The sequence below is a fragment of the Lactuca saligna genome, chromosome 6 (assembly GCF_052625555.1).
Source record: "Lactuca saligna cultivar CGN05327 chromosome 6, ASM5262555v1, whole genome shotgun sequence".
In the NCBI taxonomy this organism is placed as follows: Eukaryota; Viridiplantae; Streptophyta; class Magnoliopsida; order Asterales; family Asteraceae; genus Lactuca; species Lactuca saligna.
In genome coordinates this window covers 7,139,240-7,211,328 of record NC_136422.1, presented here as the reverse complement: position 1 = coordinate 7,211,328, position 72,089 = coordinate 7,139,240, and the positions used below count along the sequence as shown (strand labels likewise).

The 72,089-nt window shown below is 33.1% G+C and overlaps 6 protein-coding genes and 1 long non-coding RNA gene across 8 annotated transcripts in view; 5 read left to right on the top strand and 2 right to left on the bottom strand.

Moving 5' to 3' along the window:
- The first annotated feature begins 27,225 nt into the window (after nt 1–27,225).
- Nucleotides 27,226–28,826, top strand: LOC145000368 (remorin-like). The gene is made up of 4 exons (XM_078959581.1): nt 27,226–27,541; nt 27,990–28,077; nt 28,152–28,233; nt 28,335–28,826. The coding sequence occupies exons 1-4, from the start codon at nt 27,400–27,402 to the stop codon at nt 28,533–28,535; spliced, it is 513 nt and encodes a 170-aa protein (XP_078815707.1). The 5' UTR covers nt 27,226–27,399; the 3' UTR covers nt 28,536–28,826.
- A 464-nt stretch (nt 28,827–29,290) lies between these two features.
- LOC145000367 (DEAD-box ATP-dependent RNA helicase 8-like) lies at nt 29,291–32,470 on the bottom strand. The gene is made up of 9 exons (XM_078959580.1): nt 31,993–32,470; nt 31,503–31,563; nt 31,052–31,286; nt 30,728–30,966; nt 30,403–30,654; nt 30,133–30,313; nt 29,935–30,023; nt 29,728–29,801; nt 29,291–29,646 (listed from the first exon to the last, which is right to left on the bottom strand). The coding sequence occupies exons 1-9, from the start codon at nt 32,331–32,333 to the stop codon at nt 29,568–29,570; spliced, it is 1,551 nt and encodes a 516-aa protein (XP_078815706.1). The 5' UTR covers nt 32,334–32,470; the 3' UTR covers nt 29,291–29,567.
- Nucleotides 32,471–32,920: 450 nt separating this feature from the next.
- LOC145000115 (uncharacterized) lies at nt 32,921–33,803 on the top strand. The gene is made up of 4 exons (XR_013661129.1): nt 32,921–33,035; nt 33,416–33,509; nt 33,589–33,611; nt 33,697–33,803. It is a non-coding gene; the product is annotated as an uncharacterized LOC145000115 (long non-coding RNA).
- Nucleotides 33,804–34,606: 803 nt separating this feature from the next.
- Nucleotides 34,607–36,112, top strand: LOC145002275 (uncharacterized). The gene is made up of 4 exons (XM_078961574.1): nt 34,607–34,636; nt 34,911–35,450; nt 35,603–35,755; nt 35,858–36,112. Exons 1-4 carry the CDS (start codon nt 34,607–34,609, stop codon nt 35,921–35,923), a joined length of 789 nt encoding a protein of 262 aa, XP_078817700.1. The 3' UTR covers nt 35,924–36,112.
- Nucleotides 36,113–40,400: 4,288 nt separating this feature from the next.
- On the top strand, nt 40,401–44,729 carry LOC145002134 (Nucleic acid-binding, OB-fold-like protein). Of its 2 annotated transcripts, none has more exons than XM_078961429.1 (14): nt 40,401–40,769; nt 41,420–42,308; nt 42,436–42,484; nt 42,605–42,725; nt 42,823–42,921; nt 43,005–43,292; nt 43,368–43,475; nt 43,540–43,611; nt 43,693–43,779; nt 43,881–43,952; nt 44,032–44,121; nt 44,192–44,299; nt 44,381–44,449; nt 44,533–44,729. In XM_078961429.1, exons 1-14 carry the CDS (start codon nt 40,533–40,535, stop codon nt 44,605–44,607), a joined length of 2,364 nt encoding a protein of 787 aa, XP_078817555.1. In that variant the 5' UTR covers nt 40,401–40,532; the 3' UTR covers nt 44,608–44,729. The 2 variants fall into 2 exon arrangements, with proteins under 2 accessions (XP_078817555.1, XP_078817554.1); XM_078961428.1 differs by having other exon boundaries at nt 42,433–42,484.
- A 74-nt stretch (nt 44,730–44,803) lies between these two features.
- On the bottom strand, nt 44,804–45,847 carry LOC145002135 (actin-depolymerizing factor-like). The gene is made up of 3 exons (XM_078961430.1): nt 45,769–45,847; nt 45,313–45,575; nt 44,804–45,160 (listed from the first exon to the last, which is right to left on the bottom strand). The coding sequence occupies exons 1-3, from the start codon at nt 45,769–45,771 to the stop codon at nt 45,010–45,012; spliced, it is 417 nt and encodes a 138-aa protein (XP_078817556.1). The 5' UTR covers nt 45,772–45,847; the 3' UTR covers nt 44,804–45,009.
- A 26,018-nt stretch (nt 45,848–71,865) lies between these two features.
- LOC144999802 (tubulin beta-1 chain-like) overlaps nt 71,866–72,089 on the top strand; it is a 2,680-nt gene continuing 2,456 nt past the window's right edge. The window contains exon 1 of the mRNA XM_078958961.1: nt 71,866–72,089. This exon is cut by the window's right edge and continues 294 nt beyond it. Within this exon, the coding sequence (XP_078815087.1) occupies nt 71,990–72,089 (100 nt within the window). The 5' untranslated portion in view covers nt 71,866–71,989.

Here is a 72,089-nt window from a genome sequence, read left to right as displayed (position 1 = left end):
CTAGAAAGTTTATTAGACATCATGAAATGAGAGTATTCTCACTATAATTTACCTAGAGTGGTAACTATGTGTGACCGGAAGGTCTTATATGTTATGCGGAGTATGTGATATGTGTTGCTATGTGATATGTATGTTCTATGCTATGTTATGAGTACCATGATATGGACCGGAAGGTCAACAGTGTATGGACCGGAAGGTCAAGATGATGAGGACCGGAAGGTCATACGGGTAGGGCCGGAAGGTCTACCAGAGTTGGGATGGAAGTCCCCTGAGACACAAGGATCGGAAGCAGGGACAGATCTTCATTAGGATAGGGGGGTTGTGGCCCCCCTGTTTTTTTTTTCAGAACTAGTCCCCTTACTTTTAAAAATTTTACATATTAGACCTTAAACTAAAAAAATTGACTATGACCCCCCCTATTCTCCACTTTTTCTACGTATTTTACTTCCCCCACCCCCCCCCCCCCCCCAAATCGAATGTTCAAGCTCCGTCGCTGGAAGCAAGCGAGGTATAGTGATGACACACGACATTCTTGGTTGATATGTTGGAAGAATTAATGGAAGAATGGAAAGAAGACAAGTAAAACAAGTTCACTGTTACCTTTGAAGAAGAGTTTGATGTTGAAAGAGACCTGATGCAGATAGAGAGATTGCTCGAGGAAGCTGAATATAATGAATTAATCAAGAATGCTGAAAGCCCGACTCGTCGAGTAGCACCCACTGACTCGGTGAGTCCGTTCGAAAAAACCCGATCAGTCGCGAATTTAGCCACGGACACGGCGAGTCGCCTTACTGGACTTGGCGTGTTCAGCATACAAAACATGAAATTTGAACTAAAAATCCTACCTGATCATCTGAAGTATGCATTTCTTGAAGATGGCCAACAAAAACCAGTGATTATAGCTTCTGATCTAGCTAAACATGAAAAAGAAAGCCTTGTGGGTGTACCAAAGAAAAGACAAGTGGCCATAGCATGGAAGATAACTGATATCAAAGGGATAAGTCCAACATATTGTTCTCATAAGATTAACCTAGAAGATGGAGCTAAACCTGTAGTTCAACTCCAAAGAATACTTAAGCCAAATAGGCAAGAAGTGGTGAAGAAGGAGGTGGTTAAACTAATAGATGCAATTATCATTTACTCAATCTCCGATAGCCCATGGGTAAGTCCGGTGCAAGTGGTACCAAAGAAGGGAGGAATGACAGTGGTTACCAATGAAGATAACGAGTTATTCCCAATAAGAACAGTAATTGGGTGGCGCGTTTGCATCGACTACAGAAAGCTTAATGATGCTACATGCAAGGATCATTTCCTGTTGGCATTTATTGATCAAATGCTAGAAAGGCTTTCCGATCATCTATAATATTGTTTTCTCAATGGTTTCTCGGGGTATTTTCAAATACTAATTGACCCACAAGACCAAGAGAATACCACTTTTACATGCCTAAGTGGGACTTTTGCATACCGATACATGTCTTTTGGGTTATGTAATGCACCTGCTACATTCCAAAGATGCACGATGGCTATCTTCCATGACATGATCAAGAAGTTTATGGAGGTTTTCATGGATGATTTCTCGGTTTTCGGATCCTTTTTTGAAGATGGTTTAACTGACTTAGATCTAATGTTAGCAAGATGAGAGAAGATAAACCTACTACTCAATTGGGAAAAGTACCACTTCATGGTAAATGAAGGGATTGTCTTAGGACACAAGATTTTAATGATGGGGATCGAGGTATATAGAGCAAAAGTTGACACAATAGCTAAGTTACCGCCTCCAACAAATGTAAAATGGGTAATGAGTTTTCTTGGCCATGCGGGATTCTATCGTCGCTTCATTAAAGATTTCTCAAAAATCACTAGGCCCTTGACTCAACTACTCTTCAAGGACACTCCATGCGATTTCTCTAAATAATGTCATGAAGCATTTCAATTATTAAAATAAAGGTTGACAACTACTCCTATAATGATAGCCACAAATTGGAATCTTCCTTTCGAGCTAATGTGTGATGCAAGTGACTATGCGATAGGAGCCGTTTTTGGACAAAGAATTGATAAACATTTCCAGACTATATATTATGCAAGTAAAACTTTGAACCCGACTCAAGAAAACTATACTACTACCTAGAAAGAGTTGCTAGCATTGGTATATGCTTTTGATAAATTCCAACCATATTTAGTCTTGTTCAAAACAATCGTTTTCATCGACCATTCTGCCTTGAAGTATCTATTTACTAAACAAGATGCAAAGCCAAGATTAATATGTTGGGTCTTACTACTACAAGAATTTGATATTGAAATACGAGATAAAAAGGGAATGGAAACGTGGTTGCCGATCATTTATCAAGATTAGAGAACCCGCATTTGGAAGAATTAGAGGAAAACAAGATTGGAGATGATTTTCCCGAAGAATATCTTTTGGTAATAGCAGGAGAGGTACCATGGTTTGCGGATATAGCTAGTTATTTAGCAAATGAATACATTCCAAAAGACTTAACCCGACAACAAAAGAAGAAATTCATTAAGAAATAAAGTATTACTTTTGGGATGAGTCGTACCTTTTCCGAAGCTGCGCCAACATGATGATACAAAGATGTGTGTTCGGGAAAGAGAGTCGAGAAATCTTGGAACATTTCCATAACGGGCCCACTGGAGGACATCATGGAGCACTTTATACGGCTAAGAAGATTTTTGATATTGATTTCTATTGGCCTACAATTTTCAAAGATGTTGCTCAATATGTCAAAGAATGTGATTCGTGCCAATGAACGGGGAACGTATCATCCCAAAACGAGATGCTCCAAAATAATATTCAAGTTTGTGAGATATTTGATATTTGGGGGATTGACTTTATGGGACCTTTCCCAATGTCAAAAGGAAATAAATATATCCTAGTAGCAGTCAACTATGTGTCTAAATGGGCTGAAGCACAAGCTTTACCTACTAATGATGCTCGAGTGGTGGGTGCGTTTTCTTAAAAAGTTTTTCTCAAGGTTTGGAGTTCCTAAAGCTCTTATTAGTGACCGGGGCACTCACTTTGCAAATGATCAATTTGCTAAGGTGTTAAAAGATATGGTGTACACCATAGGCTTTCAACATCCTATCATCCACAAACGAGCGGATAAATTGAAGTGACAAATCGGGCATTAAAAATAATTTTGGAGAGATCGGTTGGAGTAAATAGAAAGGAGTGGTCAGATAAGCTTGATGATGCACTTTGGGATTTTCGAACAACTTTCAAAACACCTATTAGTACTACAACATATAGGTTAGTTTATGGAAAAAATTGTCACTTGCCGGTTGAAATAGAGCATAAAGCATTTTGGGTGTTAAAGATGTACAATTTTGAGTTAGCTGAACTTCGTACCAACCGGTTGATGCAAATGAATGCCCTTGAAGAACTCAGAAATGAAGCATATACAAATTCATTAATTTACAAAGAGAAGACTAATAAATGGCATGGCATGATATTAAAGGGTAATAAGAACTTTCATGAAGGCCAAAAGGTGTTACTCTTCAATTCAAGGTTAAAGCTTTTTTCTGGCAAGCTAAGAACAAGGTGGGATGGGCCTTTTGTAGTTAAAAAAGTTTTCGCACATGGAGCAATCAAGATTTTATCGAAAGATCGAACCCCTTTCAAGGTGGTAGTGATTACTAAAATCCGGGTATTATTACTTTTTGTCTTGGAGGAGAAGTACGCCAATACAGTATAGACGAGCTCGCATGGAGGATAGGGATTTACGATCAACACACGATTATGTCTGAAAATTTCGAGTCCTTTCTTGAACACCGCCACAAAGAGCTGCTCGAGGAAGCGATTGCTTCTAACTGGTGGAACACTATCGCCAACCGGGTTTATATTCCATCTGCTGCTCAAGAGGGAAGCATCCATTCTCCCATTCATCGTTTGATCCACCATCTTGTCGTAAGCACCATCAATATGCGAAAGGACGATGACAAGGTCCAAACCCTCGATATTTTCTACTTGTGGAGCATTATTACTCCCGGCATATTTTGCAACTTGCCTTATTTTTTGGCAAAATATTTGGTGGAATGGGCAGTCAAAGAGAGGATCACCTCAAAAATTAATGGTGGGATGTTTGTGATGAAGTTGGCTAGGACATATGGGATCCTGGAACGAGGGGCCGCAATTTTTTGACAACGATTCCCACACCTCCCTTTAGCATCATACTATATAGGAAGGCAAGAATCATAGAAGACTATGATGGGGGACACATTGTATCCCCATAGAAGATGAGGTTTTAGCTCCCGAGAGACCAGGTCGGCGAGTCCGACCAAGGCACGTGTCGGTACGAGAAGACCCACCGGTAATTCAAGTGGAAGACGAGTTGCCTATGGACTGGTACAAAGTGGAGCAGATGATGTACCAGGATGAACTTGGCCGAAGCATGAACTACCATCATGGGGCGTTTGTCTATTTGTTTGAAAAACTGAATATTGCACCAAGACCTGGGCCCGAATATCCTTACGTGTCAAGTTGGGAAGAGAGGGTGAGTCAAAGGAGAAATCAAGCTGGAGGAAGTAGAGCTGGAGGGAATGAAGATGAAGATGATGAAGAAGATTGATATCTTTTGGTTTTTATTTGTTTGGGTATGATCAAAGACAATTATTTTTATTTGTTTTTGTGTGTTTGGTTGACGCTTAAACTTTAAGTAGTTAGGATTAAGTAGGAGTTTTTATTGTTTTCCTTTCCTATCATGTTTGTTTTGTTTTTGATCTTTTCAGTTGAGGTTAATGGATGCATGCAAGAGTGTAGAATCATAGCTAACCAATAGACAAATCGAGTCTAAGCGAGAGAGAAATCAAAGTTTCGAGTCCCAATAAGAGTCCGGTTGAGAGAAAAGTTACTAATTGATTATTTACAGAAGCAAAATAAGGGAAAATATTAGTCTAATATTCCCCACATATATCAGAATTGGACCTGAGCAGAATTCATATGTTTTCCACTCGGCTGTCTACTCGCCGAGTCCAAGTTAAAAATCACGACTTTTCTGTCATTTACACTACAACTCGGCGAGTTACCATACCTACTCGACGAGTTGCACATTCTTCGACCATCAAGCTGATGATTCGATGACATTTTCCACGACAATTGGTTGTATTCTTTAAACATCATTTTCCAAGCAGTTCTCGAGACTTTTCCTGCATAACTAGAGCTATACCACACAAGACAAGTGACACCCGAGGGATGGATAAGTTGTTCCCATGTCTAAAGTCAATTAACGATGGAGCTTTCAATGAAGAAGATCAACCTCGTAACTACTATCCCAAGGGAGTTTGTTCCAATTCCCTCTTTACTTTCATGTTCTTTATCATGCGTAACATGCAATGGGGACATTGCATGAATTAAGTATGGGGAAGGGGGTTGTTTACACTCGTTACATTGTTACATTAGTTACATTAGAATCCTAGGCTTAATTTTAAAAAAATTTGCATGAAAATTGCAAGGGTTAAATTAGAAAACTTTGGTAAAAAGCAATTAGGATTCCATGCTAGTATTGTGTTTGATGATTGCATGAAGACCCAAATATTTAGTTGAGCCTATATACGTTATAATGCATTTGTGGCACCCTTTATTCTAGTGAAATCATGGGACAAAAACACAACATTGCTTAGTTTGAGGGATGCAATATCTTTAGCATCATGTACTTGAAATGTATCTAGGACAAATTTTATCTTAAACTAATAAAGGTTGAAGTTGAGTGCTCTTGCTTAAGCATGTAGGTTTTGAGTGAAAAAAGAAAAAAGAAAAAAAGTGAGTTACCTGTTAAAAAAAAGAAGGGAGGAGAGAATTACAAGAAAAGTTATAGAATTTTCGAGCAATCAAAGTGAAGATCAAAAGATCAAAATTCAAAACTTGAAGATACCAAAGAAATCAAAGATCAAATATCCAAGAAATGAAGAATTTTAAAGAGCTTTATAGTGGTATCAAAATTTTGTAATTTTCTAGATTATGTATGCTTGGGTTGCTCAACCAAAAATACTTTGAGGTAAGGAAATTTTTTGCGGATGGATTTGGATGGATGCATAAAATGAGCATTGTTCAAAAGAAGTAGGCGAGTATTTATGAGGATTGTGAGTATTTAGAATTGAGGGGGGGGGGGGTCCTTAGAAAAATTTAGACACAAATTCATGCGTTCCGGTCTTGGCATAATGGTTGGGTTTGATTGGGATTGTCCCATGTGATGCTAGTATGTTTAAAATTCAGTTTTGCTTGGGGGCAAGCAAAAGTCAAGTGTGGGGTATTTTGATATGTGCATAATTAGTCATATATTTTGTTAAATCTTACTACTTTTTGGCTAACTTATTGCAATTTATGGACAACATGTACTTAATTATGATTAAATTGTATTTTTTAGTCCAAAAGATGAGTTCGGAAGCAAAAGGAAGCAGGAAATGTGATTGGGAACTCAGGAGTCGAAGAAAGAAGAAAAAAAAGAAGAAAATAGTCAAAATCCTGATGGACTCGGTGAGTTGGACGTCTACTCGACGAGTCCACACGAATGTTCGCGAAGAAAATACAAAGTCCTTGCCGTACACAAATTTCACAAGGGGGACTCAGCGAGTCGGTTACCTACTCGGCGAGTAGCCCCTGTTTTCTGAAGTCTATATATAGAAGCAATTGGCAAACTCAAATGTTTTCTCTGGAACCTCTTGGGATGATTTTGCAACTTAAAGTGCTGATGAAGCTTTGGAGTTCATGGAGAAACCCTAACCTTCGATTTTAAAGAAAATTAGTTTACTTTTCACTTTAATTCTTATTTGAACCATGTTTGAGTTATTAGACATTGTTTGTGAGATACTATCTATTGTGATTATGAGCTAAACTTATTATCTTCTGTTTATGGTAGATAAATTTGATGGGTTTTGGTCATAAGACATCCTATGTGCTCAAACAAACCCTAATGCTTGGATCTAGGTTTCTCTATTGTACATGCTTTGAATCCAAGACTATAAACCCTAATTCTAGCATACAAGTAATCATATTAATATGTAATTAGGTTTAAGATCATACCTTGATTGTTATGTAGCAATAACAATCCCAATTCCACCTTGGATTGACTTTGGAATGCTTAGAGTCACAAGTGTCACTCCTCTAATGGCTCACAAACACCATAAGCAAATGGAGAAGGTATAAAGAAAGACGTAAGAGGTTAGAATTCGTATCTAGGACCTCTTGGGAAGGGATTTTCGAATTCATGGCCCTAGGGGTGTTTATATAGGTGTAGAGATAGCGTTTCAGTCATTATCCTTATCTAGTTGATTATCCATTAAGCAACCAATAAGATAATCCTTGAATCCTTATCATACTCTAATTCTAAGGGATTTACACCTCAAATTCGTTCACCATATATATAAGATAATTCTTACCTTATTTTGTAACTATCACATAATTACAAATCAGCCCCTCTAGTTTAATTAATTACATTTGATCACAAAACTAAATCTTAATTAATTATTGACCAATATTAATTAAACAAATATGATTTCTCCTTTAATATATTATTCTTATAACATATTAATAAATCATATTATCCTCTCTCTCTTTATTCATTTCTCCAATCAAGTTGCTTTGGTGAAGGCAACCCAAAAGGACCATGCACCATCGGGTCAAGTACATACCAAAATAGTTATGGACTTAGACACTAATCCAACAGTCTCCCACTTGGATAAGTCTAACAACTATTCTGCATATGACTTCAGATCCTGATCTGCAATCGTAGCTTTCCAAAGCCGCTGTCAACTCTGATCATATCAGATACGCGTGTCCTTAGATAAGGGATCATATATTCCTCCATTCTAGATATCGTATGAGATATGATTTCTAATCATTCTCTTTGTACTATATCTCGATTTCCGATTTATGACGACAGACTAACTGAACAAATCAAATTAGCCTCAGCCCGGCCGAGCATTTACGTATGTCATCACTAAACCATCGAGGGGCCCAAAGATATCGCTTCTATCCTACCTTGGATAAAAGGAACGGATAAACTTTGATACAATGCTCGCTTGCACTCACTCACCGAATTACACACAACAATATGTTTTATGACACCAAGTTACTAGTGCGTTTACATATTATCAATGTGCAACCGATTCGCAAGATACAACTCACACATCTCGGTTTCAAGAATATAAGATGTTACCGTCTCACCAATCACTCGTAATACAATTCATGGAGTGATCCAAGTGAGCGTGGGTTTAATCCAATGCTCAAATCATATTCATAAGCACTCATGAACGTTGCAGCAAACATTTGCTTATGTCTAATACTCTTCTAGACAATCCACACACCAATTCACGACAGTCTTCATTCATATCTACTTCCAACATATGAACGACTGTGACCCTTTCGAATAATTCGATTATTCTTAATAAACTCAATTATTCTAGAAGTCAAAACATGCAAGGTGAAACACAAGAATAATACTAATCCCATATGGCCTCAAACCTTTGAGTATAAACAAAACACGTTTTATTTATCACCATATCGATTACTCATTATTTGTCGTTTCGGGTAATCAACTTTTTACTTGAATCATTACACTTGTCCCATGCTCCTAGCATGCACACAATGTTTACCTATGGTTCTTACTTTTGTGAAATAGACAAATTGAACACATTTCCAATCATTCTCATTTCTCAACTCCAAATCCATTTTCTTAAGTGTAAGAATATCAAATTCTTGTTACTTATAGAATATACTAGATTCTAACACTTTATGCAACGATCATTTTGTAATGTCATTGCACCAAAGTCTCAAAGACTATTGCCAATGATATTACAAATTCCTCTATCGGAGATTGTTACAAGACAATTCCTTAGATATGATGTCTCTCACTCAAAGTACATTCCTTTGAACATCCTTTTGCATAAAAGTTTCTAATCTAGACATAGATTTTCAATATTTACTTCCCAATATGGACACGCTTCCATATTTTCCATATGACAAATAATTTCTTAATAGAATCTTATCTATTCTTAATTATGTCGATATTCTCCATCCAATATGGAAACATTTCCATAATTTCCAATACTATACTTCCAACTACTCACAAGCGACCAATCGTCGTCGAACTTTGGATTGTCCTTTGATAGTTGTTTAATTATTTTATTCAAAACCAATTCTAGTCCCTTTTCCCTCTAAATGCTTTAGACATCTGGAAAATTTTAGAATGGTCAAACATTAAAGCATTCGCAATCGATCCTATACCCGAAGCGTATGGGACACGACGCATAATGTTTTATTTGCTATGTTCTCAAATTTCGAATTGCGAAGAGGAATGCCGTAATCACAATCGAAATTTTAAGAACACACTATGTACCTTTGACTAAATTTATCAACATTTCGCAACCTAATCCTTTAGATTTGAAATGAAGCATAATATTCTCTCCCTTAATTATAGCAAAACAACCTTTCAACTCTTACAAATTTGCAAAGTATGACTCTTGTTTTCTATAATTAATATTGCCAACATTGCAATACTTGCCTTAATAATCATACAATCATAACATTTATGCTCCCACTATCATGATGATTATTATAAAACATAACACTTATGCTCCCACTAGCTTCGACATGTATTCATAAACATCTTAACTTTCAGAAAGAACAATACCTATTGAATTTCTTAAGTCCATGTTTCTAATACTTAGTGCTTTGATAATCTTTTATCAAGGCTTCTTGAACTTATACACCTTTGCCTTAGATAGTTCATATGTGTGTCTTAACAATTAAGACTAATTGCCAAACCTCACAATTCAAATTATGGAAAGGGATGCCGTAACCATGATCAAATTCGAGAATGCAATTTTACAATCACTATCTTTTAAAATCTTTCTTAGTGAAAGCATTTTCTCACAATCATTTTCATGAAGGAGGAAATCTTATGACACTTAGATTTAAACGGTGTATGTGTTCCTATCCATGTGAATTTGTTAAAACCAAAGTTTACGACAAATTCAAACTCATATGGATCGAACTTTCTTAATCTTGATTTCTTGCCTTATGGTAGCACAGCTGCCCACCACGTTTTCCAAGTAGTTAAGCAGCTCACCTTTTCCTATCAATGTACTTTCCATTGATCAAGGTCCTTGCCTTTTATGCATTCAAATGAGAACTCATAGCACTCACATGCATAATTAACTCGATTGGATTGGCACAGAAACAAAATAATGTCTTCACAATAGGTTGTAAACCTCAACTCGTGTGCTAGTGATGATCGATAAGGTTTATTTGATTTGTTCTTGAAACTTTTCGAGACCATTAAGACTCCCACTGACTCCTTGACATATAAGATTCTTTTGTCAATAAATATTTCTTGACAAACAAATTTTCAAGAGTTAGTGTAGCTTGTATCAAAACACTTCATAAATTGGTCATAGTTGGTCTTTGTCTTATCCAAGATATCACAACTTTCCACATTTGATGAATGTTATAAACCTTTGATACTTTTCACTCATTGTCACAATCTTAACTTTAAGACTTGTTATTGGAACGAAGTATGATTGTCTTCTTGATTTGACCATTTCATCAATCTTTGATTCCTCTTCTTGGACATACAATTGTACCAAGACTCACTTAGAGGATCAATTGAGATATGGTTCTTAATCATTAAGACCTATCATAAAGCATAAAAGCTACTCTCCCTTCTTCTTAGAATGGAGAAACTCTTATCTTTCTGCCTACTTGATTCTTCTTATTCATTTTGCTATTGATCTAAACCCTTTAATCAATTCAAAATTACACTTAATCTTGTAAGTGTAATCATATTTACTAAGCCTTTAGTAAATCATGACGAATATCTTTGTTACTTTTATGGTGAACTTGATCAACACACAACTTTGTGTACTCGATCTCCTAGTCCTTCACTTGACACTTTGTCAACGAATTAGTCTAATTATCAAATATGAAATTTCTCATTCATCCTGCAACCAAGTTGCATGATTCCAAGTTTCTGTCCAATTGAAACTTGGGCGATGAGAAACTCTCCCTATTTGGTAAATTCTAGACACTTCCATAAATAACATAACTAAGAATCATATCCATTCGTTGTAGAAATATGCAAACATCAATTTTCATAACAATTTCATTGCAAGGAAGTAAACAAATAAATAAATAAGTCAAACAAAATTTATTTTATTTATAAAAGCAGCGGAAAAACATTTGTCCTTACAATGCAAAATCTATTGAAAACTATGTAAAAGAAAATTTCTAACAACTCTATCATAACTATCTAAGCTCAAAATCCAATCTTCAAGTCCATGAGATCAAGATCCATCTCTTGTGATTAGATTCATCTTGCTCTCTTATCAAGCTTCCTTTCTTTTCACCGATCCTTCAAAACATTCAAAAGCAATCTTATCACATCATGTATTAAGAATCAATGAATAGGAACTTAATGGAGTTAGATAGTGGATTCTTACCTAAAGCGTAGTCATACTTTTGACTCTACCATCTCTTAGATCTCTTACGTAAATAGGGCAACTTCGACTCCAATGCCCCTTCTCTTGGCAATAAAAGCAAATTGACTCTTTTGGAACAACACATGGAACTACTTCAGACATCGCCTTTTTCTTATGATCAAACTTTTCGATCATTGCATGTCTTTCATTGCCATTGTCTATATCCATAGAGGTCTTGAAGGCAGATTCACCAATCAACTTTGCTTTTCTATTGCGCCAAACCATTGCTGATTTAGCAGCAATAAGCATATAGGTGAGATCTATAAGGGTCACGTCGTAGCTCATCATATAGTACTCTCTTACGAACTCACTATACGAGTTAGGAAGTGACTAAAGAATCCAATCAACAGCCATCGCTTCACCGACAACGGATCCCATCATTCTTAATCTATCAATGTGTGACTTCATCCCTAAGACGTGTGCACACACCGACTTGCCCTCTTGTGGGTTAGGGAGAATAATTGGAGGAGGAGGAGGAGGAAGTGAAGCATGATTTCTTGTTCCTCGATCGAATCGTGGAATATCATCTTCATGTGGAATGCTTGTTCCACGGGATTTGAGAAGACCATAGTTGTCGAACTTTGACATCGGGAGAAAACGAATTCAAGTTAGTTGGTTGATTGAGTCCTTGGTAAATCACCCAAATGAAATTCCAAGGCTAGGACCCAACACAATATCCTACAACTCGGGAGAGGGATGCCGTAACCCAAATTGCAGAACATTTGAAGGTAAGTGAATGACGATTCACTAATTTCCACCATGAAAAACGAAAAAGAAATTTAAGTTTTAAATCTATGAAAACTCCTAGATCCTTTGAGATTCATTGAACATTTCAATGGCATGTTTAAATCTCGATATGCCCCTCTTGTTTGTGACTGGGATGCCGAGGATCACAAAGCGGGTGTGAATAACCATGCAAACTACATGGTGCCCTCACATGTTACAATCACCTATTCGATGTGCCGGTAAACCACACACGCTCCACCGAACTATGACAAACATTGAGTCACCCTTTGCAACCTTTGCTTAGAACCATTTAGTGTGCCGGTAAACCACACACGCTCCACTAACGTCTTCGCAAGGGCACAAAGTGTAATTTCATGGAATTGCATCAATTCACTTTTGCCTAAGTAACTAAGATTGGGAATTGAAAAACATTTAGTTACTTGGTATTTCATTATACTTATAATGGAAGGTTTCGTCCTATCCTACCCGTTCGGCTAACGACCCTCCACTAGTCAAGAGTGCGGTGGGTAAGAGTGGATACCCATTCAATCGCCATTTTATAGGCAATTTCCTTAAACACCGCTTGTAGACCAGCTTCGTGAATGAGGCCTACTAACGGTAAGACTGACTTTTACTCATACATATATATAGTATAGGGTGTATTTTATACTTTTAAAATATAATATGGTTAACTTTAACAATTACACTTTTAATTCAATTAAAAAAGTTAACCTAAACCTTTATGGATTTATTAAATCTCTTTTAATTATACACCTTAATTAATTAATAAAACCATAAGGGTGTGATTTGAACTTTTCAAAACATTACTAGGGTTTTAGAATTTAACATTTCTAATTAAACCTTTAATCAACTTTTAAATTCCAAAACTTGAGGGCAAGTTTTGAAACCTTTTTCAAAACATTAGGGTTTTAACTATTTAAATTTCAAAACTCCAAAACTTTTGGGTTCAAATTTAAACTATAAAACCTAAAGGGGAAAATATGAAACCTTTCATAACAACAAGGATCAAATAACAAATAATTTTAAATTAACATTTAATCACATAATTATCCATATTTGATTTATTTAATGATTTCTTGCAAAACAATTTATCAATTTACTCAAGATAATTAATCAATTATCTTATAAGGAAACAATTATCTTATTAATTGATAATTATCTTTAATTAGATCAAGAATATAGTCATATATATCATAAAATCGGATTTATATTGATCTAATATGATAAGGTAACTATCCTAATACAAAAACAGCAAGAAATCCCGAGATAAGCATTATCTGACGAGTTGACTCGTCGAGTCAAGCATGGACTCGTCGAGTCTGCATGGACTCGGCGAGTTCAGCCATGGACTCGGCGAGTCCAGCCTCCACAATCCAAAAAATCGAATTTTTTTTCAGTTATACAATGCATCAATACAATTGAAACCAAGCTAGGCTCTGATACCACTGATGGGTTTTGGTCATAAGACATCCTATGTGCTCATACAAACCCTAATGTTTGGATCTAGGTTTCTCTATTGTACATGCTTTGAATCCAAGACTATAAACCCTAATTCTAGCATACAAGTAATCATATTAATATGTAATTAGGTTTAAGATCATACCTTGATTGTTATGTAGCAATAACAATCCCAATTCCACCTTGGATTGACTTTGGAATGCTTAGAGTCACAAGTGTCACTCCTCTAATGGCTCACAAACACCATAAGCCAATGGAGAAGGTATAAAGAAAGAGGTAAGAGGTTAGAATTCGTATCTAGGACCTCTTGGGAAGGGATTTTCGAATTCATGGCCCTAGGGGTGTTTATATAGGTGTAGAGATAGGGTTTCAGTCATTATCCTTATCTAGTTGATTATCCATTAAGCAACCAATAAGATAATCCTTGAATCCTTATCATACTCTAATTCTAAGGGATTTACACCTCAAATTCGTTCACCATATATATAAGATAATTCTTACCTTATTTTGTAACTATCACATAATTACAAATCAGCCCCTCTAGTTTAATTAATTACATTTGATCACAAAACTAAATCTTAATTAATTATTGACCAATATTAATTAAACAAATATGATTTCTCCTTTAATATATTATTCTTATAACATATTAATAAATCATATTATCCTCTCTCTCTTTATTCATTTCTCCAATCAAGTTGCTTTGGTGAAGGCAACCCAAAAGGACCATGCACCATCGGGTCAAGTACATACCAAAATAGTTATGGACTTAGACACTAATCCAACAAAATTTACAACTATGGATTGATTTGTGGTTGGATTTATTGTTTATTGGTGAATTTTGTTTCATTAAGCTTGTTAAAGAACCTTATGCATTAACCACAATTATTTTCTGTTAATTAATGAGTAATTAAGTTGCATGAACATCTCTTAATTGCTTACCTCATATGATTTATGTGAAAACATTGTTATATGCCTAGGAATAGCAAACGTGAAACTAGGGTTAACTAGAAATTGGGTAAATTAATGTGTGAGCTTGTGTGATAAACCATCAACAAGAGGTTAATTGGATTAGCAATTTGTTTAGCTAATTACAAGTCTTATTTAACCCGAATAAATAAACTAGGAAATTTATTAGTTTAATCACATGATCACTGCTTAAATTAATAGGTTTTCTAAGAATTGGTAATAGTGAATGTGAACCTAATTACTTTAATCGGTAGTAAATAACAATTAGTCCATTGCATATGCCATAAAATCAACCATAGGAGTAAATGAATCGAACCTAAATAGAAGTCTCTTTATTATTGAATTTAGTTGGTTTTTACTTGTTTTAGCTGTTAGTTAGTTAAATTGCATTTTAGTAAATTGTCTAAGTTTCTAGTCTTGCAAAACTAGAGAAAACCTTTTACATTTATTACTTTTCCTATGTTTCATACCCTACTTATTCAACTATACCACCAATTGACAGGTCCATTGCCTTTGTTTGTCTAAATTATATCTTAAAAGTACAATTAAAACTAGTGCATTTATATACACATCAGTGATTCACAGTTTGAAGAAACTAGACACACTAAGATTTCCATAAAACTAGTCTCGTGATTTTTAGGTGTTCTTATTGAGTTGCACGAATTTTAGAAGTTGGAGGACAGATTTGGGAAAATTGATCATAATAGCTTTTAAATCAGTTTTAGTGTTCTATTAACGACATAATAGTTAAGCCTTGAGTTTATCACTTTTTATATGATTGTTGGTTACTTATTAGGCTATTGAGATGTGAAATTCAATTTAACCTAAGGGCTAATGCTTGGCTTAACGAGGGTTCAAAGTTAAGGATTTTCACACTAAATGCCACTTTTACACTTATTAGGGTTAAGTTGCCAACTTAACCCATTAAGCTCTTTAAGTCACCTCTTGGAAGGAAAAACGAGTCCTACACAGATGCAAATTAAACAAAGATTGTTCTCAAAAGGTTGAAAATTGTTCTCAAAATAGAAAATATTCTCATTTGAATATATATATATATATATATATATATATATATATATATATATATATATATATATATATATATATATATAGAGAGAGAGAGAGAGAGAGAAGATCAAAAAAGAACCACAAAAAGTTAAGAACCATAAGAACTCCTAAAATTGAGGGTATTTTTCGTTTTTTATAACATGGATCATATTCACATTCTTTATTCCATAAATCAGATCTAAAAAAATAAACCTCTCACCCCACCACCCTCTCCATTAAGTAAAAACCCTAACCCTAAAATACTTCAAAAAAATTTCAGGTCACCATCTCACAACCGTCGCCGCCATCGGCCCACCACCATTTATGTCGACCTACCACCGTTTCCGTCAGTTCTCTTCCTCTGAATAGATCTGCTACCATCATCTCATATGCCAACTATTATAGACCGATTGACCACCATTTCTATAAGATTTCTTCGCCTCCTTCTCCTATGGCGACTTCTTTCACCGACATCTCCTTCATCGGCTATTAGAGATCGAGATTCCATCATATTTGTTCCATTTCTTCTCTTCCGATAGGACCTACTATCGTCATTTCCATTATCAGCTACTATAGACCGGTACACCATTGTTTTTTTCAGATATCTTCCCCTTCCTCTCCTCTGGCGACTTCTATCATTGTCGTCTCTTCCATCATCAATTAGAAACTCGGATCTATCAGATGTATCTGTTAACATTTTCGTTTAAATTATCAACAACCACAACATATTGCAAACCAGATCAGAGAATGTGATGCTTTTCACTTGGCGTCTTCTGACGAGGTGTTCAGATGACGATTTAGGTTTCCTGGTGAGTTCAACATGACGAGGTGTGTTGTTTGGTTAGGAATTTAGGAGTTCTAGCAGCTATACTTTCAGACGAGTATTTTATTTAGTTTTTAAGGATTACCGTTAAAAATATATTGAAATCTGCAAGAAATGAGAGGTCAAAGTATTTTTAGTCAATGATGTTATGGAGATGCTAGAATAGTTGAAAGCATATCTAGTATATCTAAGATTGTGTAGTGGTATCATTTGTTTGGATCTCTAAAGGACAATCATAATAAATATGTGGTATACCTTTTCTCACTTTTTTCCCACAGTTTGCATTTAATTTAATGAGTTTAACATGTCTAGAATGAATAATTATTAATAAATATACACGATAAATTCCATAAATATAAGTAAATGATTTTTTTATTCAAGATTAATTATGTGAAAAGTAAGAATTAAATATTGTCTTCAAATTTTGTATATAGTGTTTGATTAAATTTCTCAACAATATTTATAAGTTGTTGCAATAATTAAGCAGGAAATGATAGTTGAAAGTGATAGTTTTCAACTAGTATTGTTAATTCTATGAATGAGAGTCATTAACTATTTCCCTAAACAGTAAAATAAAGTCTTGAAATATAAGATTTAAATTGATAATATGGTTGTTAATGTATAATTTGTGTAGATTAAACTGTGAATTTTTTGTATTAAATTATGAATTTTGTTTATTAAACTGTAAATTAAGTGTATTAAGATTGTATTAAACTGTAAATTAATTGTATTAAGCTATGAATTTTGTATTTACTTCTAAAATATGAGAAGAATGAAGCATTATATATAGATATGATTTTTTCTAACTTTGAATATAGATTATATAAAAAATAAACTGTGAATATTGTGTAAATTAGACTTTGAAAGAAACACTAACCTCTATATCTAAATATATAAATGTAAGTTTTAAGTTAAAAATATGATATTTTTGTGTATTAATTTGTGAATTTATTATTGAGGCTTTGAATTTAGTGTATTAATGACTATATTAAGTTGTGAATTAACTATTTTAAATTGTGAATTTTTTATAAATTGTTTTAAAATATGAAATGGTTTATGTATGAATTTTTGTATTGACTTTCTTGTGAATATATTTATTTTTTGTCTTGTAAAAGTAAGTAAGATCACTTTAGTTTTATAATTGTTTTACTTTAAATTCAAAATTAGTGAATTAACAGGTTTATTAAACCGTGAATATAGTATTTAAGCAGTCAATGCATGACCTTATATATATATATATATCCGATTCCAAATGAATGATGGTTGTGGCGGTAACACTGGTGTTTGATGGCGGCGTGTGGTGGAGTTAGTGGTGGTAGAGTTTGGGCTCAAAGTCTCTAAATTTCTGAATTAGTAAATTTGATCGTATTAAGTTATGAATACTTATTGGTACGAAAATGATAAAATCTTAATTTTTTATAATATAATATATTTATTTATACATTCATTTATATTTTAACATAAAGTTTATGTAAAATACAATTTATTACAGTCCAATTATAATTTAATACACAAAATTCATAACTTAATACGATCAAATTTACACTAATTCGAAAATTTAGAGAATTTGAGCCCAAACTCTACCACCACTAACTCCACCACACACCGCTATCAACCACCGATGTTACCACCACAACCATCATTCATTCGGAATCGGATATGTATATAAAGTCATGCATTGACTGCTTAAATATTATATTCACGGTTTAATAAACCTGTTTATTCACTAATTTTGAAGTTAAAGTAAAACAATTATAAAACTAAAGTGTTCTTACTTGTACAAGACAAAAAATAAATATATTCACAAGAAAATCAATAAAAAAAATTCATACATAAACCATTTCATATTTTAACAGAATTTATAAAAAACTCACAATTTAAAACAGTTAATTCACAACTTAATATAATCATTAATACACTAAATTCAAAGCCTCAATAATAAATTCATAAATTAATACACAAAAATATCATATTTTTAACTTAGAACTTACATTTATATATTTAGATATAAATATTAGTATTTATTTCAAAATCTAATTTACACAATATTCACAATTTATTTTTTATATAATTTATTCAAAATTAAAAAAAAAAAAAAATCATATCTATATATAATGCTTCATTCTAGAAGTAGATACAAAATTCATATAGCTAATAATTTGCCTTTTTGGTACGAAAAATGACAGTTATGCTAATGATGGTTTTTCCTTTATTTGTGTTTATCAAAACCTTAAAATAGTATCTCTAACCCAAAGTTTATTGGAACCAACACACTCATATTTTACAAAACTGCTAAGTTTCCATTGGAATAACCACAATATTTAAATCTTTGGCTAAATGAGTATATTCTTTGTTTTTTTTTTCTTGTGTAATTAAATTATAAATTAAATAGTACTTCTTAGCCTACGGTGATCATACTCTATTTTTTTATACGTTTTCCATTTGAATTTTAAACATATATGCTACAAAAAATCATCCCTAAAAAAATTAGTAGCATCCTACTTAATAAATGAAGGTTTTTTTGCCACATGACAATCTGTTATGAGTTTTGAGACTTGTCATTTTGTGGTATTTTTAAAATAAATATTATCCACTTGTCAATTTTTGATTTGTTTCAATTTTTAAAATTAAAATCATATACTTATATATGTAAAGTATTAAGTATCATATATATGATATTAAATTACAATAAATACGTTTTTTTTTCTAATTTTAAAGTTGTACATTAAAAAATATTTTGTGTTTACACTTTATTGTTTAATCTTTTTTTTTAAATCGATCCGTGTAATATACGAGTTTGACACCTACTTTATAGAATAGAAAATGAATGAAAACGTATTAACTTATGATTATGATTGTATTATATATATATATATATATATATATATATATATATATATATATATATATATATATATATATAATAATAATAATAATAATAATAATAATAATAATAAAAGTTTTTGTGTCTTAAGGTTTTTTCACAAATATTTAGCGACTTTGATATTTTTCGTTTTTGTAGTCAAAACTTTTACATTTTGACAAAAACCCACGGTGGTTGTGAAAATCGATCCGAGGCAGTCGTTTGTCGACTGGCAATGAGATATTAATTGGATTAGACAGAGATTAATCGGATATCATAAATTATTAATAAGATTATTTAAAATATTAATATTTCCTAAATAGTTAAGAATTTAAAATTTAAAATTATGAAAATTTTGAAATTTTGAAAAATGTATGTATAATATTTTAAAATTTGAAAACTTAAAAAATTTTAAATTTTGGTGTGATATTTGAAAATTAAAAATTTTGAATTTTAAAGTATTTCTCATCAGTGATAATTAATAGCCGTCAAACCCGAGTTTGACCGATTTTGAACAATTTTCGGCAAACACTCTAATTGTAATCGGTTCAAGACCGTCAAACGATTAATCAGCCGCCAAGGCCGATTTCTACGACACAGAAAAACACAAAAAACATCATTTAGTTTCTTACAATCATATTTTTCCAACTTTGACAACTTTTAATACTATTACTGGATTTTCTCCATTAATGTTCCTATTTTTTGTGATTGTATACTTTTGACATCTAATTTTAATTTTAAAGGTTATTGATTTTCTCCATTTATGACAATTTACACTTTAAATACCTCTTTTAAAGTTTTCCGAATTTTCTTATATTACTCGAAAACGAAGTTGCCGTGAGTTCTTTACTAGTTCTCATTATATTTACATTAAAAGATTTAGATAAATTTTTTAATAAAATAGTATTTATACGTGTGATGTGGTGGTGCTCCCACGCGTTGGGTATATAATTAGGTGCTGTAAATATCTTTTGAAAAAGGAAAGTAATCACGTGCGCCGACAGCCTGAAATACCAAACCCTTCACGTGATCACATTTTACATGAAAACTTGAAGCCAACGGTTACTCATCTCCTTTTTATGTTTATTTCACATAAAATAATAAATATCTTTTCGTTTTTTTAATAAAAGATTCTTACATTTAAATATATTATATATTTTTTACGTTTCATTCAAGTAAAACAAGTTCTTATTATAATATACTCTAATATTTTATATACTTTATATGAAAAATCAAAACAGTCTTTCATAGTTATGTACATTTACAGTAATTGTTTGTTAATCGTTTTTTCCACAAACTATTTAATCAAAATAACAGTAGATTTTAGAGTTTTAACGAACCCAACGAATACTAACAAAAATTTGTTAATGTTCTTTCGTTTAAGTTAGTTGAACAAATAAACGAACACTAAACGAGTAAATAAATGAGTTTTTATGTTCATTTTCGTTTGTTTAAAAATTACATTGTTTACGTTCGTTCATTTATATTCGTGAAGATACTAAACAAACATAAGCAAACGTAGATAATAAACGAACATATAATACTGTAATGTAATTAAACATAATTGAACATATATGAACATAAAAGTAACTTAAATGAACGAACATAAACGAATGTTCACGAATATATCTGAATGAACGAGATCATTATTCATGTTCATTTGTTTAAGTTTTCCGAACAAATGAACGAACACGAATAGATAAACGAAATTTTTTTCATATTCATGTTTCTTCGTTTATGTTTGTTAAGATGTTAAACGAACATAAACAAACGTAGATAAATAAACATAACTAAATATATATGAGCATAAATGAACATAATATTGTAATGGAAACACAATTGAACATATATAAATATAAAATGAACTTAAATGAACGAACATTCACGTACATAACTGAAAGAACGAGACCATTTTTCATGTCTGTTTGTTTAAGTTGGCCAGACAAATGAACGAAAACGAACAGATAAACGAACAAGATTTGATGTTCATGTTCGTTCGTTTAAAAATTAAATTGTTCATGTCCTTTTGTTTATGTTCGTGAACATAGTATACAAACATAAACGAACGTAGAAAAATAAATATAATTGAACATATATTATCATAAACGAACATATAATATTGTAATGTAATTAGATGCAATTAAATATATATCAACATAAAAGGAACTTAAAAGAATGAATATAAATGTTCATGAGCATAACTAAATGAACGGGACCATTGTTCATGCTTGTTTTTTTAAGTTAGCCGAACAAATAAATGAAAACAAACGAAAAAATGAACGAGATTTTTTATTCATGTTTGTTCGTTTAAAAAATTACATTGTTCATGTTCGTTCATTTATATTAATGAACATGCTAAACGATAATAAACGAACAAACATAGACGAACGTAGATAAATCAACATAATTAAACATATATGAGCATAAACGAATATATAATATTGTAATGTAATCAAACAAAATTATATATATATATATATATATATATATATATATATATATATATATATATATAATAAACAAACACGAACATTTACGAACATAGTTAAATGAACGAGAACATTGTTCATATCCAATCGTTTAAATAAACGAACAAAACTTTATATTCATATCCGTTTACTTATTAAATAAACAAACTTTCTATCAAAAGGTTTCACTAAACGTCCAAACAAGGCTCTTTGTTTGTTTCATGGTAGTTAAAATTGCAATATCCAAAATTTATCATTTTGGCTCACCTATAAATTCTAAGTCCAAAAAGTGGGCTTCTATATATTGGGCCTATATTTATAAAGGTTTCAAAAGGTATATATATATATATATATATATATATATATATATATATATATATATATATATATATATATATATATATATATATATATATATATATATATATATATATATATATATATATATATATGAATTACTTTAACAATACAAATATACAATATTCATTACAAAATAATAACATAAATATAGTGTTTTTACATTCTCACTCCATTTATTATTTTTATTTGAACTTATATATATATATATATATATATATATATATATATATATATATATATATATATATATATATATATATATATATATATTAGTGTTGTAAATTTCGATTTAGGCGCTAGGTGGTCTGCAATTGATTATGATTAAGGGTGTTTTGCGGAAATTGGTTAGTATCGGTCAAACTTGGGCTAGACGGTTCTAGGCGGGAATACTTTAAAAATTCAAATTTTCAAAGTTTCATATATTATACCAAAATTTACAAAATTTTAAATATTTAAATATCCAAAATTTCAAATATTATAAACAAATATTTTGAAATTTCAAAATTTAAAATTTTTAAATTTTCATATTCTATTTTTCTCAGTATATATTAAGTTTTAAAGTAGTTTTATTAATAAATTATTGTTCGCGATTAATCCCTGCCATACCAATTAATCGTTTGACTCCGAGCTACTGCCAAAAGACTTTTACAACCTTGATATATATATATATATATATATATATATATATATATATATATATATATATATATATATATATATATATATGTATTTCTTTTTAGAATAAATTACATGAATGGTCCTTATCGTTTAAAATATTTACCTCTAATCTACTAACCATCACACATTTAGCTATTTAAGACTCTCTCTCTCTCTCTCTCTCTCTCTCTCTCTCTCTCTCTACGGCTTCACCCCTAACCAGCACCAGTATCACCGGAAACCACCGTTGCCGCCTCCATTTATCTTGAAAACCACTAAAACCAACGCAGCACCATTAACGATCCCAATAATTCCATAAATTACACTAAAATACACTAACAATCACAATAATTACAGAAAAATCATCAGAACAATATAATAAATATGTAATTTTTTTTTTCAGTCTTCGTGAATCTGAGAGAGAAAGGTTTGTATTAAAAAAAGATGAAATGTATGTGTATAATAATAATAATAATAATAATGCGCAAAGAGGACCGTTCAACGGTCAAAGAAATCAACAGCCAATCACGAGTCGCGGTCATCTCGAGCCGTAGTGCGGCCAAAACTGCACCCAGGGGCGGTGTTTGAGGTCCACGTGGCTATAGTGCGGTTCCATACCGCGTGCCACTCCCATCAGTCTAATATGTATTTTATATTGATCTCCATTATATATATATATATATATATATATATATATATATATATATATATATATATATATATATATATATATATATACACGAGGTTATAACCCATAGAAACCACAGTCGATATATTTAAAATTTTTATATATATAAAAAAAATGTAAAAAAAAAAACGAAGATATTGTCGATTGTAAGTAATTATGAGTTAATTTTTTAAGCAAAAAATAAACATAATAATGTTATTAGGATATGATTTTATGTTTTCAAAATTTGAATTTGAATTGAATTTGATTTGTTACCATAATAAAAGAAAAAAATATATATAGAAAAAAGTCACGTGTAAAAAAGATATTCTACAAAATTGACATATATCATTTTTAGGTTTTATTTATTAGAAGAGGTATATATATATATATATATATATATATATATATATATATATATATATATATATATATATATATATATATATATAATAGTTTACAAAACCAGTTAAGGAAAAGAACAAAGGGACCAATTCTTAGAATAATTGGGTTTGTCCAAAGCTGACCTGATTTATTCATATATTGTTTATACTTGTTTGCCTTTTTAGCCTTTAAAACCGAATCGGGATCTCTATTTGTTAAAACGTGTTTGGAAACCCGATCTGAAATTGATTCGAAAAAGTAACAGCTGAAAATCCTACCTTTTTTTCATGTACTTCTAACATTTATAGCCGTTTTTTACTAATTTTGGTTCATAGTGACCTTTTTGTCCTCTATGCTTGATATCAATAGGTGTTGATTGTGTTGGGTCAAACCGCACCATTCAAACACTTTCTTTATCTCATAAAATTGGATATTTTCGCAATTTCAAATCTCAATAACTCTTATTGCTTGGTTGTCTTCTCAAATCTTGGATAAATTCGAGTTTGTTTTGTGTCACATTTCGTGCTTCTCTTATTCAATTTTGTGTCACATTTCATGCTTCTCTTATTCAATTAAGTATGTCAACTAGCGAAAAAGAGAAAGAGATTTTATCGTCTCAAATCTTGGATAAATTCGAGTTTGTTTTGTGTCACATTTCGTGCTTCTCTTATTCAATTTTGTGTCACATTTCATGCTTCTCTTATTCAATTAAGTATGTCAACTAGCGAAAAAGAGAAAGAGATTTTATCGATATCTGTCTAATTAAACCTTTTGCCGGGGTTACACGAATTAACTAAGAAATGATTCATTATAGAAATAAGTTAAACATAAAGTATGTGAATAAGACCAAATGTAGAAAACGAATCTGAAGAATTTGGCCCATGATGCATTTGATAACGATGAAAAAACCAACATGTTGTATTTGATGTACTTTGGGGTAAATGACACAAAAAACACTCTTATTATTATTATTATTATTATTATTATTATTATTATTACTACTACTACTACTACTACTACTACGGAATATCAATAAAAAAAATTGCTAGGGTGAGATCTTGTTGCATTTTTTTTGTACTTTGTGGTAAATGACACAATAAACATTTTTTTACATTGAAATTCGATTTTGACACCGTGTTTTTTTGTATCAATTGTGACACTGTGTTTTCCAATTTGTTGTAATTCTGACCACTTGACCAGTTAACCAGGTTACATGCTGACGTGGCATGATGACGTGTCAGTTTTGATGACGTGGCATGCTGACATGATATGTTGACGTGTCAAAATTGATTTTTTTCCATAAAAAACACTAAGTTTTCATTTTTTTTTTCGATTTTGATAATAAGTTTAATTTTTTATTTCAATTTTGACATTATGTTTTTTTTTGTTCCAATCGAACATCATTTATCAAATTTTGTTCAATTTTATCTATTTTCTATTTGAAACCGTATAAATATATTTTTTTATTACATTTTAAACCGTATAAACATATTTTTTTCGTTTAAAACCACATTTTTATTTAAATACAAAGTGTTTTTTTTTTCTTATATTCAAAGCATTAGTTATATCATGAGAATAAAACTAACCATAAGCTTCTAACAAGATGTAAAATTTTGATTGGTTGCAAACTTGATATCTGAATTTTGATCGACTACATGCCTCCAAACCTCCAAACACATTTTAAAGTTGCATACTTAATATAAAATATAATTTTTATATAACTAATACATATTTATATATAAAAATATGGTTTGAGTGTAAAAAAAAATTGTATTTATACAAAACTATGGTTTTTAAATGAAAAGAAACATATTTATACTGTTTAAATGTATTAAAAAAAAATTATACGGTTTCAAATGGAAAATTGTCAACATTGAACGTAATTGGAAAAAATAATGTTCGATATGGAACAAAAAAACATGGTGTCAAAGTTGAAAGAAAAAATTAAACTTAGTGTCAAAATCGAAAAAAATGAAAACTTAGTGTTTTTTGTGAGAAAAAAAAATCAATTTTGACACGTCAGCATATAATGTCAGCATGCCACGTCATCAAAACTGACACGTCATCATACCACGTCAGCATGTAACCTGATTAACCGGTCAAATGGTCAGAATTATAATAAATTGGAAAACATAGTATCAAAATTGACAAAAAAAAAAAAAAAAATCCAATTTCCGTATAAAAAAAGTGTTTTTTTGTGTTATTTACACATTTTATAAAGTTAAAACTTCAAAAGTTCAGTTTTCTAATTTCTAAATATCTTTATTAATAGAAGTCGAACATATAATCATGACATTATCATAAACAGTGACCAAAAAAGTTAAAAGTGGCACGGAATATTTTCACCTTTGTGCTATTTTTCTTGTTCATCATCTAAAAAAGTAAAAGAATATTGAATATTTTTGACAACTACCTCCTACCTTCCCCTAAGATGTTTCTTGAGAAATCGATTAAAGAAATGTAACATAATTAATCAACGAATGTTATAACCTTTTTTCTTTTTTATGAACAAGTGAAATTAAATCATGATTTTAATTTACGTCTCATTTTAGTTCAAAGACACACTACATCAATTTTTAAGTTCATTGGTTTTAGTTTAAATATGTCTAAGAAAAAACCAAAATATTAAAATATATATTATTGCTTAAATTGTTTTCATAATTGTTGATTGAGTGAACTATGATTGATTGAGTTAATGTGACACACAACTTTAAATTTGATAGAGTAAAAAATATATATCAGACCTACTGAGTATTACAAAAAAATAACAAAAAAAGGATGTTAATAAAAAAAAATGTTGATTAATCAAAGTTCCAGTTGATCGAAAAGTTAAGACCGAATCAGAGACTTCAAAGTGATATATCAAATAGTTTAAGCCTAATCAAATCAGTCTCTACGAATACCAGATATAGTAAAATACATATTAAACAACCTCTAAAAGTGTTATAACAGTTTTTTTAGCTTACTTAAAAACGTCAAAGTAAATAAAAAGATGACATACATACTTGGCAACAATCAACAATAATATATGCATATTTGAATATTTTTAATTGTAACGTATAAGTAAATCTAAATGGAAAAGTTGAATAATCACTTTATTTGTTATGGTATCTTTAAAAAACAAAAAAACAAACTTGCTTCCAAATACACACGCTTTCTTTTAATGAATTGATTATGAATTAAAAATGGTGGAATATATTGTTCATGCCAAATAAATTAATTTGTTGCGTAATAATTAAAGGTGTTTAATTTAGATATGGAAAAAGAAACATTGTAGTTTACAAACTTAGTAGGTAACGTTCCAACTGATTTGTGATCTCTATGTACCATCTTTGCCATCACCCACTTCTACATTTACCAACCAAACCTACCACATACTTGTCTCTCTTTCTCCCATTTTTGTTTCAATCTTTGAAGCTTTTACAGGTTTTTTTTGTTGTTCATCACAAAATTAACAGAATCAAGGATGGTGGAGGAAAACCACGAACCCATGAAAGATGTTGCTTCAGAAACCGAATCAAAATCGACACCACCACCGGAACCCAAATCAACTTCGGTTGCAACACCACCATCCAAGAAAACAAAGCCGCCTCATGGTGGTGACAAGAGTAAGCTTCTTCACACTCTCTTGTACAATTTTAACTGCTAGACAGAATTCGCGCTACAGTGCGCGAATTCTGTCTAACATGTATAGGCTATGTATTACAAACGAGTCTGTGTAATCGGATAATTTATGAAAAAATATATATATGGGTTTTGCGCAACTTTGAACCCGTTTCATTTAGGCTATGTTTCTTGAATTTTTTGTTTTAAATAAAAGGTAAATCGCACCATGTAAAACGGCTCATGTTAGCCCCTCTGGAGGTTAATCACGGAACAATAGCAATGTTTTGGGTGTGTGAGGGTTTGGTTTGAACCGTAGACAGGAATGAAATTTCACATCTCAACGAATATGCGTTGTTTATCATGTGAGATGCATTAGATATTATTTCTCCATTGGTAGATGAAGGTATTAATTTATATATATATATATGTAATAATACCTTTTTTTTTCAGATGTTGGACTTGAAGTAGTGGTTGCAGAGAAGAGAATGGCACTCATTAAAGCATGGGAAGAGAACGAAAAGACAAAGGCTGACAACAGGTACTTGTTGTCTATATATGTTTATTTATATACTACGAGAATATATATATATGTGATAACATGTGTATGTGTAGGGCGTACACAAAAAAGTCAGAAATCGGAGCATGGGAAAATACTAAAAAAGCAATGATAGAAGCTAATCTTAAACAGATGGAGGTACATGTTTCGTATTGATCACTAGTAAAAATATGGAAGAAAAAAAAAAAAAACACAAGGCATGCATATGTATATATATGATGTGTATGTAAATGGAGCAGGAAAACATAGAAATTGAGAAGGCAAAAAAGAGGGAGGAGATGAAGAATAGGATGGCTGGAATACATAAAGAAGCAGAAGAAAAACGGGCAATGGTGGAAGAGAAAAGGGGCCAAGACATAATCAAGGCAGAGGAAGCTGCTGCAAAGTTTCGTGCTACAGGCACTCTTCCTACCAAGTTGTTTAAATGCTTTGGCTACTAATTTTTTTCCCCCAAAACGAACACCATATAATATACTTATACGTGCATCAACTATCAACAACAAATTTTAGATCTCGTATGGTTTGTTTTATGTATGGTTTTTTGTTCGTTAAACATATATATGGTATGGTTAGGTTTATATCATACATATATTTGAGCTGGGTGTTATTTGTTGACTGGTTGTATAATAGAAGCTCTGGGGTTCAACAGAATGCAGTTGAAGGAATCAAATGGATGATGCTTCATTGTTGAAACTTAAAATTCAAGAATAAGCTTTAATCTCTCACCAAAATTTGATCACTTGATGTGGCTCTAACATCTTATTAACTTCGGTTTAAGCATTTAAAAGCGTTCATCATTTCTAAACCTTTCAACTCAAGTCTCACCTATTACTATTTTGTAGCTCATGCTTGAACTCAACCCAACCTGAATTAATCGATTTTGAGTATTTTCACGCTGATCTAAAAAATACTAAGATAATTTTTTATAATCCATCTGAATCCAAAAACAATTTTGACTAGTTTCTTTGTCGTCATCATTAACGGTTGTTCATTTGCCATGATATTTGTAGATCTCCAAATCATAAGCGGATATAATTAATACTAATATAACATTTAAATCACACAAAAAATTGTATGCGGGCAACTTACGTACCACATCAACATAGTTTTAAAAAAAAATTGACACATGACACAATAAAACTACTAAAATAACAAACAAATCAGGCAAAAATGATAGCTCAGACACACAAACACATAGGGAAAAAGTAAGCTTTGAATTGATAACCCAACACAAATCTAAAAAATTGTTCATGCATCATTTTTTTTTTTTTTTTTTTTTTTTTTGGTTTTTGCTCTACTTTTTATCTGTTTTTTTTTTTTTTTTTTCTTTTCAAGATATGGAGTACAAACTACAAGCTATCCTCCAGAATCAGGTAAATACATATCTAGCATATGATATAACAAGCCTAAACTAAAAACAGAGACAGAAACAGAAACAGAAAATGTCTCCTACTTGTATTTCATTTTCTCAATCACAGACAGTAAATGGCTTGATCAATTTGGGGAGGAATTTGTTTTATTTCAGTTCCAAGTTCCTGTTCAATCCTATACCTGTATCACAACCACACACATCATTAGCATTTAAGTATTTAACATTTAACATTTACCATTTAATTTAAAAAAAATACATACAAGTTAAACCGGTCTTCATAAGTTATCAAATTCACAGCCAACCCCAGATGTCCAAACCTTCCCGATCGTCCCACCTACAAATAAACAATAAAATATATATATATATATATATATATATATATATATATATATATATATATATATATAATAACTTTTCATTTTCAAAAAAAAAAAAAAAAAAAAACACTTTTATTTTTAGTTTATTACCCTGTGCAAATACGTCTCCGCGTTCCTTGGAAAGTCAAAATTGATGACAACATTCACGGCTTGAATATCTATACCCCTTGTAAACAAATCTAATAACACAAAACCAAATTCAAGATCAGGGTTTATTAGGGTAAATAATAATATTTTACAATTTGAGTTTTTTTTTTTTTTTTAATTATAAAATATATATATATATACCGGTACAAACAAGATTTCTGCATGCACCATTGCGGAAATCATGGAAGACGCGATTACGATGATCTTGCAACATTTTAGCATGAATATAAAAGCAAGAATATCCAAGCTCTGTTATCTTCTTTGCTAATAGCTCTACTCGGTTTACAGAGTTGCAGAATATGATAGATTGGTTGATTTGTAACTGTAATAATAAGTAAAATAAGTAATAACAATCAATTCAATTCAGAATCACTCTTCAAAGTAATGGCTTTTTAGTAAATGTGAGCAGACCTTTGAGAAAAGAGTGTTGAGGCAGTGAACCTTTTGTCTTTCTTCCACAAAAGCATAATACTGTGTGATACCTTTAAGGGTAAGTTCGTCCATTAAATTAACAACATAAGGATTTTTCAGGTATCTGTCTCTGAAATCTTTTACAGTAACAGGAAATGTAGCTGAAAACATCAAAATCTGTCTGTTTTGTGGAAGGAAACTGATCAGATGCTCTACAGAAGGTTGAAACTCAGGTGACAACAGCTTATCAGCCTGTCAAAATATTAATATTATCATTATTATTTATAGTTTTATTAAACAATTTATTAAAAAAGTAAAAACATACCTCATCTAATACCAGCATTGCACAGTCATTGAGTATACAGACACCCTTTTTGGTTAGATCAAGAATTCTTCCAGGAGTTCCAACTAACAAATGAACAGGTTGATATAATCGCATGATGTCATCTTTTAGACTTGTTCCTCCAGTTGTCACCATTACTTCAATCTGTAAATGTTTTCCAAGCTCCTTGCAGACTTGTGATGTTTGAAGAGCCAGTTCTCTTGTGGGGACAAGTATGATAACTGTATATTTCATATTTGTTATTAAATCCATAAGTTATTTATAGGATTTGAAAGCAAACATGTTGTTGAATTACTAAAATAAAACCTTGGATGACATTGTTGTCTGTATCGATCTTTTCAAGAGCAGGAATACAGAAGGCGGCTGTTTTTCCAGTTCCATTTTTAGCTCTAGCAAGAATATCACTACCAGTTAAAGCAATAGGGATGCTTTCTTCTTGTATAGGAGAAGGCCTTTCAAAACCCTTCTCATAGATTCCCATAAGTAGTTCTCTTTTTAGAAAGTAGTCCTCAAATTCGTTTCCTTTTGTAGCTGTTACATCCTGTAAAGATTACAGACTGTAAGAAAAGTGGCATAAGCTTTACAGCATTATTTAATTCAATGCAAACATCAAGATGGAATGTAGCTATTTAGTGATACATAAGCTTTACAAGGATAAGGAAATGTATTAATAAAAGGTAATGAAAGAAGTTGCTTATAAGATTTATTATTATTGTTAAGTAGCAAATTGCATAATGTTAAACTGTTGTGTGCATACCTCAGTCTTGAAACGGCTATCTGCTGCAGGTATGTTTAACTGTGCTTTCCAATCTTGAGAGCTAAATGCACAAAACGGATAAACAAATAAGTTCACAGCATGTTTACATATAATGTATCAGTTAGATATCATTCAAATAGATCATACATGTATACACATAAAGCAATCATCTCCAAGAAAACCAATAACCATACATAGAACTGTAGAAGAGTCTATATTACATAAAACCAACCTGCTACCAATTCCTACCACCACCGAATTAGATCAACACAGAGGCCTTACATTATCATTGATCCCATACCTACTACATTATATCCCATAACATCAAGTATAGAGATATAAGTATGCATTTCCAAGATAAGAACCGTAAATATCTTGCAATTTTACAGGAATCACAGTTTCAAGAATGTACGGCTAAGTATTATTTGTAAAGAATCAAGCAACTAAAGGTTCGAGGAAACGGTTATAGATGTGGAATTTGAATTTTGACCTTGAATCAACGCTGCCTTCTGACTGTACGGTTTTCTCGACTTCATAGTTATTGTTATTGGCAGTAGAAGAAGCAGGGACATTAGGGTTCGTTCTTAGCCATTGTTGCTTCTGATTGTAGTGTTGTTGTGTGGACTGCTGTCTCTGAGAGTACTGTGACTGATGCTGCTGCTGTTGAATTTGATCATGGCTTCGAGGTTGATGGTGATAATTAGGGTTTGTTTGAAAATTACCACCTCCACCTCCACCACCGCCATACCATCCTCCGCCGCCTCCTCGGCCATTTCCAATACCGGGAGGGTACCTGCGGTTGTAACTGTTGTTACCGGTGCTATCGTTCATCGGGAGATGATCGTTGATTACAAAGCTTGTTGTGTAGGGAGTAGTGAGTAGAGAGGGTTTGATGCGTCTGATCGTGTGTGCGAAAGTGTGTGTTCAGATCGAGGTGTGGGTGTACACGCGACAGGAGTTGTGAAAGGTTTTATTTTCTTGTTTGATTTAACAATTTTAAATGCCCTAATTAGTAATTAATCTTCTTTCAACCAAATATTCAACAATTTTAATTCAATGAAATGTGGCTTTTGCTTTTAGAAATGGTACTTGGCTTTATAAATTATTATGTTGGAGTTTTTAGTTTAGACTTTTATAAAGAATTAAAGATTAATTATAAACTCTAAAAAAATCACATGCAAAAACGGACCATTATTGTAATTTATGCTAATTCATAATAGAACTATATTATAACAAAACCACCTAGTTTTCTTTGACCCCTTAATTTCTACCTCTAATTATTAAATAAGCATACGTTTTCTTGAACATTGAAAAGGATTTGTCCACCTTGAATGTTCTTTCTAAATTTAGAAAGTAATGAGTTTGGATTCGTAAAGGAAAAAATAATAATAATAACAATAATGTGAGGAAATGTCTACAGAGATTTGCATTGTTTGTGATGAAACTGTTGATCCAGATGAAGAAATATTCGTCGATGGAGTTTTGTATCATAATGAATGTTTCCAATGCAGCCAATGTGATGAAAAGCTTTCGGTATTTTTTTTAATCTTTTTGTTAGATTTGGATCAATGAATCATTTGACTTGATTATGAGGTTCTACAAATCACGAAATAGGATCTGAAACCAATATTATGTGGTTGTTTTATATATTTACGAAAACAATAGAAAATACCTTTTATCATTAGGTGATCCCGAAGGCTCGGTTTCGTATTTGTTATAGTTTACGGATGATGTGAGCCTTAAGATCGTGTGGCCTCTCATATAAATTCCAATTTAATTAATAAGAATCAACCACCAAAAAATAGATATATGTGCATATGTTTTATGATTGTAGAATGAAATTTTGACCAAGTGTTCAAAAAACATTCTATAACAACCATAAACAATTTACATTATATTATTTATTCTCTCAGGAGAACGATTACTCTTCATTTGATGGGATCTTATATTGCAAGCCTCATTTTGAACAAACATTTGAGAAAAATGGAAGGATTTCAAGAGAACTATGTGAGTTTTTTTTTTTCAAATTAAACTTTTTATTTATTTATGTTATTTTAATCTAACTTCATTTTTTTTTGGTCACCAGCTTTGCCTAAACCTAGTGAACTGGTATTAATGAATTTTTTTTTTTTTTTAATTCAATTCAATGATGTATATATATTTTAAAATATTTTAATTTGATTATTTTAATTAGCAAAAAACATCTAGCAAACTCTCTACAATATTCTTCAAGACACAAGCAAAGCAAGCCGTTTCAAAAAAGTGTACTATACCAACCTACAAAAAGGTATGTTGTCTCACATTTTAAAATTATGATAGTTATGATAGAATATGTATCGAGTAAAATGAATATGATTAGGGGTTGGAATTGGTACGGTACCGAGTTTTTTTTCTCCAAATTATGTACCGTACCAACTATAGTTGGTATAAAATTTTTGTTACCAGTACCGTACTAAGTGTACTTGATACCAATTAATTTAGCTACCAACAATTTTGGTTGATATATATTGGTATTTGGTATATACCAAAGTTTTTAACTAATATGTACTATACATGAATACAAGTTGAATTTGTGAACATTTGGTTGTTGCTTCACTCGCTTCTGGTAGTATTTTTTTTTTTTTTTTGAAATTCCTAAAATGATTAAAAGAGGTCCACCCCTAGCAAGTTGCTAGAGGAAACAAATTATAACAGTACAAGTAAAATGAATGAGAAGTTAGTATTCCTTCTTGAGTTTTAGTCTATGTATCACCGATCTCGTGCACATCAAACAATAAGTATCAAAAAATTTGTCGGTCAATGTGTTAGTTTAATAATTCTAAGACTTGTTAGTTGATATTCTAATTAAAACATGAAGATATGAGATCTCATATTTCTTATATATATATATATATATATATATATATATATATATATATATATATATATATATATATATATATATATATATATATATATATATATAGGTTGGTATGGTACAACCGTGGTATTCAAAATTTCATACCGTTACCGTATCAATGCTACTTAATTGACATAGTATTACCAACCAAACATATTGGCTACCAAACAACTTGGCTACCAATTTAATTGGTTCGGTTGGTAACATGTTGGTTGTTTCTCTATGGTACATATTTGTCAGCCCTAAATATGATAGTGTTATCATGACTTTTGATGTCTAGTTTAATTGTATTTGATACAAATAACACAAACTTAAAAAAGACGTTAAGGGTCTTACCTTCTGTTTTTATAGTGGGATTATTTTAAACTCTATTTGGGAAATAAAATGTTTTATGGTAGAAAATTAATCTTTTAGCAGGTATTTTTGTCTTGCAATTTAGAAACAATAAAAAGTGGAGTTGATTAATCTCAATATTATTTTAGGCACTAAATTTCGAATTGTGATTTTAGAGAGAAGCACGACCAACAGTGTCATATGCAGATAATGATGACGACGATTCTAGTCCAGATTTTCTTACTCCTACAAACCAAATTCATCCATTCGCCGTTGGCCAATTAGATCCAGATACAATCATCAATCAGTTTATGCAGAATCCAGCTTTGATTGGTCTCTTAGACGGAGTACCAAATCAAACTGAAATGGAATCTCAAGATTTCTTAAGGAATATGTTGGATCAAATAACTAGAAACCCCGAAATGATGAGAGCGATCGGTCAACTTGGTCAACATATGGATGATAATCAAGATTTAGGTAGCATGTTTTCAGCTATGAGTGAGCCCCAATGCCAAGGAGGCGGCGACAGTGGTTTTGATAGCGACCTTGATATGTCCTTTATGGTTCAACAAATGATGCCTTTTTTCTCTCAAGCTTTTTATCATGAGGACTCGGGATTAAATTTACTTGAACATCATCCGCCCATAAAAAAAGAGCTTCATCGTCGTTGTTATAGTGATAGTGCAAGCATCAAGGGCTCATCGGTAGATTGTCAGGTTTGTTAAATAAATAAGCAAAAAGTTTTAAAAAAATGTTTGTGACAATGCCCCCATTTATGTTTAAAAAAAAGCCTACAAATTTGAATTCATTAATTATTTTTTCCTATTTTAAATTGTTTCTTAATGTGCTTAATGATTTGTATTTTCAGATGAATCTCAAAGAAGTAGCTAAAAAGATTGAAGACGAGTATCCACCTTTAGAGATATTCTCATCTGTAATTGAAACTACCGCTCTTTTGAATGAAAATATTCAAGATATATATGGTCTTGCTGATTTATGTTCAGATGAAGAACTTGCTGAGGTTTTCCCTTAATTTCTTTGTCTTTCACCCCACGAGTATAGTTTTTCGAGGCTTTTACAAAAAAAAATCTTTTTTTAATTCATCTACATTCGGTACTTGTAGGAATTTATGAAGATGATGAGGCGCGATGTTTGTCGGCGGCTTGGAAAGAGATATGATAGATTTTAGTTGAAATCTTGACGTTTCCTTATTTTTTGTTGATTATTGTAAAGACTAACTCGATTCAAGATAGTTGTTTATGATTTTTGGTATTTTCTGTTTGTGCAACTCTAGGATACATAGAGGAAAATAAGATTGTATCCTATAATTGTGGGATTATAACCTACACCTTGATATGGAGAATCAATAAGATTAGACTTGACGTGCATTGATTTTGTGGGATACTAAACCACGCTCTAATAGCATGTTGGATAGGCCTTTATTTTCTCTCCAAAAAGCCATTGGAGAGATGAGGTAGACTCAAACATAACAAAGACAAACAAGAGCGTGTCTGGCTAATGTGGGACTTTATAACATTCAATAAGACAATGTCCATATGAGATTAGAAAAGACATGTGTTGAGAACTTGAGTTGCTAGACCACCTATGATACCATGTTAGATTAGTGGACAAATTTCTTTTCCAGAGAGCACTTAAGGAATGAGGATAGCTCCAACACTTGTAAATGTAAATGATACTTTGGTAGCAATGTACAACTAACAAATAGTATGTAAAATGTAATTGAGAAATGAATTAAAAGAACGAGTTATGTGGTATTTGTTAGGAGGTAAAGTGGATAACTAGCAAAACCACAAGCACACAAGACACAATATTTATGTGGTTCGGTCAAAGTAACCTATGTTCATGGGCAGCATGAGAGTATTTTTTATTTCAGTGCTCACAAACAGAGGTTACAAGTAGATATTCCTATCACTCTAGAATTACAAGAAATGCAAATGACTTAGCATGAATCCATATTTATACTTAAGGGATCATACTCAAAACCCTAATAGACCAATCCTATTGGCCTATAGGCCCATGAATGATGTCAACCAACCACAATTAGCCATGTAGTAGCTTCTAGAACATTCATCAGTGTCATGTAACCCATGAGCATCAACAACACACATGATGGAGCATCATGAGCCATAACGACACATAATGATGCACATGTGGCACATCATGAACACTAATAACGCTTCATTCATCATGGTGGCGCATCAAGGTGTATTCCTTGAGCTTCTTCAACTTCATGGCATCCTTAGACAATCTTGAGCATCACAGAGAGACTTCATAGCATACGATTCATCAAGGAACACAAGTGACACATCGTTGAGATAAGATGACACTTTAACATGAGAATGATGATTCTTGTGCAAGGTTTGGCCTTCTTCCCCAGGGATGACGCTTCCTCCTCATGAATAGTGCTTCTAGAACCATAGTGGCACTTCTTCTTTCAAAGTGGCGCTTCTTCATCCAGAATGACACTTCTACCAAATTAGCATTTCTAGAACCATATGATGGCACTTCTTCATCCATAATGGCGCTTTAAGCATAAGATGGCCCTTCATGATCATAAATGACGCATCCATGCACCAAGATGCTCCATACCCTCTTTTAGAAGATGTGTTCATTTGTCACCTTATCCATTCCTTTGTCAGGAGATCCATTCCTTTCTCACATGATTAGTTCCTTTGTCAAATTCTCCACAAGCCCTAAGTGCTCCATTGAGTTCCAAGTACTCCATGTGAATGCTCCAAATGCACAAGTCACAATTAACAGTATCCATTATCATGTGTGGGTAAAGATCGATAAAAAGATATGGATTAACATATTTGATATGATAGAATGAAATGATGTATTTTATTCTTGGATAATATGTGTGATTTATATACTATGTTCATGTATTGTAGGTGTTAACTTGATGGTATACACAATGGAAACAATGTAACAAATTTGACGCATACTTAAAGATATTTTACTATGATTACCATATCATGTACATGATGTGTGCATATTCAAGGAGGGTGTGGTTGTAATGAATTTATCATGGTCTATATACTTGATGTGATATGTTGGAGATTTAGTGTTAGTATTAGTATCCGAGTACACCTTTTCTTTTGATGTGTTGTGAGTTATCTACCTTGCATACGGGAACTGTCAAAAACAAAACAACACCCAATTACCAATTGGGTTCCAAACCATAACCATAAATCCATACTTGGGGTAAAAACCCATTTTATCCCTAACCTAGCTTGATCAAAGACCAAGGCCCAAACTCATAGCCTAAAAGGCCCAAATGTCAAATAACCAACCAAGGCCCAATTATGGACAAAATTTCCAAATTGGGCCCAAACCCCTTACATGGGCCTTACACTAAAGCCCAACCAAAATTCCTAGTGCAAGACACTCATAATCAGATGGCCCATAAAGAACTCAAACACCCAAGCCAAAAAGGCAGCCCAACACGAAGCCCAAAAGGCCAAACCCTCCTGACTAAGTACACGGGGTGTACCCAGATGTACGTTGCGCATACACGCTTGATGGCTTGTGCGCTGCACGTACAAACTTATACGCCCAACATACTACTCTATTAAGCCAACTTTTGCCATTAAGCACTTAATGCTTAGCCTAAAGGTTCGAACCACATATCTGAGTCGTAATCAATATCTAGACCCATAAAGTCATTGACTTTATGACTTTGCAAGCCTCAAAAGAACCCAACATCAACTTAAAGCATTAAATTTTCACCAAATAGACACCAACTCAAACATGGGGAATTCCAAACCCTAAAGAAGCAACCTTGTGCATCTAGAACCTCAGAAACACCAAGAGTGGCAACTCATAGCTCGTGGAGTGGTACCAAACCACTAGACCTCATTTGTGGGACCAAAATGAACCAAAAACTCATACATGCTAGATCTAAGACATCAATGATCAAGTTCATATCTTTATACCTCCAACAAGCTAGAAATGAAGCCCATAATCCAGATCCATAAGCTTTATCTTGATCCCCATCCTTGCACCAAACTCCATATTCTGGAAATAGATCAAACACACCAAAAATAGACACCATGACCTCAAAAATACCATCATGAAGGTTTAGAGATGATTTTTCTGGGGTTTTGGGAACCTGGAGGCTGGTATAAGGACCAACCAAAAAGACTTAATGAGATTATATATGGTACACCATGGAAATTAGGGTTTTCATTAAGATGCATGTATGCCCCGCGTACGTGCTTGAAGGCGCGACTCTGCCTTGCATTTGTACACCCTGTGTACACCATTATACGCCATGTGTAATGGCTTTAGAACTAGTATGCCATGCGTACATATATGTACGCCCCCGCGTACTGCTTAACCCCTTAACCCTAATATACTCCGAAGGTCATAACTTCTTCGCTATACATCCGATTTCGACAATACATACATCCATGAAAAGGTAACGAGAAGCTCTATGATTTAATCGACTCGTACCCGCCTTACCATATCACGAACAAACATCCAATTTCCATAGAAGCCCGAGTTGCCAAATTATCAAAATATCCTTTAACTCCAAACCACAAACCGAATACCCGGATCATTCAATATACATCATCCATCTCCAAATGAGCCTAAAACTACTTCTTCAAAGATCCTACATCTGCTAATACCCAATCCTTGATCACCACCCTGAAATGGAAACGATTTGAAACAGGGCCTTACAGGGGATCCTTGAAATTTTCACACAAGATGGTTGTTTACAATCACATGGATGATCAACTTGAAATTCGTCATGTCATTTGAAAGAAAAAGATGAGGAATAAGAAGTCACCGATCGATAGGGCTTAATTAATGAGCAGTTGTCGTATCCCACCCTGCTTATATTGTACTCGACAACTCATGTGTACAATGCCATGTAGATGCAATGTATTTCAATGTATAGACATGTAGATGCCACATCAACCAAACAAATGATAGTTGGTAATAATGATCACTTATGAACATGGATCTAAAAAGTGCGTTATGGCACGCCTCGCGCAAGGCATGATGTAGTCGTTATGAAAACATCCAAGGCGAGTAGCATGACCCATAATAACGTGTTAAAGAGTGTCTTATCGCGTTATGATGCAAGTTTTTTTCAATGTGAGGGTTTTTTATTTAAGTTTTTTTTTTTTTTTTTTTGGTTTTTTTATCGTACCTAAAATAATTGAATGTTTATTAATTTTTTTATATTAAATATTAATATAAAACTTCTAAAAACTTGATATATTTGATAAAATCCAATAATTACATGATTTATTTCTTTTAATGTATATATGAAATAGTCAGACCTTGAAAAACGTCGTAACATCATAGTTCGTCAATGTTTGTCATGATTTAACTTTAACTTTGTTATCAAGTCACGCCTCACGTTATTTAGAATGTTGTTTATAAACAACTAAAACAAATTAGTTGGCTAAATATATTACAATTTTTTTTTACCTATATGTAAAATACCAAAAATATAGTTAAATAACAAGTTAATTTCCCTTATCCAAAGCTAATTTATAACGATTTTATTTTGATCTCCCCCTATTTACATTCCACTATATTTACAGACAAGGACATAAACTTATGATTATTCTCAATGTAGCCCCTTCACGTTTCTCAAACTTTACTTTGCGCGTCACCACTACTAAAATAACCAAGAAACACCCATAAGACACAAACGGATAGACCCCTCCCCTCTCCTTCTTTCTCTCTCACACTCACATACGGAATCACGTTCAAGAGCTTATCGGCTACAGCTGATGAGTTTGTTTCCGTTTTCTTGAAAAATGGAGAGTCTCTCTCTCACCACCACAACCACTACCACCGATGCTTCGAAATTTAGATTTCTGATCCCTTGTTATAAAAATCCCAGAATTTACAGAAATCTTCCTTTTCATCACAAACGACATAGAAGATTTGCACTTTGTGCTGCTAAAGATGAAGATAAATTCGACAGTTGGGACCAAATGGAGCTTAAGTTTGGGAAAATGATCGGTGAAGACCCCAAACTTACCCTTGCCAAGGTCCATTTCTCTCCAAATTCTTCTCTACAGTTGTTTGTGCAAGTAGTGTTGTTTGAAGTTGCTGTATATCTTACTCATAAAACTAAAGAGATAACTTGTTGAAAAGATACCGATTCTGTGGTAAAAAGAACACAATTCGATTCTAAATAACTAGCTTTTTTCACATTTTAGTTGAATTTTGAAGATAGAAGTAGAATTCCACGGGGAATTTGATTTGGGTTATGTTCAAAGTTTAGATTTGATACGATTAGTTCGTTTTTTTTTTTTAATGGAAATAGCATATTGTATGCTGAGAGATTATTTTCTGACATTTTGTAGTTGAAATTTGAAAAGACAAGTAGAATTTTACTGTCAATTTGATTTGGGTGTTGTTCAAAATATCATATTGTTATAACTGACTCTGATAAGATATGATAAAGATTACAGATGAAGTCTATATGATGAGCTTTTTGAACATTATTTTTGTTAGGATTCTAAAAATTGAAGTAGTCAAGTAGAACCCTAGTCATTTGCTGTTATAAACTGAATCTTGAAGTGATGTATATTTCTTCAGTTAATCTGAATTTGATAATTTGATAGCAGTAATTACACTGCTAAGCTCCCTTTCACATTTTGATCCTTTTTATGTGTATTTCCATTTTCTTTTTCAGATAATCGCTAGAAAATCACACCCAGAATTATCTTTCTTGGATATTGAGAAATTATACAATAAGAAAGGTCTTAAAGCCTTTAATGACATAGAGGAGGTCCCATTTGATGTATCTGATATTCGAAGAAAGCCCAACGATTCACTTGATGGGCCAAAGTTAACCCGGCCCGTGCCCAAGGATCCATCCGATGGGCTAAACTTGACCCGACCCGTATCCGCATCCAAGAATTCACTCGATGGACTAAATTTGACCCGACCCGTACCCAAGAAAGGAGTCAAATTTGAATCAAATGATAAGCCTGTATCTGTAGTACCCAAAGTAAAGAAACCAAACCAAATGTTAGAAAAGGATGTGGGTAATAATACTCCTACAGAAACTGTCCCAAATGTTGAATTAAGAAAACCCACTACTTTTAAAGATGATGATTCGACATCAATGTTACAGAGACCAAATTTCTCATTTAAGATGAGTAAAGAACAGGAGACAGAAAGGTTGACTGATTTGACAATGGTGAGGAAACCTGAACCCTTTCTGCAAAAAGAAGAAACAGAAGCTATGGAAGATGATACAGAGAGTTTAAGTGTAATCCAAACGGATGTTACACTCTCACAGAAGCCTGAAATCACAGTCGATCAACTTAGAAATCAGAATGAGGTAAATTCTGAAGTTGATGACATCAAGAACAGTTCAACAAGTGTTGATTTAAGTGCAATCCAAACGGATGTTGCACTCTTACAGAAGCCTGAAATCACAGTGGATCAAATTAAGGATCAGAATGAGTCGAATTCTGAAATTGATGACATCAAGAACAGTTTAGCAAATGTGGATTTAGCTTTTGAGATGGAAAATGTGCAGGATAAGATTGATCAGGAGAGTGATGATGTAACAGGTAAAACAACCGTATCAAACATGCGATTTGTTTGTGAGGATTTATGAGTTTTTTGCGCTTATGAAAGTTTTACAGATGAATTTTACATACTGTTTTATGTTCTTGTGTTTCACCATTGATATAGCAGCTACTTCGCAAATGTCTCTGGATACTGCATTGAGAGGACCACCTAAAAGGTAAAAAATTGTGTTTTCTTTTCAATTTGTTTATTATACAACACGGATCACACATGCCCAAATTAAAAATTAATGTTTCTTCTTTCAAATCTATGGTTTCTTATGGTTGATGTGTTATAGATTAGATCAATCTGTAAAAGATACATCAAAGATCGAGAGAGTAGTTACGGGTCCCACGAACCCAATACCATATGATAACACTCTCGAGACTGAAAACTTGCCTACAACACCATTCTTAAAGGTATTATTCACCGATTTTCTTGTATATTCGTGATAAAATTATAGATAAATAGAATGATAAACGATAGTTATTGATATCGACTGATTTTATATAATAGGAGCGTGAAGATAACGATTGGAAAAGAGCTGAAAATTTGATCAAGACAGAAGGAAGAGAAGAAGTGGAACTCATAAACTCTAGCACTCGGGGTTTCGTTGTAAGCGCTGAAGCTTTTCTTCATTTTGAGGATTACCCAATTTACCTTCATGGTGATTTTACCTTTTTGCCCTTGTTGTACAGGCATCTTTCGGATCTCTAATAGGGTTTTTGCCTTACCGAAATCTTGCGACTAAGTGGAAGTATTTAGCTTTTGAATCATGGTTGAGGAAGAAAGGATTGGATCCTGCAATGTTCAGGAAAAATCTGGGTGTTATTGGAGGATATGATGCGACAAACAACGCATTACCAATATCGACCATAGATCCTAAAAAAATGGAGGGTGAAATATCACCTGATATGAAACTTGAGGACCTTCTTGCAATTTATGACCAAGAAAAACTCAAATACTTGTCTTCGTTTGTTGGTCAGGTTTGAATTGTTCATCTTCTTAACAAACATTGTTGTTCATGTTTTGAAACGATTTGAAGTGTTTGACTTTTGCAGAAAGTCAAAGTCAACGTGGTCTTGGCTGATAGAGGATCGAACAAGCTAATATTTTCTGCAAAACCAAAAGAGAAAGATGAATCGGTTGAAAGAAAGCGAAGTCTCATGGTGAGATTTTTTATCTTATTTAAAATATGATTTTTCATTATTTTAATATTTTCTACTCTTGTAGGCTAAGCTTAGCGTTGGAGACATTGTAAAGTGTTTCATAAAAAAGATTACTTACTATGGGATTTTCGTTGAGGTATTATTATAATTTTGTTTTTACCTTATCGAAAGTAAAATATTTTTTACCCATGATTAAAAGACGTAATTGCCCTTGTAGGTGGATGGAGTACCTGCACTGATTCACCAGACTGAAGTGTCATGGGATGATACTTTGGACCCGATTTCCTATTTTAAAATTGGACAGGTGTGATTTGTGTTATATAATATAAACATGTTAAATATTAATTGGATTATTTTATAATCTTTTTATACTTTTCTCGATAATTACAATAATCTTATTTGTAGGTCATTGAAGCAAAGGTTCATCAGTTAGATTTTTCACTTGAACGTATATTCTTATCGTTGAAGGACATTACAGTAATTTATCTTCCAAGTTAAATATTTTATCAATAAAAATATGTATCAAAATTACAATTTTACCCTTGTCTTGTGGCAGCCAGATCCATTGATTGAGGCTTTGGAGGCTGTTGTTGGTGATCAAGCAAACTTGGATGGACAATTAGAAGCAGCCCAATCCGATGAAGAGGTTTTTTTTTTTTTTTAAAGAAACATTTTCTTGATTAATTATTGATATAATGTATTAAAAAAATAAACAGTGGCCCGAAGTTGAATCACTTGTAAAAGAACTGCAGCAATACAAAGGCATTGAGAATGTGAAAAAAGGCCGTTTTTTTGTGGGCCCGGGTTTGGCCCCGACTTTTCAGGTATTCTTATTGCAATGTTTAAATTTTAAAAATTAATTTTTTTAAATAAAATGTGTTTTATGAATTGTATTATTTGGGCAGGTTTATATGGCGTCTGTGCTTGAAAACGAGTATAAATTGCTTGCAAGAGCTGGAAACAAAGTACAAGAGGTGATAAAAATGATATTTATAACTTAACGATACGTAATAAATAAATTGTATTTATTTGTTTATTTATTTTTGTTTATGAGCAGGTGATTGTTGAGACATCGATGGGAAAAGAAGAGATGAAATCTGCGATTCTAATATGTGCGAGTAGAGTTGAATGATGGGTTTTTTTGTATAGTTTTGTTTTATGATTTATTTTATGTTTGAATTGAAGCCATTGAATGTGTTGATATCGTTTATTGTGTATGTCCTTGTGATTAAGGTCAAGTGTAGTATTTATTCTTATTGGTGTCATGGCATGTATGAGCATAAAAAAAACATGCATAATGAGATGATAGAGGAGATTGTAAGCAATAATGAAACCTAAAAACGAATGTGAAACAAATAATTATTTATATTCAAAAGATCAATGATACACATTTTTGAATTAGAGTCTCTTAGGAAACATAAGATTATGAATCGAACCTCAACAAACCCCTAGTGCATGTTTATGGAATCATTTTATAATGGATGAATTGCCCTCCAATGTATTATTAATTTTCCAAGATTTTATCTTTTTAAATTTAATAAGTTCTTGATTTGATGATGTCTAAACTCATCTCACCAACATCTGTTGCTTGGAGCTCGAATTGGATCCCATCTAGCTCTCTTTTAAACCTGTCCTTAGAGCTTGCGTATATCATCTTACTTCTCACCCTTGATGAATCTGGAGACCTGATTAATCACAAACATTTTGATTTTATAAGTCTTATCCATAAAATGTAAGCTCATGAGTCCCAAGTTCCATAGGTATGAATCTCACATTGAGCAAAGAAGGTGATACAAAATGTTAGTGGTAGTTAAAAATGAGGGGTTTGTGTGCTTACCAAGCAAAAAAGACAATTTTGCTTTTTTGGCAATTCTCTTTGGTGACAAAATCAAAGTCGAAGACCGCATAGCGACATTCATTGCTAGGCAAGTTGTTCAAAAGATCATTATAACTTTCATTTGGTAGGCCTAATTTCTCCACAACAACTTGATGTGATTTGTCTTCGATCTTGAAAACTATGAATCGATAGTTTCTCTTTTTCAATTCCAAAAACTTTAGCTTGCACTCATCATTCACAGCCATTCCAGATGCTGCGTTAGCCTATACATATTCAATGAACATCATTAATAAGATTGTTGTATTTTAAAATGCATGTTTGTGTGTGTGTGTGAGAGAGAGAGATACATCATTTAGTATGATCTATGTACTGCATATGAAAACACATAAAATATTGTGTGTGTGTGTGTGAGAGAGAGAGAGGGAGAGAGAGAGAGAGAGAGAGAGAGAGAGAGACCATGATTAAATATATTTGATATTTGATCTTTGGAATATAATTTATTTAAGGGTGAAAAGATGATGGGATTGGAGGGCAATGTAGTTAGTATGAGTGACAAGTATGGTATTTAAATACACAAATTGGTCTTTTAGATCCTTATTTGGAGGATCAAATCAAAGGTTTGTGTTTGATTTGTGAAAAAATAACACCGAACAATTCTCATAACCAGGGAACATAAATTGGTATTTTTGTTGCTTCAATGAACCTTGGAAATATGAGTTTATTCAAAATTTGACTTTCTAACGTTGAATTATACATCTTTTATACAGTTACATATATAGAGAAATACAAAATATTAGTCTTTTTTGTTTATCCATAAAAATAAGATATTTGGATACGATAGGAAGAATTTAAGTTGATGTTCATAAATATATGTTTTCATGATGGTCTTGGATCGAGTTTTTGTGGGTACGTAGCTGATATATATAAGATTCTAATTAAGCATAGAATACAAGTTACTTTCTCCGCCAATGTGATATTGTAATATATTTGCTTTAGGGAAGTTTTCGATGTCCGATTATTTATTTGTATATTAACATAATTACAGTTTATAGTAGACATATCACATAAGAAGTTTTAGATTTTATTATTGGTGATGGTATTCTGATTTGGTAACATGACCACGATTAACTTATGTATAGCTCTTTGAACATTAATTTTTCAATTTGTATTACCAAAATAAAATAGAATTATCTTGTTAGTCCGTTTTTTGTAGGGTGTGCCTTTTTAAAAATTACAGATTGAAACTTAAAGAACAAGTTTTAAAAGACTGAATGGTGGATTAAGAACTTTAACAACTAACAAGACGATCAACTTTTATAGAATTGAACTAGATGAAGAGTCAAAAAAACGATGGAGAAAATCTTAATATGTTGTTTCTCTCACACATACTTCTCTAGGACGAGAACAAAATATATATTGGGTATGAGTACGCACATAAATACGATAATATATATCCACACCAATATGGGACTCATATTCAACAACACAATTTACTTCACTGTCGAGTTTACAATGTTGCAAAATAATTTGTTAGTATGACATTCAGATTATCCTTGTAATATTTATTATATGATGGGTACACTTGGTACCTAGACTTAAGTATGTATAGTATGTTGCATATGACATGTCTATAACTCGAGGGACTACTTTTGTGTGTGGTTCTAAAACTTTCCCATAAGGTGTAATTGGTAAAAAAACATACACGTAAAGAGGGTGTGTGTTTCATTAGAGAGGTTAACGTTCATTCCTTTCGCATTTTAAATCCTTTGTAAAACACCATTATCATTTATGTGATTCATCCATCATTGCAACACTCGTTTTCCATAATGGATCAGTGTAGGGCATTAAGGAGTCAAATGCATGGTTTTCGGAAAAAACCATGAGTCACGATGTGACCATAAGGAGGTCACGACGTGACAAATCAAGATTGAGAACGCGTATCCATAGGCTAGCCACGATGTGACATGTGTATGGTCACGAGGTGACAAGGGTTGCAGCCTAAGTCTATGATCTTTTAGGGTTTCCTTCGTATTTAAACCCATAATATCGGATTTAGGGTTTTATTTCCAGCCTCTATCACCCTCTAGAGCTTTGATCAAACCCTAGTAGGCCTCGTCTTTATTTGTGAGTTTATTCGTGGATTTTTGGTGTCCTTGGAAGGAAGAAGAAGAAGACCCTTGTGGTGTAGAAGACCTCTTGGCAAGCTTCGAGTTTGAGTTTGAGACAATTCTGGACCATTGTAAGTATTAAAGATCCAAACTTTATGATGTTAGCTTCCAGATCTAGGCTATTTGTTCCCTTTTCATCATATTATGGAAGTTTGGATGGGATGATTCCATAAAGTTGACAACTTTATGGGTCTTTATGGTCCCTTGAAGGTTGTGTTTCATGGATCTGAGGTTTGGTTGAGTTTTGATGTCATTCATGTGAGTGTGGTTCCTTTTCTTCATCATTTTGGCCTTTTATGAGATCAAGACATGTATTGTACATGTATGTATATAAAGCATCGATTTTTAGGATGTTTTGGAGTAAGAAGGCCCTTTAGAAGTTGGAATTTGTATGGCTTTAAGGATTAAGGGTTGAATGCATGAAGTGTCCCAATCTGCTGTTGTCACAATGTAACCATATGGTGGTCATGATGTGACAATGAGCTTTATCTCGATTATTTTGGATTGGCTTAGTCACAACGTGAGGGCATGGTACTCACGATGTGGCGATGGTTTTGGTCGCAGTTGATTTGTCGAATATGGAGTTTTGGATCGGGGTTGAACTTGTTGGCCACGACGTGACCATGGGTTGGTCACAAAGTGACAATCAATTTTTGGTATTGTGGCTATCGACTTTGACTTTGACCGCTGACTTTTGGCATTGGTTGAATTTTGGTCAAACTAAGGGTTTTGGAGTGTAGATTGAGAGGGTACTCTTTATTGCTGTCAGGTACCTTGTAGGATCAATATTTGTTGGGTGAGAGCTGTGGTGTTTAACTGCTCATTGCGAGGTGATTCCTCCCACTATACTTGCTTGTGTGGTAGTATATTCATGCTGACTAGTTGGGTCTTATTTGTGACTGCCGTTATATGTGAATTAAGTTACTGATAACTCCTGGACTGTTGTGAATCCATGGGACTACTATTAGTCCCCAGGGTTGCAAATAACTCGTAAGGTGTGTTGTTAATCCACATGGCATGCTGTTAGTCCACTGGGACTGATGATGGTCCCCAGGGTTACGAATAACCTATAATTGCTTATTATAATGTGTTGTATGTGATATTTTGGGGAAACTCACTAAGATTTGTGCTTACAGTTGTGGATTAACTATTTTGCAGTTATTTATCGGATTGCGAAGGCGGGACTTCTAAATAATGGTTTATGAGAAAATGGTTTGACTTGAATGTAATTATGTAAAAGTGGACGTGTTTATTATTTTAAAAATGAAAATTTTAGTCCTGGTTTTTGGGATGTTACAATCATAATCGATCAGTCACACCATTACGGAAAGTGAAAGATTTGTAATGTGAAGTTGTCATCTTTACATCAATGGGATATCATATTCTCCAGTTAAGTGTTCATTAATCGGTTTAGGATTATTCATGTCTATGCATAAATTGATCTTAGATTATGCCTATTAAACCAATGCATGACTCCACACTTATACTCCATTGCATCCTTATTGACCAAGTTACCCCAAACTATCAACCATACATTTCCTTCAACACAACTAGATTAAGTTATAATATCAAGTATATGATGTTAAGATTGTAATTTAGGATGTAATTATGGTCCGGTTGAAGATCTTGAGATTGTGTTGTGTTTGTTACTATTGTTTGAGAAGATAGGCTCACTTAGGTTGTGACATCCTTATTTTCACTGTCAGAAAATACCGATTTAATTATACTTATGTAATTCAGAGTATTCTTTTGAAACGATTATTTATGTAGAATTTGTCCCAAAACATGGTAATGATATTATCAAATTATTTTTTGAAGAAATGTGTTTTATTAAATCTCGAGATGTCATCATCAATACAGAAACATAAGCATATTGAAATATTATAGGCCTCACAGTAATTAAACTAGTGGCGTAATACTCCTCGAATCTCTCAGCGGAATGTATCTTTTAAATTTCTACCTATAATACAATAAACTGAGTGGGTCAGATTGGGAAACTTGGTGAGTACATAGGGTTTTCAACCCACAATAATATAATTAATATGTTTAATTATCAAACAATTAATCTAGTTTCCCATTCATGTTATCTTCTTTATTCTGAAGGGTCTACCCCAATGATCATCTATGTTGACAGTACTAGTTCAGGGACTCCTCCATGATACTTATCAGTAGGTTTTCTTCTATATTCATTCATAAGGATCATTTTCTTTATTGACAATATTAATTTAGGGAATCCATCCACAATACATGTCAACAGGTTTTAGTGTTGCGAGCATGCTAGCGTTCCATTGGACAACGTAGAATAGTATGTGGTTGTCATATATACTCTGCTAGATGACTACATCGTTTAGTCCTGAAGTACTAGTAAGTCAAGGCCTATTATCGTTTTCATCTTTCATCTCCTATCTCCCTCTCTATTATATTCAACCTTCATTACCTATTTCTAACCAATACAATATAGGTAAGAAAATAGACGTGGTAAATTATATAAAAATCATTTTATAATATTTCATCTAACACAGAACATTTTTGCACATAAACACATATAACATTTTATTTATTTAGATACTTCATATCTATGTGTAAGATGAAAGTAACTATGCACTTATTTGTTAAAGTGATGACTCGAAATTCGGACAACGCTTTGCTTCTAACAGCTGACTTTTCCTTTGACAAAACCTAGTATCATTATCACTACATCTTAGTCTAATATTCTATGTGACTGAAAATAGTCTAGACCTATCGATCATTCCAATGAACACTGATAGTTGTAACACCGTGTTTCAAATTGTTTCATAATTTGGGGTCGTGACTTGAAGATCAGTTGTATAAGGCTTCGAGCCTTTGTGGAAAGAGATATTTACACCCCTTTGGATGTGCTTAATGTAGATTAGGTGATCCGAGAGTTCGGTTGGTTCTTTGGAGCACGAGGATATAACTGTAAAGTGATAGTTCGAGCCTTTTATGAATTTTGGATTTAAGTTCATAAAGTTTTAAGGAAAAGGAGAGTTTATAGGATTTTAGAGCTTCCCATTACCTTTCCGTGGATATAAGGATCGTCAAAATCGGAGTTGAAATGAAGAAGTTATGATCGTTTGAAGTTAAGGCAATCTTGGGTTAAGCAGCATACGTTGGGCATACTTAACATGTATGTTGGGTGTAACATCCCGATTCCCGAGTATGAGATTTATTTCCTTAAGCATGTTTTTCCTTTTGAACTCAGCGTGTTAGTAGCCTCAACACGACGTGTTGAAGGACTTTTAGGCTGCGTATTTTTATGGACCAACACAACGAGTTGGTGAGGGGAAACTCACTAAGATGTGGGCTTACAATTTTGGATTATGTTTTAGGTACTTTAGAGGATCACGAGAAGGCGAAGGCGTGATCGTGCACCTCCTCGTGTTTTACTTCACGATTTTGGGATTTCTCTGATGTTGAACTTATTTTGGAAACAATTTGTAAACAATGATGGTTTCAAGTAAATTTTAAAAGTTTAATTTTTTTGAGAATTTTTTTTAATGTTACAAGTTGGTATCAGAGCCTTGATTTGTGTGAATTAGAGGAACACTCATGTGAATGCAGTTTCAAACTAAGGAAAAAGATTTTTAAAATGATTTTCAAACGGTTTTCAAAATAATCAAGGAGGATGCAATGTGTACGATCATCTATAGCTAGTAAGTTGACCCCAAAATACCTTACTGTTATATGATATTGTGATATGTTAAAAAAACATGCTAGTGACAGGCTAGGGATCTTCAGGTTTTTCATGATAGAGTTGCCTGATTATACGATGCCTGATAGCCTAGGGGTCTTCTCTAATGGAATTGACATCATTATTGTAGTTGCTTAGTGTATGCATCATTGTTATATATAACTAAGATCTTATAGTCTGAGAATGTTTGATTTAGCCTTATTTCATGTTCTTGTTTGATGAAGGGATTAGGGTAGGATCATATATTCGAATGTCGACATGGTCCAATGTTATGTATGGCTAACATACGCAAGTGTTGCAAGGTTAGTGTCTTGGTGAAAGTTTCATGGATGAGTCGTGTGGGGTCAATTGTCCAGTTTTGAGATATATACATAACATTCCTCTAGGGCGTGGGGATTAAGCGTATGAGTATGCTAGCAGTATTGTTGGGGTGTTGCGATGACTCTCTGAGACAACTACGGGTAGGTGTGGAAGGTAGTATGTGCCTGTACTACTGAAAGCATAGGACTCGTATGCGTACCAGAGAAGCACAACCCCTAAGGATTGTCATTACTTTGAGGTAAAAAGTTTTGAACTTGATGAAGCTATACATAGATCTAAGTTAGCCATTAAGTTTGTGTCCTTTTGGTCCCATTAGTTGGGTATTTTGAGTATAAGCTACTCTAATCCATTTAAATTGTCCTTTCAAACGTCTTGAGGCATTTAGAAGCATAAAAATGTGGTCTTGCTCATTTCTTCACTTCCATGCATGTGCTACAAGGTCTTAATGGGTTAAGTAGTTAAGGTTTTTAGTGTTGAGCATTTATTGGCCATGCAAGATCATAAAGTTGGAAACTTTATGGTCAAGAACAATATTTGGGACTTGGATCTGTATTTTGGATGTAGAAGATCAAGTATTAAGCACTTATTGTGTTAAGAAGAATTTCAACTGCGTACGTTGGGTGTACCAACTAGTATTTTGCGTGTACACGGCCAAACCTTCGTTTCTTGGTCAGCTATTGAGTACTCCCCCCCCCCCCCCCCCCGTACAGATGAGTACACCCCACATACAAATGAGCACATGTGACATCCCCAAATTTCACGGCCAGAAAAGACCGGTTTGTTTATGCTTTGTTTTTAAAATCAGAGCAATCTTTTAAAGAAAACTGTTGCAGAATTTGTTCCCAGAAAACATGATAAATACTTTATCCAAACATCTCTGAAGAGATGTATTTTATTCGTTTAAAAACAATTGGGATGTCCTAGTCAATACAAACATATAAGCATAAACCGAACTTACATTCATCTACAATAATGATATACCTCTCTTTAATCTCTCTGTGTAATGTGTCTTTGTATCAATACCTATGCTACAAAAATATTGAGTGGGCCAGGTTTGGAAAACCTGGTGAGTACATAGGGATTTCAATCCCACAATGTTATAACATATATATAATTTAGAATTAACACAATATAATTTTTTTTTCTCTCTTTCTCTCTCTCTCTCTCTCTCTCTCTCTATATATATATATATATATATATATATATATATATATATATATATATATATATATATTACCAACTCTTACCCCACCCCATCAATCCTCTCAACGATACTATCCATACCCTTGGACCTTATATTTTAACTCTTACTCCCGGATCTAATCCATATTCTCGAGTCCATGATTGTGCCCATTCCATACTCCCGGATAAGGGACAATTGGTCTATGTCTAAATCCATACTCCCGGACTAATGACAAATTCTATGTCCTGTCCATTCTCCCGGACTAAGGACAACTGACTAGGTCTTAATCCATACTCCCGGATTAATGACAATTAACTAAGTCCAATCCATACTCTCGGACTAGGGACGAATGACTATGTCTAATCCATTCTCCCGAATCAATGACATATTTTAAAGTTCTATTTTCCGTATATATCTCACTCATACTCATAAAGAGATACTACCCCATAACCTTCATAACAAATATTAGGTTTACTCTTTAACCTAAGTTATCATAAACAATCAGTTATGTTCTTTAACACTTAATTTCAGACATCATCAAATAACTCACACAAAACATATATTTAATACATTCAAACAATACTTGTATTAAAATCATGTTCACGAAAGGGACTATGCACTCACCTGATAAGACGATTATCAAACAACAATACGACTCTTAAAGTAGCATTCTTCAATGACACCGAAATATCTTCACACACCGGGCTTATTGCGGTCAGAGCTTCGGCTTGAAAACTCTTTTCTTCTCGGGATCTTTGGAGCTTTGGGACTTGCTTCGGGTGTCGGGATGATACCGGGGCTTTAGGGGTGCTTCAAGACGACTTAGAGAGGGTATAGAGAGTGAGAGAGTGGTAAAGTAGCAACCATGGCTGGCTGCCCTTCGGTTTCTATTTATAGGGCCAATTTTCTGGATTCACATCGTGAACCTGGTCCTGCATAGGTCATGGCGTTCTTCATCATGCCACTTGCTCTGGAAGGTGTCCATCACTTGTTCACGTCATGAATACTATATTCATGCCGTGAACTCTAACACAGGCCTCGAAGTTTGTGTTCCAAACTTCAGAAATTTACATCTCTCACATACGAGCTTCGTTTTCGACGTTTTTTATATCAACGCGTAGGTGAGATTATGCTCTACAACTTTCATTTAGACTCCGTCGACTAATTTTGACTTCATTTTTATTATATTATTTTTAGTAGGCCGGGATAGGAAAACTCCGTTATAAATTCATAACTCCTTCATCTGACGTCCGTTTGCGTCTGTCTTTTTACCGTTGCACTACTATCGACAAGATCTTCGATTCTCATTTAGATTGTTTCAGCTAGAAATCACTCGATCTCATAATCGAACTTTGGGTTGCATACCGCTAAGTCGAAATTTAGAAAAATCATAACTTCCTTATACGAAGTCAGATTTAAACGTTCTCTTTATACACGCTCTCGGTTTAACGTATTCTGCGACTTTCATTTAGATCACTAAGGCTAAATATCGCTTTATCGTAAATTCACTATTTACGTCGTGCTGTGTCTATCGCGAAACTTCGACAATCATAACTGCTTCGTTATAACTCGGATTTCGACATTCTTTATATATCCGGAATGCTTGCCACGACCACTACAACTTAGTTAAGATTATTCATTCTAAATAATCTTCTATCAAAAAGTCATTTTTTGATGCTTATCGTCTCTAAATTGACTAGCCCCGATCTATGGGCGTTACAGTACGCCCTGCGTACTCAGCTGGGTTGACTCGACTAGTTTGTTAGGTTTGGCCAATCTTGACCAAAGGGTATTTTAGGTAATCTGGTATTAATTTTAGTTGGGCTATATTTTGGAAAATAGGTGTTGAGTAGAGCCGGTTTTCAGAGCAGAGATTTAATCAGCTTGCATTCAGACTGAGAGGTGAGTTTTCCTCAATATATCCTTTGGTTGAAGACACTAATGTCGTCCCACTAGAGTATGTATCATGGTTATAGGATAGTACTACACTAGTATATGAATGAATAGTAGATTTGTATGATTATCTATATTTGTTGGTTTAGTGTTTATGTTTATCTATTACATATGTCGACATATTGTGTTTGGGTTGAGGCGTCTTGCTTTGTGCTGAATGTCATGACACCCGGGGATGTCCAGATAGGCTGTAGGTCCTGCGAGGCGGTTCAGTCTCGCCGACGGTCCGTAGAGCGGTCGGGATAGGCTGTAAGTCCTACGAGGCGGTCCAGTCATGCCGAAGGCTCGTAAAGTAGCCCATATAGGTTGTAGGCCCTATAAGGCGGTCCGATCAGGTTGAAGGATCATATTTGCATTATTTGTTTGTTATGTAGTGTGTTAGTACTTTGAGGAACTCACTAAGCTTTGATATATATTTTTAGTTTTTTGTTTCAGGTATTTCTGAGGATCGTGGGAAAATGAAGGCCTGATCGTGCACATCTTCCTATTTCTATGATATGGATTTTGGGACACTGTGGTATGATTTTACTTTTGAAACAATGGCTCTTTTTGTAAACAATGATGGTTAACGGCTGATTTCACTACTAGAAAAACAGCCTCTTACGACGCGCAAAACACGATGCTCTTTGATTTATGTTACGCATTAGAGAGCGACATTAAAAAAGAGTCATCTCTTCAAAAAATTTAAGAATTTAGGTCGCGCATTAATGAGTGCCCTTAAATTAGTGTCTCACGAAAAGAAATTAAAAACACGGAGGGCGCTTTATTTTATAGGCGCATCGTCTATATTTGTCACTTTATAATTTTAATGAAAACGCGCGCTTAGTAGAGGTGGAAAACGAAATCCCCAAAATTTTGAAAAGTCATCTTCTACCTTCTTTCTATCTTTCATCTTCTCCCCTCTCCCTCCTTCTCTCTCCTCTCTGATTCGCTTCCCCGCCACTCCTGACCTCCTAATCGATCTCATCAAACATCGTGTCCCATCCTTAATACCTCGCAGGAATCTAAAATTTAGAAAACCCCGTACTCAAAAAGTCTAAGAAACTAGGGTTTTTTTATCCCTCAAAGAACGACCCACATCCTCCATAGATCGATCTCTATCGCTTCATTTCTCACAAGAAATCAAACACTTTACGTTCATAGGGCCACAATTGCAAGGATGCTCACTCACCTTTCTAGAGAATACCTTCGCATATATTAACACGATCATCTTCACCAAAATGGCTGCCACCATTTCTTGAGCGGGCTCAAGCTACGATTGACAATCGGAGCTCAAAGCTTTCGACCAAACAAAAACCAGCATCAAAGGCCTCGTCAATGCCGGAATCCAATCAGAGCTAGGGCTTTTGTGAAGAACTTTCCCCCCCTTTCTCTACTGCGTGTTCTCTCTTCTGCATCTCCACCCTCCAATGAAATCCAATCACCAACGATCCTATAACAGTTTTTTCTCATGCTCGAACCCTAGATCTCACCTTGTACCTTGCTACATCTCTATAGCGACAACGGCTAAACAGAAACTCCACCACCACTAACGGCGGCTCGAACCCATTGATTATCTCAATTTCCTCCTCTGTTTGGGGGATGAAAACTAATGTCGAATAAACAACTTCATTTTTTGATTCAATTGCTTGATTTTGTCGATTCGTATACGATTGCATCAGCAGCTGATCCAGTCTCGCACCAAAATCTATTTGAAGAAGATTAGAGACTGTTCAGCTACAATCACGAATGACACAACCTTCACCCTCCTCCGCCTTCTGTATACATGCTTCTTTGGTATCTACATGTGCGCTAAGGGACTGCATCACAAGTAACTCTGGTGACATGTATGTGAAATTCCCAATTCAATAAATGCTACCATACCTAGGTCTCGAGTATTCTATTGAATTTTTCTTTAATTTGCAGAACTTCTCCTGGATTGGCATTTTAACGTGTGGATAATACTCTTCTTGAAGATGATGAGCCTTTTAAAGCTCCTGTTCGTTTTCAACTTTTCGGGTACATAAAGAAACATAAAGGCGTTGAAAGTATATCTTTGTGGCTGCCTCAGGCTCCCCCTGGATATTTATAAATGGTTTAGTGTTATCCTCCACATTGATAACTAGGATCTGAATTGTTTTATATGTTTGGAATTGCAGATGAAACCATTATCTAACATATCATTGAGCAATATTGGATTTAGTCTCCATAGCAGGCTTGATTACCTCAATGCCACTGTTTGCTTCTCATTGGCCGCCAGATCATATAATGATAAACTTGAAGCTTGGGAGCCTCTTGTTGAACCTGTTGATGGTGTCTTAAGGTGGGTTATCTCTTTCTCTAGAATTTTTCAAATAGGTTTTAGTGATAAATTTCTGAAGGGATCCCTTTTCTCTTTCTTTCTCCTTGTTTAATGTCTTCTTGTTTGGTTTCAATGTGCAGGTACTAAAATGATGTTAATGCTCCAAGTGCTGCAACTCAATTACTTTTGATGTCACAATGACTTTTGCTGTAACTGGCTTGGTCTCAGGTGCAGCCCAAAATATCCTTGTCTGTACACGAAGAACTGCATCTTGGGGAGCACATATCTGCTCATCTGGGACCTACAATCCATTTCTTCAATGTAAGTTGATACTTGATATAATAAACTTAAAGTTTTTCAATTGAAATTCAAGCGCTTTCCTAACTACACTCACTTCCCCAGAAATCTATTTGTTATTCAAGACAAAAGAAAAACACACAAAACAGACCCTTCTGCACACAAGAACCCAAATATTTCCAAAACTCTTCCACTTTTAACCTTATTTTCTTGAGATACATTAACACCAGTACCCTTCTTTTCTAGTTCTCACCTTTCAAACTGTTTTAAAAATGATCATTGTCCAGGCTGTCAACATGTGTGTTACTCGAAAAACTAATTTTCAGATTTCTAGAAGTGAACAAGACTGAGCCCTCAACCAATTAAACATATGGTTCACTTTTAAAAAATCTGACATTTATCAATACATTTGTTTCTGGTGTTTTAGTTCCTAAATCATACATATGGCATGTGGACAATGACTTCTATTTACAACCATCTACCTCATTGATCTTGGATGCCAACAAAGAGGGTTTACAAGTATTTGGTTAAGATTTCATGAATGATGTGCAAGTTGCATATAAATACAGTTATGTCCCTGTAGAAGCGTATCTGTATTTTGTGGATAATGGCAGATTCTCTTTGGATGGTGTGCTTTTCGATAATCCAGTGACTCCATCAGCAGCTTTTAGTAAGTTTTGAACTCCTCTTCACCTCTACCCTACTCCATCTACAACGACTCCTTAAATTTACAAACCCTAGTCCAGTTGCGCTTCTAGTCAAATCAGGTACCTATCTATCTGCTTTCTGAATTCTCCTGGATTGGAAATTTCTTGATACTTCGCTAGCTTTTAAACAAACAAAAATCAGTTTTTCTCTCAATAATTCGTTGGATTTTTCATTGGTGTTCCCCTTACTGGTTTTGATAACCTCTCTAATCTGTGAGGTTTGTGTTTACTTTCTTGCCCTCCATCTCTCTAAGAAGAAAACGCAGCCTCATCGTCTTCAATCACCCAACGACATAGGTGGAACTCAAACTTCTCAGACCAAAAGAAATATTGTACGAAAGAAAAGTTATCCATTAATGGAAGAAGTGCAGGGGGTTGCTTATTGGTGTTGTTGTGAACATGAGACCTGATTTATTTAAGGCTACTATAGCTGGAGTACCGTTTGTAGATGTTGTGACTACAATGCTTGGTCCAACTATTCCTCTTACAACTGCAGAATGGGAGGTGATTTATATATAATATTTTTTTGTTTTGGAAACTCAAAGCAGGATGCTATGATAATATTAGTATGTTTCTTTCTAAATGTGAATGACTTGCTCTATTGCAGGAATGGGGTGATCCTCGGAAAGAAGAGTTCTACTTTTACATGAAATCATATTCACTAGTTGATAATGTGAGTGCCAATGTATCTTGTTTTAGTTTAACTGACATAAATCCATCTGACAGATCATCAAATGAAAATGTTGAAGTTAATTACTGATGGGTGTCTATTTTGAATAGGTAAAAGCTTAGAATTATCCAGCCATAGTTGTTACTGCTGGAATAATGGTAGGTTGTCAAGAGTGATATTCAGGATGTGATTGATAAAGATGGTGAGGGGTTCACTATGGTCACAAAAAAAGCTGGAAATGCAGGGACTGCTACTGTGAAGGGGGTACGGTACAGGTGATATTCATCCCAATGTTTCTGGAAGCAAAGGTAGTAATTGGAATTGAGGGAATAACAAAAGAGGAAGCTATAATAGTGTTAATAAGGGTAATAAAGGTTGGAATAACATAAGTAATAAGGGGAATTGGAATAGGGGGAGTGTTAGCCATTAGAATCATCAAAAGAAACACGAGTTTGTTGCTGCAAATAATAAATCTTTCATTGTAGATAAGCAGGGGCATAATGGGAAAGAGAGTGTGGATTCTAGGAAAAAAGAGGAAAAAGTGGAGAAGGGAAAGGATTTTAAGGGTAGCCAAATTATAAATCTTTCATTGTAGATAAGCAGGGGCAGTCTTCTCCTGATTCTATGGAAAAGGTTGTCACATAATCAACTTTGTGATTGTATATTGATGATTATAGATTGGTGGCTTTGAGAATCTAACAATAACTTTAACTTTTTTTCTTGCAGATATCAGCAGAATCCTGTCCTACTTCTGATTTGTTGGTCAATAATTCTGACAGTGGTCAAACTGAGGCTATAGAATCTAAGTGTGATACCAGTGTGAATTCCAATCTTGGGAACCATGATTGTTTAAATCCTATGAATGACATCCTTGATACCATGTAAGTTTGAAAATTTAATCATTGCAACTTACTAAGTATCAAAATAAGAAGGTTGGATGTTTTACTTTGTGATGTTTTTTTATTTATTGTTTATCAGAATTGTTACTTTGCTCTAAGAAATAATTGTCATAAACGGATTACTCTACCATACACAGGGGACAAATACCTGCTTCATAAACAAAGCACAAAATGGATCACAGTTATGACAATGGCGCCTCTAAGGCTGGAAAACGGTGTCGGGGTGTTAGATAAGCCAGTAATAGAGAAAACAACTCCTGGAAGAGAGTCTGAGTTTGACTTGAGGTATTGTATCACTTTCAATGAAGTTTGAAATTCATATAGTAAAAGATTAGGTCGATTTACCTTTTTTTTTTTGTTTTTTTAGGAAATCAAGGAAAATGGCACCACCATATAGAGTGATGCTACACAATGACAACTACAACAAGAGGGAATATGTTGTGCAAGTGTTGATGAAGGTTATACCTAGAATGACAGTTGACAATGCAGTTAATATCATGCTCTTGACCTGGACACCACTCTAATAGGGCTTTTCCAAAAAAAAAATTGACCATCTTGAAAATATTCCAAAACCACAGGGTGGAAATATCTCTACAATTACATGTGATTTATCAGTAAGTATAATCTTTAATTTTAATCCATTCAAATATGTGACATGGTTTTGTTTTATTTATTTATATTTATACTCATGTATATAATGTATAAAAAAATTACATAAACAGGAATTATGTAAAGATTGGTTATCAATTTTAATGATTGTTACTTCTGCACGATCTTCAATTAACATAAGACATTTGGAGAAAGCAACAGTGTCTACTGGAAAAGAAGGCTTGTTATCTGAAGGGAATGGTCTACTGGAAATGAAGGCTTGTAACATTTTTGGTTCTTGTTCCCAACTTTACTTGGAACAGGGGCCGAAAGTGTAACTTACTCTAAATTTTATATGTAAATTTTATTTTATATTTTGAAGGAAAATTTACTGAATATTGATTGGTTGATGCAGTTAACTAGAATTGGTCGAGATGCAGTTTTATATGTTGAGTCGCTCGTTGAGTCAATCATGGGAGGATTTGAAGAGCTAATCAACATTCTTGGTTCTGAAGGAGGTTTTGGCTCTTTGGAGACACATGTTCTTACTATTTTATCAATTTCCTTAAAAAGTTACCAAATTCATGTATTAAATTTGATAAAGCTAACTTAATTGCTTTTTTTTTTAGATCCTAGCATCTACCAGAAGTCAGCTGAAACTACAAATGGCTTTTGATGGGCAGGAAAGATATATGAAGGTATGATCTATATTGTAATTCAGATTCTATAACTTTTATCATGTAATCTCTTAAGTCTTAATACCCATTATTCCTTATGCATGTAGAGATCTTGGGAGCCAAGTGATAAAGCTAATCTTCACTTTGTCTACAAAGATGTTGAAGGAGTATCAACTCAATGGGATGATATTCAAAGAAAACTCAGGAACTTACCTCCTAAACCCTCTGCCTTCAAACCTGATCCCTTCACTCCTGCAGAAGATGAAGATTCCAAACCTAAAACCAAATCTCGGATCGATAAAAAGACAGAAGAACTCAAAGATTTAGAAGATGATCTTGATGATAGTTGTTTCCTCAAAGAATACAAGTACCTTCAACTCCCTTAATCCTAATATCATTTTATGAGGGTATTAAATTTCATGTGATATTTTCATGGTTTCATTTTCTTTTGTGTTCTTGAAGCAGAAAGAGGTTAGCAGAGATGAAGCAAACAGTGGAAGTTTGAACTCGGAATGTTCGGGCATCATCTGTGGTGGCCCGGGCAGCATCTATTTCAATATTGATTGTGTGAAAGTCATCTACTAAAGCAAGGTTGGTGTAAGAGTTGATGATGAGAACATTGTTCCAAGACCTTCAGTGAGTTATGATGATGTCCCTTAATAGCAATGTAGTATTAGGTTATATAGTTACCGATGATTACTTGTATTTGACATTTGATGCAATGAATTATCTTACTTATTTATTGTATTTTATTTTGTATCTTGTATGACATTAATTTTTGTGCAATGGATTGTATTTTTTGTATATGGTGTTTTATTTCTATTATGAGAAATTAAATGCAAATTTAATTTAAAAATTAATAAATATATAAATTTATTTTTTTAAACATTTAAATTTACGATACGCAAAAATGTGTGTCATCTTCATTTATGACATGACCTTTCTTGACAGGGGCTTTCTTGATACGCATTGCGTGTCATTAACACGCGCGTCGTAAGGTTATGACACGCGAACGCGTGTCGTCTTCCTTTATGACACGGCCTTCCTTGATACGCATTGCGTGTCGTAAACGCGCGTCGTAATTGCGCGTCGTAAATGAGCGTCGTAAAAGCGCGTCGTCTCTCTTTATGACAGGGCCTTCCTTGACGCGCATTTGCGCGTCGTCTGAGCCTTTTACGACGCGCAATGAGCGTCCTAAAAGGCTGTTTTTCTAGTAGTGTTTTAAAAATTTTAAATTTTTATGATTTTCTGAGTGTTACATTATATGTAACCGAAGAACCATAAGAAGAATAAAATCATTTTGAAGAGAATACTCTCAGTTCTCCTAAATCAATTGTAAGAGATTAGATATAATTTTTAACAATTGATTAATAATATGTAATCACCAAGTTTTGTGATTCGATTATGCAAAATTTGAAGAGGAAAAGAATCAGGTCCTGAAAAGGAGATCGATTATGGGAGGGATTGTAAATGAGTATTTTAGTAATTTAGTTATAATCTAGTTTAAAGATAATTTTAAACTTTTAAATATATTAATTATGATTAAATTAAATACTTGGGTATATACATGAATTTATAGTTTTTATAAGGGTATACATGTAATTTGAAGTTTTACAATAATATATATGTAGTTATGAAAGTTTACAAGGATATTGATGAATTTGTACCTACATAATATGCTAGTGGTAGTTAAAAAGAGTATTTAAAATGTGTATTCGGTTCTTTCCATGCAAAAAAGAAAATTTTGCTGGAGGGTAACTAACTGTTGAGTTTGTTTTCATTTGCTCCATTTCCTTTTTTTTTTTTTTTGTACTCAATATACCATCGAACTTGTTGTTTGTGTTCACCATAACCTTTTTACTGACTTTTGACCCGTGATAGCCGGTCAAAGGGTTATGGTGAACATAAACAACAAGTTCGATGGTATATTGGGTACAAAAAATAGGAAAGGGACCAAATGAGAGCAAACTCAAGAGTTGGTTACCCTCATGAGTCATTTTTCCTTTACTCATTTACAGAAAATCTGACGTCATCTCCAGCTCATATTAAAGACCTTATAAGATTCATTCTTGCTTCTCTTTAAAACATAACACATGAAAGAACATTATTTATACATGTACAACTTTGTAATGCACTTGAATATTTATTAGGGGAAATCTTGATTAAGCATGTGCATCTCATGACTAAATTTACATTTCCATGCAATCAAATAATTTATCGTATCATGGATTCTGGACAAGTCTACAAATTAGTAGAATCAAGAGTTGTGATTTTTGAGTTTACTTGGCTTTAAGATCGAATTCAAGAGATAAGATACAACATCAACATGCTCAAGATCATGTAGCTTTTGCAGACACATCACCATAATATACCTTAAGATAAACGTTTATGATGATAAAGATACCTCTCATACATAATCATATCCTTTTTGCAGAGAGTTGTTGACAGCTATCCACAGTAAGCATAACATAGGCAATGTTTTAACAAAGCTACCCCTCTGAAACGCTCTTCATGTACGTTATGACCTAAGAAGGTTACAGTCTTTGATACCTTTGCAGCTTCAATTTCATTTAACTTATTGAGGAAAATGACTCGGGAGGGTAACCAACTTTTAAGTTTGTTCTCATTTGGTCCATTTCCTTTTTTGTATCCAATATACAATCAAACTTGTTTTTTGTGTTCACCATAACCCTTTGACCGACTATCACAGGTCAAAAGCCGGTCAAAAGGGTTATGGTGAACACAAACAAGTTCGATGGTATATTGGGTACAAAAAAAGGGACAAAATGAAAACAAACTCAACAATCAATTACCTTAAGAATCATTTTCCCTTTTGATAGTTCTCTTTGGTGATGAAATCAAAGTCATAAATAGCATATTGACATTCATTACTAGGTAAGTTGTTCTAAAGATCATTATAATTTTCATTTGGCCGACCTAGTTTCTCCACAACAACTTCTTGTGTTTTGCCTTTGATCTTGAAAACTATGAATTGATAGTTTCTCCTTTTCAATTCCAAGAACTTTAGCTTGCACTCATCATTCATAACAATATTGGATGCCGCTTTAGCATAATCATGTTCAATAAACATTATTAGGAGTACATTAGAACGTTATCCAACTAATGTGGAGGTTTTTCCTACGTATTCCTTCTACCTTATTAAATCCACATGGATTTATCAATTGAATTGGAAGCTAGGTAATAGGTAGAGTTTTTCTACCGTGTCCCCTCTTCTTTATCTCTCCTGTTTTATACACATCTCTCAAATTGTTATCTCTTTTCAGCAATGATCCAATCTTAACTTCTTCGATTTTGAAATTTTCCTTGTCTAATCTCGATTTGTTGTTCAGAACCCCTGGAATCAACGCTCGAGGAGATTTCAGTGAATCGGGAGGCAAAATCTTCCGCCTATTCTTGGAATAAACCTCATTAGGATACAAAAATTTGAAACTCAATTTAGAATCACCGCCAAAGAGGTTGACATTAGGAGACGCATCATAATCGTTGTCGTTTCATCACATGGATTAGTGAACACCAAATCGAAGAACAACTCATCGTTGTCGAAATTGGAATCAAAGTCTCCGATGGCGGTTGGATCTCTACCTTCGGTGTACCTCCAAAACTTGAGCATGCTGAAAACCTCCATCATCGGGAAAACTAGAGTATTGATTTTGTGAGAACTTTGTGTGGAAAAAATGGAGCTATAAAAGGGAGGATTTTGTAATAGCTTCGGTGCTTTTTCAGTGAAAGGGGATGGAGTTGTGATGCAAATTAGACAATTAAACCCTTTTGGAAATTAAATGTAATAATTTTTTCTTCACATACTTATTTTTGTAAATTGTATAGTTGTATATGTGCGTTCTAATGTAAAATGCTTGCATTGAACCTTTATACTTTTGACTATTTGATGGTCAAATTAGCTCTCGGTTATGATATGTGGGATACCCTATATGGTTAATCGATATGCGGGTAGATTCCTTCATCTCAAAATCCCTTGATAATCTGATTTATCTTGATGAAGCAATCCAACCACTCAACAATCCAGTTCTTTCCATTGAAGACGCAAATGAGTTTAATGACAATGTTTATAAACCAAACGGCAGGAGACAAATTTTTGCTCGACAATATACAAGATTTGTATTTGAACACATTTTGTCTTCAATTCTACGAGAAAATAATTCGCGAGATGGTTCAATGCAAAATAGGTTCAAATTACATCACACCAGATCCCCCCCCCCCCCCCCCCCCCCCCAAAGCTTCTTTGAGTTCCATCAGATGCAACAAGGAGAGATCCCATGATCTTTGTTAGCTTGAAGAAAGTTTTTTTTTCTCAATAGAGGTCTGCAACAACATTATTAGTCTAAATGGAGTCCACATCAACATTATTAGTCGAAATGAAGTCCACGTCAGCTTTTTATTAGTCTAAGTGGACTCCACATCAACTTATTAGACGGAGACATCATTTGAAAATTCACAAAATCACTTAATAAAACTATATTATCTAAGTTAAATTACCTTAGAGGGTAAAAATAATTAAATGACCAATTAAATACAAAAGTGAAACTTCGTAAAGTTTTCATGCCAATAATCCTAAGAGAGTCTGGTCTAAGTTAGTCCGGTCTACGTGTCATGTATCATAAGACATAAAACTTTCTTTATCTCACACACACACACACACACACACACACACACATATATATATATATATATATATATATATATATATATATATATATATATATATATATAGAGAGAGAGAGAGAGAGAAATTAAGAAAATTACCATGTTTCCACGAACAAGAACCAATAAAGATATTTATTTTTTAACTATAATATATTTAAAAGTGAAAAGATGATAGAATTGGAGGAGAAGGAAGTACGGGGACGGGTATGTGCTTAAACCCACAAATTGGTCTTTAAGATCCTTTTTTAGGGTATAATCAAAGGTTTGTATTTGATTTGTGAAAAAATAACACCGTAGCCAAAGAATATGAATTGGTATTTTTGTTATTTCTGGAACCTTGGAAATATGTGAATATGTGATTTACAAATTTTGACCTTCTAACGATTGATCTATACCTCTCTTATACAGTTTCATATATGGAGAGAAATATAAATTATTCGTCCTTTCCTGATTAGCTATAAAAATAAGATATTGAGATGATTCGAAGAATCCAATTTAACAATTAACATGGTTTGATCTTGGAGTCTTAAGTCGCTTTTATGTTCTTAAATATATGTTTTCATGACGGGCATGGATCGGTTTTGCAGGTAGACCGATTTAGATATTTTCAAGTCATAGAAAACAAATTAATTTCTCCATCATGTGATTTTGTTATAATATTTTTGTTTTAGAATATTGCTTTTACATGTCTTTGAACATTGAATTTTCAATTTGCATTATACATACTTAGTCTTTTCTTGATGTAATCATACTATCATAGACATAAAAATGTTATTAATTAGTTGGGTTGGTTTTAAAACATGATTGTTGTTTTCTCATCATTCATTTGTACATTTGTTGTTAAAAAAAATGACCAATTAAAAGGTGTACTACAAAAAATAACTCATAACTATCTTAGGCTGGAGGGAGTGGTGCCACCGAAACCGCACTCCCTCCCCCGCCATATAAGCGTCATGTCACTTTTTACCACTCAAGTGTGGTTCCTGTCACACTTTTCATTTTTTTTTAAAGTATTTTAATTTAATAAAACTTCCTTTTTTTAAACTATTTTAATTTAATATAACTTCTATTTTAATTAAAAAAACATAATTTTTCATTACTTGAAAATTAAAAAAAAAAAACAGTACATTGCGTTACTAAAAAAAAACCCCACACAAATGACATTTAAATAATCCTAGAAACTTAAAAAACATAAATACAATAACTAAAGCAAACTACGTAAATTTTTTTTGAGAGAGTGGTGATTTAAAAAAAAATCAAAATTGAGAGAGAGAGGAGATTGTGTTGTGAAAAAAAAATTAAATTGGTATGTATATATATAGGAAAGAAAAAGCAAAAAATAAATAAATAAATAAATAAATAAAGTTTAAATGCTCAACGGATCAATCCTTTTTCAACCAATCAAAACACACGGCTTTGGAGGATCACACTGCGGCCAAGACCGCACCAGACCGCGGTCTAGGGCGGTGTTCCCGTCCTATGTGGCACGAAGTGCGGTGTTGGATCGCACCCACACCGTGCAATCTTATAATCCAACTTATTTTTTTGAGTTTTTTTTTTTAATTTGTAATGATAGATAAGATAAAAAATAACTTATAAGGAAAGCTTTTCAATTAACTTATAGATCTGTCTTTTATTAATTATAAGAAAAATATTTTTTCTATATATCTTTATATGTTATTTTATATATTCTAGTCAGTTTATCAGTTATTTTTAGCAAACATTATTTTTTTACTGGCTAGTTTTTTAGCTAGCCAAATATAACTTAAATTGAATGAAGTTTCAAAGTTAATTATTTTTTGGTTGTAGATATGCCAATTACCTCATTAAATAATATATTTGATCAATTAAAAGGGAGGATTTTGTAATAGCTTCGGTGCTTTTTCAGTGAAAGGGGATGGAGTTGTGATGCAAATTAGACAATTAAACCCTTTTGGAAATTAAATGTAATAATTTTTTCTTCACATACTTATTTTTGTAAATTGTATAGTTGTATATGTGCGTTCTAATGTAAAATGCTTGCATTTAACCTTTTTACTTTTGACTATTTGATGGTCAAATTAGCTCTCGGTTATGATATGTGGGATACCCTATATGGTTAATCGATATCCGGGTAAATTCCTTCATCTCAAAATCCCTTGATAATCTGATTTATCTTGATGAAGCAATCCAACAACTCAACAATCCAGTTCTTTCCTATGAAGACGCAAATGAGTTTAATGACAATGTTTATAAACCAAACGGCAATCCAGTTCTTTCCTATGAAGACGCAAATGAGTTTAATGACAATGTTTATAAACCAAACGGCAGGAGACAAAATTTTGCTCCACAATATACAAGATTTGTATTTGAACACATTTTGTCTTCAATTCTACGAGAAAATAATTCGCGAGATGGTTCAATACAAAATAGGTTCAAATTACATCACACCAGATCCACCCCCCCCCCCCCCCCCCCAAAGCTTCTTTGAGTTCCATCAGATGCAACAAGGAGAGATCCCATGATCTTTGTTAGCTTGAAGAAAGTTTTTTTTCTCAATAGAGGTCTGCAACAACATTATTAGTCTAAATGGAGTCCACATCAACATTATTAGTCGAAATGAAGTCCACGTCAGCTTTTTATTAGTCTAAGTGGACTCCACATCAACTTATTAGACGGAGACATCATTTGAAAATTCACAAAATAACTTAATAAAACTATATTATCTAAGTTAAATTACCTTAGAGGGTAAAAATAATTAAATGACCAATTAAATACAAAAGTGAAACTTCGTAAAGTTTTCATGCCAATAATCCTAAGAGAGTCTGGTCTAAGTTAGTCCGGTCTACGTGTCATGTATCATAAGACATAAAACTTTCTTTATCTCACACACACACACACACACACATATATATATATATATATATATATATATATATATATATATATAGAGAGAGAGAGAGAGAGAGAGAGAGAGAGAAATTAAGAAAATTACCATGTTTCCACGAACAAGAACCAATAAAGATATTTATTTTTTAACTATAATATATTTAAAAGTGAAAAGATGATAGAATTGGAGGAGAAGGAAGTACGGGGACGGGTATGTGCTTAAACACACAAATTGGTCTTTAAGATCCTTTTTTAGGGTATAATCAAAGGTTTGTATTTGATTTGTGAAAAAATAACACCGTAGCCAAAGAATATGAATTGGTATTTTTGTTATTTCTGGAACCTTGGAAATATGTGAATATGTGATTTACAAATTTTGACCTTCTAACGATTGATCTATACCTCTCTTATACAGTTTCATATATGGAGAGAAATATAAATTATTCGTCCTTTCCTGATTAGCTATAAAAATAAGATATTGAGATGATTCGAAGAATCCAATTTAACAATTAACATGGTTTGATCTTGGAGTCTTAAGTCGCTTTTATGTTCTTAAATATATGTTTTCATGACGGGCATGGATCGGTTTTACAGGTAGACCGATTTAGATATTTTCAAGTCATAGAAAACAAATTACTTTCTCCATCATGTGATTTTGTTATAATATTTTTGTTTTAGAATATTGCTTTTACATGTCTTTGAACATTGGATTTTCAATTTGCATTATACATACTTAGTCTTTTCTTGATGTAATCATACTATCATAGACATAAAAATGTTATTAATTAGTTGGGTTGGTTTTAAAACATGATTGTTGTTTTCTCATCATTCATTTGTACATTTGTTGTTAAAAAAAATGACCAATTAAAAGGTGTACTACAAAAAATAACTCATAACTATCTTAGGCTGGAGGGAGTGGTGCCACCGAAACCGCACTCCCTCCCCGCCATATAAGCGTCATGTCACTTTTTACCACTCAAGTGTGGTTCCTGTCACACTTTTCATTTTTTTTTAAAGTATTTTAATTTAATAAAACTTCCTTTTTTTTAAACTATTTTAATTTAATATAACTTCTATTTTAATTAAAAAAACATAATTTTTCATTACTTGAAAATTTAAAAAAAAAAAACAGTACATTGCGTTACTAAAAAAAAACCCACACAAATGACATTTAAATAATCCTAGAAACTTAAAAAACATAAATACAATAACTAAAGCAAACTACGTAAATTTTTTTTGAGAGAATGGTGATTTAAAAAAAAAAATTGAGAGAGAGAGGAGATTGTGTTGTGAAAAAAAAATTAAATTGGTATGTATATATATAGGAAAGAAAAAGCAAAAAAATAAAAATAAATAAATAAATAAAGTTTAAATGCTCAACGGATCAATCCTTTTTCAACCAATCAAAACACACGGCTTTGGAGGACCACACTGCGGCCAAGACCGCACCAGACCGCGGTCTAGGGCGGTGTTCCCGTCCTATGTGGCACGAAGTGCGGTCTTGGATCGCACCCACACCGTGCAATCTTATAATCCAATTTATTTTTTTGAGTTTTTTTTAAGTTGTAATGATAGATAAGATAAAAAATAACTTATAAGGAAAGCTTTTCAATTAACTTATAGATCTGTCTTTTATTAATTATAAGAAAAATATTTTTTCTATATATCTTTATATGTTATTTTATATATTCTAGTCAGTTTACCAGTTATTTTTAGTAAACGTTATTTTTTTACTGGCTAGTTTTTTAGCTAGCCAAATATAACTTAAATTGAATGAAGTTTCAAAGTTAATTATTTTTTGGTTGTAGATATGCCAATTACCTCATTAAATAATATATCTGATCAATTAAAAACATTGGTAAAATAGTTTTGGATTATCATATCATTCAAAGAAATTGAAGTCATTAGATGATAACAAACATAAAGAATATTTTATTAAGTTGACAATTATCTTTTCTCATTCTCATGACACTGTCCGGATTTAAATAATCACTGGTAAGGTGATATCACCTACTGATTCGCTCTGACTAGAAGGTAAAAACTTCAAAATGGTTTTTGTTTGTTTTTAGGAAAATCTGAGGCCATGATGACTTCTTGGTGACTAGAAAACTAAAACTTTTTCTTGCATTTACTCTATGTTACGCTATATTAGTCATTTCATATATTTAAACGAACAATTTACACATGGATCATTGCTGTATATAGGCCCCCAATTGATGCTCTGTGAGAAAGAGGACACGTGCAGATGCAGCCACATAGAAAGTTCACTTGCCGCTTACTCCAACTACTTAGCTTGACCATTACAAAAAACATGTGTGTGCAGCCTTAACACTCACTATGGTCTATGTCCATCATCCACTTCATTTTCCACCCATACCTAATCTTCATTTACTCATAGACCATTAATTCGTCAAATAAAACTACTTGGTCTTAATACATCAAAAGTCATGTTTAACATATGAAAGACTTGGATTTAATGTTTCTTTTGCGTTTCTGTAAAAGAGTTCCATCCAATTTCTCAAGGAAAATTTTCTATCGATCGAGTTTACCTAAAAGGATGTTGGATGAAGTGTATTACAAAAACATATAAGTGATTGTTTGATAAAATTAATCATTTATTATTGAATGATTCAAACATCTTAATAGTTCATATAAAGTATGGTTCCTTAATTGTTCAAAGACTGTTAGAGGCTGTATCAAACGTGTTAAATGCTAATCGATTCAAAGGTAATATCTAATTGTCAAATCCATTTGAAGAACGTCTTTTTACTCAACTGGAGTACCTATGACACATATAAAATATATTTTTATATAAAAAAAGATATTGACCACATTAACACACACACACACAAAAAAAAAAAAAAACGTTTCTCATATCCTAACCATTTTTTTTAAAATATCAAAATCTGACCATGATCTTCAAATATATGGATTTTCGAAGATGTACTAATGTTTTCAAATGCATTACAAACTACAAAGGCTCCCCTCTATTAAGGGTGATGTCATCTATGGTTTCGAAAATTACCCTTTGAAAAGTAAAATACCTTATATCTTCGTATATATGTTATTATGTGCACAATTAGAAATATGTTATTATTTGCTAGTACCCTCAAAAATCTTCAACTAGTTTGAAAATCACGAGCATTGTATTTTTGAAAACAAGAACAAGTTCGAAAATCTTGAACTACCTTGAAAACTATGAATTTTTTCAAAAAAAATTCTGCCTTGTACTAATCTTTTGTTTTTCGGCAGAAAATAAAAAATAAAAAAGTATATTGTATGAGCTTTAGAGATTATAAAAACAAAATAAATGAATTTACCTAATGAGATAAATTAGAGGCCTTGATGTTGTTGTGAACATTCTTCGCCAATTAGAATTGTATTTCCGCAACAAATCATCTCATCTAAAGGCTCGAGTATAGTAACCCAATAAAAAAAAATAAAAAATAAATAACCCAACAAAATTACAAAATTACCCATGTATTGTTACAGAACCGGGTTTTCTTGAAGCATGTGATTCCAAAGAGCTTTTAAATCTCCCTCTCCGAACAAGGATTCTTCCCCCGTTCGTGTATATAAACCCTCCTCCTAATTCTCCTGAAAACACACACACACACACACACAACAGATACTCGCTCGCTTTCTCTCCATCTAAATCCCCAACAAAATCATGAGAGAAATCCTCCATATTCAGGGCGGACAATGCGGCAACCAGATCGGAGCCAAGTTCTGGGAAGTCGTCTGCGCTGAGCATGGCATCGACTCCACCG

What these genes read in the sequence shown, in the direction of transcription:
- LOC145002134 (XM_078961428.1), top strand. Translation starts at nt 40,533, where the DNA reads ATGGAGAGTCTCTCTCTCACCACCACAACCACTACCACCGATGCTTCG. An exon ending in AAAGAAAGCGAAGTCTCATG is followed by an intron (nt 43,476 to 43,539) that starts GTGAGATTTTTT and finishes CTACTCTTGTAG; the next exon opens with GCTAAGCTTAGCGTTGGAGA. An exon ending in TATCGTTGAAGGACATTACA is followed by an intron (nt 43,953 to 44,031) that starts GTAATTTATCTT and finishes GTCTTGTGGCAG; the next exon opens with CCAGATCCATTGATTGAGGC.
- LOC145000367 (XM_078959580.1), bottom strand. Translation starts at nt 32,333, where the DNA reads ATGAACGATAGCACCGGTAACAACAGTTACAACCGCAGGTACCCTCCC. An exon ending in GAAGGCAGCGTTGATTCAAG is followed by an intron (nt 31,564 to 31,992) that starts GTCAAAATTCAA and finishes TTGTGCATTTAG; the next exon opens with CTCTCAAGATTGGAAAGCAC. An exon ending in CAGAAATCTTGTTTGTACCG is followed by an intron (nt 30,024 to 30,132) that starts GTATATATATAT and finishes TTGTGTTATTAG; the next exon opens with ATTTGTTTACAAGGGGTATA.
- LOC145002275 (XM_078961574.1), top strand. Translation starts at nt 34,607, where the DNA reads ATGTTGGTTGTTTCTCTATGGTACATATTT. An exon ending in TTTCTCTATGGTACATATTT is followed by an intron (nt 34,637 to 34,910) that starts GTCAGCCCTAAA and finishes TTGTGATTTTAG; the next exon opens with AGAGAAGCACGACCAACAGT. An exon ending in CAGATGAAGAACTTGCTGAG is followed by an intron (nt 35,756 to 35,857) that starts GTTTTCCCTTAA and finishes CGGTACTTGTAG; the next exon opens with GAATTTATGAAGATGATGAG.
- LOC145000368 (XM_078959581.1), top strand. Translation starts at nt 27,400, where the DNA reads ATGGTGGAGGAAAACCACGAACCCATGAAAGATGTTGCTTCAGAAACC. An exon ending in AAGACAAAGGCTGACAACAG is followed by an intron (nt 28,078 to 28,151) that starts GTACTTGTTGTC and finishes GTGTATGTGTAG; the next exon opens with GGCGTACACAAAAAAGTCAG. An exon ending in CTAATCTTAAACAGATGGAG is followed by an intron (nt 28,234 to 28,334) that starts GTACATGTTTCG and finishes TAAATGGAGCAG; the next exon opens with GAAAACATAGAAATTGAGAA.
- LOC145002135 (XM_078961430.1), bottom strand. An exon ending in AAAATTGTCTTTTTTGCTTG is followed by an intron (nt 45,161 to 45,312) that starts GTAAGCACACAA and finishes GTGATTAATCAG; the next exon opens with GTCTCCAGATTCATCAAGGG.